Below are 70,313 nucleotides of genomic sequence, written 5' to 3' on the forward strand. Positions count from 1 at the left end.
ATCTCAGCAGGAGCCGTGATCATCAAGACTGAATAGGAAAATTAGAGGCAGTTAGCTTTCTGCTTCTCAGGGTGTCTCAGCTGCCCCTCGCTGCTCACTCAGCCTGGGAGGGGATTTGATCAGACCAGGAATTCTCTACCTTCCTGGGCAGAATCCGACTGCAGTAGTCACCAGCAATCGGGCAGAGTTCTGATCTGACACACTAGGCTATGGTAAATTTGGACCAAATGGATGGACACCTAATGTGCCTCCCTTCCCATCGCTCGGGCAAGGCCTGACAACAGTGTGAATGGGAGTGACCAATTGGTGTGGGGGGGGGAAGAATGGGAGTGACCAATTGGTGGGGGGGGGGGAGAATGGGAGTGACCAATTGGTGGGGGGGGGGGGGGGGGGGAAGAATGGGAGTGACCAATTGGTGGGGGGGGGGGGGGGGGAGAATGGGAGTGACCAATTGGTGGGGGGGGGGGGGGGAGAATGGGAGTGACCAATTGGTGGGGGGGGGGGGGGAGAATGGGAGTGACCAATTGATGGGGGGGGGGGGAGAATGGGAGTGACCAATTGATGGGGGGGGGGAGAATGGGAGTGACCAATTGGTGGGGGGGGGGGAGAATGGGAGTGACCAATTGGTGGGGGGGGGGGGAGAATGGGAGTGACCAATTGGTGGTGGTGGTGGGGGGTAATGGGAGTGACCAGACTCAGGCCCTGGGTCAAGGGGAGAGCGAATCCTCACCGCTGATTGGCCAGCAGGAGGCCGCCCGTCTACTGGTTAAAATACGGGGCCCATCTTTTCCCCAAATACCCACCTTCCCGCCCCGAGGAGAATCAGGCGCACCGGCCACTCGGGGCTCTCAAGCCGCTGGTCCGGACCGCGCCCCGGCCACTCGGGGCAATCAAGCCGCTGGTCCGGACCGTGCCCCGGCCACTCGGGGCAACCAGGTCCTGTCCAGCGACCGTTAACAGAAGCGCATGCGCACCAGCAAGACGGGAAGGGGTGGAGTGAACGCATGCGCTCTGCTGTCCATTTTCCCAGCTGCGCAGGCGCATCAATGTGAGGGCGGGGCGGAGGTGTAAACGCATGCGCCATCGGCCCTCAAATCCCGCCATTTTTGGAACGACGCATGCGTACTGAGGATATTGGTGAGGTCTTCCGCTCTGGTCCCGCCTTCGGTGCAAGCGCATGCGTGCCGAGGAGGGTGTGAGCAGGTGGGCGGCAGGCGGGGTGTCCTCGGTGCCCTGATCATTGTTGAATAAATGGAGTGTGTCGAGGACGTTTCTCCTACCTGTACCCAATTTATACTCTTAATCAACTGGAGTATTACATCTAGTTCTGGGCACCACACTTTTGGAAGGATGCTAAGGCATTGGAGAAACGCAAAAGGACTAGGAGCAGGAGTAGACCATATGGCCCATGGAGACTGCTCCGTAATTCAGTACAATGGTGGCTGATATTGGGCGTCAACTCCACTTCCCCGTATGCTCACCAGATTCCTTGATTCCACAAGAGACCAAAAATCCTTCTATCCCAGCCTTAAATGTATTCAATGATAGAGCATCCACAACCCTCTGGGGTAGAGAATTCCAAAGATTAACCATCCTTTGAGTGAAGTAATTTCTTCTCATCTCAGTCCTAAATGCTGGGCCCCTTAACCTGGGACTGTGCCCCTGTGTTTTAGATTCCCTGACCAGCGGAAATAATCTCTCAATGTCTACCCTATTCAGCCCCTTTGGAATCTTGTATGTTTCAATGAGATCACCTCTCACTCTTCTAAACTCCAGAGGATATAGTCCCAATTTACTTAGCCTGGCATCCCAGGGACCAATCTAGTAAACCTTCACTGTACCACCTTCAATGCAAGTGTATCCTTTCTTAAATGTTGAGATCAAAACTGCACACAGTATTCCAAATGTGGTCTCACCAAAACCCTGTACAATCGTAGCAAGACTTCCTTATTCCTGTACTCCAATCACTTGCATTAAAGGCCAACATGCCATTTGCCTTCCTAATTGCTTGTTGTGCCCACATGTTAACTTTCTGCTTGGTCGAGCTGGCTGTGGTAGATTGGGACACTACATTAGAAGGTATGACAGTAGACAGGAAATGGCTACCATTTAAAGAATTATTACATGGGTTACAACAAATTTACATTCCTTTGAAGCACAAAAACCCAGCAGGAAAGGTGGTCTAAGAAGAAGAGAACTTAAAGATTGTATTGGATCAAAGGAAGAGACTTATAAAGTTGTCAAGAAATGTAGTAAGCCTAAGGATTGGGAGCATTTTAGAATTCAGCAAAGGAGGAACAAGAAACTGATAAAGAAAGAAAAATAGAATATGAAAGTAAACTAACAAGAAACATAAAAACAGACTGTAAAAGCTTCTATAGGTATGTAAAAAGGTATTACGATCAGGTGAGAAAGAGGCCTAAGATTCCCTTTCAGCCTTCACCTGGTCTTACTGTAACAGGGTTTAATTTTAAACACACCTTGTTTTTAGCTTGTCCCTGGTGAATTTTTTTTTATTCATTCATGGGAAGTGGGCATCACTGGCCAGGCCAGCATTTATTGCCCATCCCTAATTGCCCTTGAGAAGGTGGTGGTGAGCTGCCTTCTTGAATCACTGCAGTCCATGTGGGGTAGATACACCCACAGTGCTGTTAGGAAGGGAGTTCCAGGATTTTGACCCAGCGACAGTGAAGGAACGGCAATATAGTTCCAAGTCAGGATGGTGTGTGACTTGGAGGGGAGCTTGCAGGTGGTGGTGTTCCCATGCATTTGCTGCCTTTGTCCTTCTAGTTGGTAGAGGTCACAGGTTTGGAAGGTGCTGTCGAAGGAGCCTTGGTGCATTGCTGCAGTGCATCTTGTAGATGGTACACACTGCTGCCACTGTGTATCGGTGGTGAAGGGAGTGAATGTTTGTAGATGGGGTGCCAATCAAGCAGGCTGCTTTGGCCTAGATGGTGTCGAACGTCTTGAGTGTTGTTGGAGCTGCACCCATCCAGGCAAGTGGAGAGTATTCCATCACACTCCTGACTTGTGCCTTGTAGATGGTGGACAGGCTTTGGGGAGTCATGAGGTGAGTTACTCGCCTCAGGATTCCTAGCCTCTGACCTGCTCTTGTAGCCACGGTATTTATATGGCTACTCCAGTTCAGTTTCTGGTCAATGGTAGCCCCTAGGATGTTGATAGTGGGGGATTCAGCGATGGTAATGCCATTGAATGTCAAGGGAGATGGTTAGATTCTCTCTTGTTGGAGATGGTCATTGCCTGGCACTTGTGTGGCGTGAATGTTACTTGCCACTTATCAGCCCAAGTCTGGATATTGTCCAAGTCTTGCTGCATTTCTACATGGACTGCTTCAGTATCTGAGGAGTTGCGAATGGTGCTGAACATTGTGCAATCATCAGCGAACATCCCCATTTCTGACCTTATGATTCAAGGAAGGTCATTGATGAAGCAGCTGAAGATGGTTGGGCCTCGGACACAACCCTGAGGTACTCCTGCAGTGATGTCCTGGAGCTCAGATGATTGACCTCCAACAACCACAACCATCTTCCTTTGCGCTAGGTATGACTCCAGCCAGTGGAGGGTTTTCCCCCTGATTCCCATTGACCTCAGTTTTGCTAGGGCTCCTTGATGCCATACTCGGTCGAATGCTGCCTTGATGTCAAGGGCAGTCACTCTCACCTCACCTCTTGAGTTCAGCTCTTTTCTCCATGTTTGAACCAAGGCTGTAATGAGGTCAGGAGCTGAGTGGCCTTGGCGGAACCCAAACTGAGCGTCACTGAGCAGGTTATTGCTAAGCAATCCTTGTTCACCTTTTCTAATTATAAAGCAAAGAAACCAGCACTAACAGGTTTTCTTAGGTTTAAAGTAGAAAGATTGAAATTTATTAAACTTAACCTCTAATTCGGTTAACGCCGACGGGTACACGATTTGCCCACGCTAGCATGCATACGTGACACATACATGCAGATAGGGACAGAAAAGAGCAGAAGAAAAATAAAGTGGAAACGTTTGAGGCAATCTCTGAAGAGGGTTTTTTGTAAGTGTGCTTCCAGCTCACTGTAAATAGATCACTGTAGGTAGATCTTGCTTTTCGTTGGGGCCCAATATTCTTCATAAACCTTGTTCATTGTAGGAGACTTTTCTCTCTTGGGGTTCATGCGTCTTCAGTGGGTTTTGGAGTTCTGTGAGAAAGAGATAGGAGCAGACAGACAGGAGAGGAGGTCTGCTTCAGTCCAGGAGCATTCTGCTTTCTGCAGGCTCTCAGTTCAAAATTGTTTGAACAATTCAGAAAACCCCAGGTTGCCAAGTGGGTTAGTCATGTGACTAACTGGTTTGACCACGTCCATTTGTGGATTGTATTGGAGCAGGGGATAGCTCCTTTGTTCCAAGGACTGTGTTAATATGCAAAAATGTCTTTCCAGCCAGGGGTCTGGCAACCCCTTGTCACAGGCCTTCTCTTCGTCCCAGCAACAATTTGAACTTTAATGTCTATGTGGCAAAATTAATGTGCCTCATTCTTGGCAAGTGGGGGCCTGCATGATAAAGGAAAATATTAGCAAGGGCAAATCTGGGCCCACTACAGGCAGAGACAGGAGAATTTATAATGGGGAATAAGGAAATGGCAGAGAAACTAAACAAATGCTTTGTGTCTGTCACGGAGGAAGATAAGAAAAAACCTACCAGGAATACTAGCGAGAATGAGAAACTGAAAGAAATTATCCTTAGTAAAAACAAGTAGTACTGGAGAAATGAATGGGACTGAAAGTTGATAAATCCCCTGGACCTGATCTACATTCCAGAGTGTTGAAAGAGGGTGGCTGTAGAGATAGTGGATGCATTGGTGATCATCTTCCAAAATTCTATAGATTCTGGAGTGGTTCCTGAAGATTGGAAGGTAGCAAATGTAATCCCACTATTTAATAAGGGAAGGAGAGAGAAAATGGGGAACTACAGATCTGTTAACCTGACATCAGGTTAGAGAAAATGCTAGAATCTATCATAAAGGATGTGATAGCTGGACACTTAAAATAATAGTAGGATTGGGCAGAGCCAACAGGGATTTATGAAAGGGAAATCCTATTTGACAAACCTGTTGGAGATCTTTGAGGATGTACCTGGCAGAATAGATAAGGGGGAACCAGTGGATGTGGTGTATTTGGATTTTCAGAAGGCTTTCGATAAGGTCCCACACAGATGGTTAGTAACGTGTGGAACCTGTTACCACAAGGGAGTGGTTGAGACTAATAGGGTAGACGCATTTAGGGGGAGGTTAGGTAAGCATATGAGGGAGAAGGGAATAGGAAGTTACAAAGGAACATAGGAGCAGGACATTCAGCCCCTTGAGCCTGCCCCACCATTCAATACGATCATGGCTGATCATCCACTTCAATGCCTTTTTCCCACATTATCCTCATATCCCCTGATGTCATTGGTATTTAGAAATCTGTCAATCTCTGCTTTAAACATACTCAATGACTGAGCTTCCACAGCCCTCTGGGGTAGAGAATTCCAAAGATTCACAACCCTCTGAGTAAAGAAATTTCTCCTCATCTCTGTCCTAAGTGGCTTCCCCCTTATTTTGAAATTGTGTCCCCGGTTCTAGACTCTCCAATGTTTCCAGGGGAAACATCTTAGCTGCATCCACCATGTCTATCCCTTTTTAAGTATTTTGTAGGTTTCAATGATATCACCTCTCATTCATCAAAACTCTTGAAAATACAGGCCCCATTTCCCCAATCTCTCTTCATAGGACAGTCCCGCCATCCCGGGAACAAGTCTGGTCAACCTTCGTTGCACTCTCTCAATGGCAATAATATCCTTCCTAAGGTAAAGGGACCCAAACTGCACACAGTACTCCAGGTGCGGTCTAACCAAGATTCTATACAATTGAAGCAAGACTTCACTATTCCTATACTCAAATCCTCTTGCAATACCATTAGCCTTCCTCCAATGATAGAGTTAGAGGAGGAGGCTCAAGTGGAATATAAACACTGACATGGTTGGGCTGTATATCCTATGTAATTCTGTATAATGGTTGATACTTTTTGCACAGGGTTAAAATCTAACATTGATGTGAATTTAGATGAGAGGTATGTCAAATCAACTGTTCAGGTGTATAAAGGTTGGGAGTAATCCTGTCAATTGGATGAAAATTACCAGGTGCCCAAATGCCATTTATGTGCTATCAGTAGGAAATGAAAGACTGAATTAATTGCCAATTTCTTATATACTTTAAATTGGTACAAGCACATTGGTATCTATTTATGAATTGATCAGGAACAGCACGTTGTTAACAAGTACAATTGTTGCACTAGTTTGTACATACTCAGGAGGAAGGGGGAAAAACGAGTGTATGCTTCTGATAACTGGAAATGTGAATTTCCCCAGTGTCTTCACAACCTTGGGACATTCTGCAGCACATCACAGCTAATAAGGTACTTTTGCAGTGTATTCACCACTGTAACGTATGAAAAGCACAACATGATTTTAGTGATATTGGTTGAGGGATAAATATCAGCAGGAAATCGGGGAGAAATCCCCAGCTCTTCATTGAAATGGTAACCAGGTGATCTTTTGAGTCCACTCGAGAGGGCAGATGGGTCTTCAGTCCTATCTGAAAGACGGCACCTCTGACAGTGCAGTGCTCTCCCAGATTATGTCGTCATTATCGTGCGTGGGACCTTGCTGTGCATAGTTTACCTATCACTTTTGAAGTGCTTTGGGACACGTGACCTGGAGTGCACCAGAAAATCCCAGGCTTCAGCTCCGTCTACACTCCAATTCTCACAGACAAGCATGGAAACAAACAAAATGTTTTACACGATCATGTAAATAATTCAACAAAACCTGAGTCAACTTACAGCAGAAATTTAATAGCAATAATAATTTGGAAATGTGGCAGACGCCTTAAAGTTGGAAACAAACCAGCCCACCAAGTGCTTGACTCAATGGTAGACCCTCTGGTAGTGTGCAGTTTCAGAAGGTGCACTCTGGAGGTTCCTGCACCTCACCCTCCTTTATGGAGGGACGATTGGGATTGTGTGCCAGGAGCCAGTCTGCCAGCCAAATCTGTAACAGAAAGTAAAGCGAGCAGAGTTATAGCTTGTTAGTCCTCTGAAACGTCTTTCCTCCATCGAGTGCCCTTCATAGCATGGCTAAGGGTGGGACACCAAACCATACAAAGCCAATGGTCCCAGGTTCAATCCCGGGCTCTGCAGCTATCGCGGTGTAATTGACCTCAATTCCTTATTAGAATCTTCCAGCACAGCAGGAGGCCATTCAGCCTGTCACGCCTGTGCTGGCTCTTTGAAGGAGCTATCCAATTGAGTCCCGCGCCCCAGCTTTTTCTCCGCGACCCTGCAAATGGCGGGGGAGGGGAGGGAGTGAGAATCTCTTCTTCTCTGTCCCTGCTATTGAGAAGAGAACTCATGGCACTATTTTGCAGAAGAGCAGGGGAGATCTGCCCAGTGTCCTGGTCAATACTTATCCCTCAATCACCATCACAAAAACCGATTATCTGGTCATTAACACAACAGTGACTACACTTCAAAAAGTACAGCAATGGCTCTGAAGCACTTTGGAATGTCTTGTGGTCATGAAAGGCACTACAGAAATGAAGTCTTTTTCTTTTTTTAAGACAGCGGAGAGTGGAATTAGGCCAGATGCAAGTCGGGCGTCTGACCCCTAATCTACCCTGTTCCCCCGAGCTGCAGTAGGTTAAATTACCTCACAGAATTGCAGGACCCCCACCCCCAGGATATATTCTCATATGAAGACCTGGGGGGAGTGTGTACACAAAGTTTTGAATGTGGAAGGACAAGTTGAAAAGACTGTTGAAAAGCGTATCAACAGAGGCATATACAAAAGCAAGGAAGTTATGCTGAACCTTTAACTGTTTAAGCCTCAGTTGTGTTCAGTTTTGGGCTCCGCACTTTTGGAAGGATGTCAAGGCCTTGGAGAGGGTGCAGAGGATATTTACCAGAATGGTACCAGGGATGAGGGACTTCAGTTAATGTGGAGCGGCTGGAGAAGCTGGGATTGTTCTCCTTAGAGCAGAGAAGGTGAGGAGGAGATCTGATAGAATGTACAAAATCATGAATGGCTTTGATATAGTAAACAAGGAGAAACTGTTTCCATCGGCTGAAGGGTCAGTGACCAGAGGACACAGCTTTAAGGTGAGCAAAGTTACAGCTCCTGGAATAAAAGGGACGGAAGCAACATGGATAGGAAATTGGCTGAGTGACAGGAAACAGAGACTAATGGTTAATGGATGTTTTTCAGGCTGGAGGAAGGTTTGTAGTGGAGTTCCTCAGGGGTCAGTGTTGGGACCCTTGCTTTTCCTGATATATATTAATGACCTAGACCTTGATGTACAGGGCACAATTTCAAAGTTTACAGATGATACGAAACTTGGAAGCAGAGTGAACTGTGAGGAGGATAGTGTAGAACTTCAAAAGGACATAGACAAGTTAGTGGAATGGGCAGACAGGTGGGAGATGAAGTTCAATGCAGAAAAATGTGAAGGAATTCATTTTGGTAGAAAGAACATGGAGAGACAATATAGAATAAAGGGTACAATTCTAAAGGGGGTGCAGGAGCAGTGGGACCTGGGTGTAAATGTGCATAAGTCATTGAAGGTGTCGGTATAGGTTGAGAAAGTGGTTAATAAAGCATTCAGTATCCTGGGCTTTATTAATAGGGGCATAGAGTACAAGAGAAAGGAGGTTATGTTAAACTTGTGGCCTCAGCTGGAGTATTGCGTCCAGTTCTGGGTGCCGCACTTTAGGAAAGATGTGAGAGCATTGGAGAACGTACAGAAAAGATTCACGAGAATGGTTCCAGGGATGAGGAATTTCAGTTACAAAGACAGGTTGGAGAAGTTGGGAGTGTTTTCTTGGAGAATAGAAGGCTGAGAGGAGATTCGATAAAGGTATTCAAAATCATGAGGGGTGTGTTCCCACTTGTCAGGCAAACCCCACCTGCCAAGACTGAGGCACACATTATTTCACTACATGAACATTAAAACTTAAAAAATTGCCATCTCTGACTAGAAGGATATTTGCATTGTACCAGACAATGTGGAAACAAAGGGAGTCAGTCCCAGTTCCTCCAATACACAGAAGTAGTCAGACCAGTTTTGGTCACATGACTAACTGGCTGTTGCAGAGTTTTGAACTCCCAACAAAGGAATTGCCAGGCAGAATGCTGTGTGCTCATGGACTGAGAACATGTCCTCTGCCTGACTGTTCATCTCTCAAGGAACTGAAACCATTGAAGGCACATAAACTCAGGGAAAGAAAAGGCTTCCTACGTGAACGAGGTTTTTAGAAGACTACGGGGCTCCAATGAAACACCAGAGCATATCTTCAATCAAGGACTACAGTGAGCCCGAGAAACAGTAACAAGATATTGCCTCAAACTGTTCCACTTATCTTTTCCTCTATCTTTTCTACCCCTAACTGCATGTTTATATCACGTGTACATGCTAGGGTGAGCACATCGTATATCTACAGGCGTGAACCGGATTAGGGTGTAAGTTTCAGGGTTAATAAATTTCATCTTTCTGCTTTAAACCAAAGAAAGCCTGCTTGTGTTCAGTTCTTTGCCTTATAATTGGAAACTGTGAACAAGGAGTCACAAAAAGGGGAGCTCAAAACACAGTGTGTTTAAAATTAAACCCTGTTACAATCTGACCAGGTGAAGACAGCAAGAGACCCCTAGACATTGCACGTAACACCACTCATGAACTGTTCCCACTCATGAAAGGAGACAGGTTTAAAGTAATTGGCAAAAGATGCAAAAGAGACATGAGGAAAAATGTTTTCATGCAGTGAGTGGTTAAGGTCTGGAATGCACTGCCAGAAAGTGTGGTGGAGGCAGGTTCAATTGAAGTATTCAAAAGGGAATTAGACTATTATATGAAAAGGAAGAATGTGCAGGATTACAGTGAGAAGGCAGGGGAATAGCACTAAGTGAAGTGCTCATTTGGAGAGCCGGTGCAGACACAATGGGCCAAATGGCCTCCTTCTGTGCTATAACAATTCTGTGATTCTGTGAATGGCAAAAGAAGCAGAGGTGGTGTGAGGAGTTTTAAAAAAATTTTACACAGCAAATTGTTACCATCTGCCTGAAAGATAGTGGAAGCAGACTCAATAGTAACTTCGAGAAGGCAATTGGATAAATACTTCCAGGCAACACATTTACAGCATGGGGAGCACTTGGGTAAGAGTGATCATCGTATCATAAGGTTTAGACTAGTTGTGCAGAAAAGCAAGAAACATAATCAAGTAGACAGTCTAGATTGGAAGGAGGCTATTTCAATGCGATGAGAAGGGATCTAGCCAGGGTAGAATGGAACCAAAGACGGGCAGGAAGAGCTGTATCGGAACAATGGGTTATCTTTAAGGAAGAGGTGTTTCAGGTACAGGCTTCATAAGGAAATTGGATGGGCAGTTGAAGGAAGTAAGCTTGCAGGGCTACAGGGATTGATCGGGGAGAGTGGGACTGAATAGCTCTGTGGAGAGCAGCCACCGACTCGATAGTCCAAGCGATACTCCTACTCGATAGTGTAGGATTGTGTCAATAATGACTGTGCTGTATATGACTCTATGGCTGTGGGATAGAACAGGGATATCTCTGCCAAAGAGCTGGCACAGGCACGATGGCCTTCTGTGCTTCATTGTTTTGTGATTCCATGAAACAATAGCATTCATTGTCCTTCATTTCGATAAATACTTCCCAAGCATCATTGTAGCCAGCCCAACTGCATAATCTCAGCCTACACCCAGTCTGCCGCTGCCCACTGATAGGTACTTACAATCGGCTTGGCAGGTTTCTGCTGGCACATTTCAGTCAGTCCAATGAGCAGTGTGGGATTTACAAACTTGCTAAGGTAGTCTTCTGCAGCTTGGCCAGCTGGAAATGGCTCAATGGTAACTGTAGGTATTGAGAAAACATGCTGCAAATATTAGCCAGCATTTCTGTGACATAGCACTGTAAACCCTAATCATCGAGACAAAGTTTAAAGTCTTGAAATCCTACATCAGTTTCAAGGTAGGATTGTGTCAATAATGACAATACTGAAAAGAGCCAACCCACGCACCCCCCCCGCCACCCCCACCGATTACCCAGTACAATTTGCAAAGTATTTTTTCTACCTCCTCTGTAACGCCTTCCTCTATGACTCACGGAGAATTGCCCCAGATATACATGGTGCTACTCCGATCATGTCAAGAGTTAAAAGGGTTGCCAGCTGCACAGCCACAAATGGGCTTTAGTGTGGGGCAAACATCTGATGCAAAATCCGTGCCCCCACTAATATCAGGAATCAACAGTTTAACTCTAACTCTTCATAGTGTACAGAATGACAGTGAATCTACACTCTAACTCTTCATGGTGTGGAGAATGACAGTGAATCTACACTCTAACTCTTCACGGTGTACAGATTGACAGTGAATCTACACTCCAACTCTTCCCAGTGTACAGAATGACAGTGAATCTACACTCTAACTCTTCATGGTGTGGAGAATGACAGTGAATCTACACTCTAACTCTTCCCAGTGTACAGAATGACAGTGAATCTACACTCTAACTCTTCATGGTGTGGAGAATGACAGTGAATCTACACTCTAACTCTTCATGGTGTGGAGAATGACAGTGAATCTACACTCTAACTCTTCACGGTGTGGAGAATGACAGTGAATCTACACTCTAACTCTTCATGGTGTACAGAATGACAGTGAATCTACACTCTAACTCTTCCCAGTGTACAGAATGACAGTGAATCTACACTCTAACTCTTCATGGTGTGGAGAATGACAGTGAATCTACACACTAACTCTTCATGGTGTGGAGAATGACAGTGAATCTACACTCTAACTCTTCATGGTGTGGAGAATGACAGTGAATCTACACTCCAACTCTTCCCAGTGTACAGAATGACAGTGAATCTACACTCTAACTCTTCATGGTGTGGAGAATGACAGTGAATCTACACTCTAACTCTTCCCAGTGTACAGAATGACAGTGAAGCAACACTCTAACTCTTCACGGTGTACAGATTGGCAGTGAATCTACACTCTAACATTCCCAGTGTACAGAATGACAGTGAATCTACAATCTAACTCTTCAAGGTGTACAGATTGACAGTCAATCCACACTCTAACTCTTCATGGTGTGGAGAATGACAGTGAATCTACACTCGAACATTCCCAGTGTACAGAATGACAGTGAATTTACAATCTAACTCTTCATGGTGTACAGAATGACAGTGAATCTACACTCTAACTCTTCACTGTGTACAGAATGGCAGTGAATCTACACTCTAACTCTTTACAGTGTACAGAATGGCAGTGAATCTACACTCTAACTCTTCACTGTGTACAGAATGACAGTGAATCTACACTCTAACTCTTCACGGTGTGGAGAATGATAGTGAATCTACACTCTAACTCTTCACAGTGTAGAGAATGACAGTGAATCTACACTCTAACTCTTCACGGTGTGGAGAATGATAGTGAATCTACACTCTAACTCTTCACAGTGTAGAGACTGAGAGTGAATCTACACTCTAACTCTTCACGGTGTGGAGAATGATAGTGAATCTACACTCTAACTCTTCACGGTGTGGAGAATGACAGTCAATCTACACTCTAACTCTTCACGGTGTGGAGAATGATAGTGAATCTACACTCTAACTCTTCACGGTGTGGAGAATGACAGTCAATCTACACTCTAACTCTTCACGGTGTGGAGAATGACAGTGAATCTACACTCTAACTCTTCACGGTGTGGAGAATGACAGTCAATCTACACTCTAACTCTTCACGGTGTGGAGAATGACAGTGAATCTACACTCTAACTCTTCACGGTGTGGAGAATGACAGTCAATCTACACTCTAACTCTTCATGGTGTACAGATTGACAGTGAATCTACACTCTAACTCTTCACGGTGTGGAGAATGATAGTGAATCTACACTCTAACTCTTCACGGTGTGGAGAATGACAGTGAATCTACACTCTAACTCTTCACAGTGCACAGAATGACAGTGAATCTACACTCTAACTCTTCAGTGTACAGAATGACAGTGAATCTAACTCTTCCCAGTGTACAGAATGACAGTGAATCTACACTCTAACTCTTCACGGTCTACGGATGACAGTGAATCTACACTCTAACTCTTCCCAGTGTACAGAATGACAGTGAATCTACACTCTAACTCTTCCCAGTGTACAGATGACAGTGAATCTACACGCTAACTCTTTACAGTGTAGAGAATGACAGTGAATCTACACACTAACTCTTCACAGTGCACAGAATGACAGTGAATCTACACTCTAACTCTTCACAGTGTAGAGAATGACAGTGAATTTATAATCTTCGATCTGCCGGGAATTACAATGTATGTACACACTGAAACTGCAAATGCAGAGAATGACAGCGAATCTACACTCCAACACGTCACAGTGTAGAGAATGACAGTGAACTTATAATCTTCGATCTGCCGGGAATTACAATGTATGTACACACTGAAACTGCAAATGCAGAGAATGACAGCGAATCAACACTCTAACTCTTCACGGTGTACAGATGACAGTAAATCACACTCGAACTCTTCACAGTGTAGAGAATGACCGTGAATCTACACTCTAACTCTTCACTGTGTCAGCAAAATCACTGAATCTACACTCTAACTCTTTACAGTGTACAGAATGACAGTGAATCAACACTAACTCTTCACAGTGTACAGAATGACAGTGAATCTGCACTCTAACTCTTCACGGTGTAGAGATGACAGTGAATCTACACTCTAACTGTTCATGGTCGAGAGAAAGACAGTGAATCTACACTCTAACTCTTCACTGTGTAGAGATGACAGTGAATCTACAATCTAACTCTTCACAGTGTAGAGAATGACAGTGAATCTACACTCTAACTCTTCACTGTGTAGAGAATGACAGTGAATCTGCACTCTAACTCTTCACGGTGTAGAGATGACAGTGAATCTACACTCTAACTCTTCACGGTGTAGAGATGACAGTGAATCTACACTCTAACTCTTCACTGTGTAGAGAATGACAGTGAATCTACACTCTAACTCTTCACTGTGTAGAGAATGACAGTGAATCTACACTCTAACACTTCACTGTGTAAAGAATGACAGTGAATCTACAGCCTAACTCTTCACGGTGTACAGATTGACAGTGAATCTACACTCTAACTCTTCACGGTGCAGAGATGACAGTGAATCTACACTCTAACTCTTCCCAGTGTACACAATGACAGTGAATCTGCACTCTAACTCTTCACAGTGTAGAGATGACAGTGAATCTACACTCTAACTCTTCACGGTGTAGAGATGACAGTGAATCTACACTCTAACTCTTCACTGTGTTGAGAATGACAGTGAATCTACACTCTAACTCTTCACTGTGTAGAGAATGACAGTGAATCTACAGCCTAACTCTTCACGGTGTAGAGAATGACAGTGAATCTACACTCTAACTCTTCACGGTGCAGAATGACAGTGAATCTACACTCTAACTCTTCCCAGTGTACAGAATGACAGTGAATCAACACTCTGAACTCTTTACAGTGCAGAGAATGACTGTGAATCTACACTCTAACTCTTTACAGTGTAGAGAATGACAGTGAATCTACACTCGAACTCTTTGCAGTGTAGAGATGACAGTGAATCTACACTCTAACACTTCCCAGTGGACAGAATGACAGTGAATCAACACTCTGAACTCTTTACAGTGCAGAGAATGACTGTGAATCTACACTCTAACTCTTTACAGTGTAGAGAATGACAGTGAATCTACACTCTAACTCTTCCGTGTACAGAAGACAGTGAATCTACACTCGAACTCTTTGCAGTGTAGAGATGACAGTGAATCTACACTCTAACACTTCCCAGTGGACAGAATGACAGTGAATCAACACTCTGAACTCTTTACAGTGCAGAGAATGACAGTGAATCTACACTCTAACTCTTTGCAGTGTAGAGATGACAGTGAATCTACTCTCTAACACTTCCCAGTGTACAGAATGACAGTGAATCTGCACTCTAAGTCTCCAAGGTGTCGTGAATGACAATGAATCTACAGTCGAACTATTCATGGTCGAGAGAAAGAAAGTGAATCTACACTCTAACTCTTCACTGTGTCAGCAATGACAGTGAATCTACACTCTAACTCTTCACTGTGTCGAGAATGACAGTGAATCTGCAGCCTAACTCTTCACGGTGTAGAGAATGACAGTGAATCTACACTCTAACTCTTCACTGTGTTGAGAATGACAGTGAATCTACACTCTAACTCTTCACGGTGTGGAGAATGACAGTGAATCTACACTCTAACTCTTCACTGTGTCGAGAATGACAGTGAATCTGCAGCCTAACTCTTCACAGTGTGAGGAATGACAGTGAATCTACACTCTAACTCTTCACGGTGTAGAGAATGACAGTGAATCTACACTCTAACTCTTCACAGTGTGAGGAATGACAGTGAATCTACACTCTAACTCTTTTCTTTCTTTTGGGCCTCCTTATCTCGAGAGACAATGGATACGCGCCTGGAGGTGGTCAGTGGTTTGTGAAGCAGCGCCTGGAGTGGCTATAAAGGCCAATTCTGGAGTGACAGGCTCTTCCACAGGTGCTGCAGAGAAATTTGTTTGTTGGGGCTGTTGCACAGTTGGCTCTCCCCTTGCGCCTCTGTCTTTTTTCCTGCCAACTACTAAGTCTCTTCGACTCGCCACAATTTAGCCCTGTCTTTATGGCTGCCCGCCAGCTCTGGCGAATGCTGGCAACTGACTCCCACGACTTGTGATCAATGTCACACGATTTCATGTCGCGTTTGCAGACGTCTTTATAACGGAGACATGGACGGCCGGTGGGTCTGATACCAGTGGCGAGCTCGCTGTACAATGTGTCTTTGGGGATCCTGCCATCTTCCATGCGGCTCACATGGCCAAGCCATCTCAAGCGCCGCTGACTCAGTAGTGTGTATAAGCTGGGGGTGTTGGCCGCTTCAAGGACTTCTGTGTTGGAGATATAGTCCTGCCACCTGATGCCAAGTATTCTCCGAAGGCAGCGAAGATGGAATGAATTGAGACGTCGCTCTTGGCTGGCATACGTTGTCCAGGCCTCGCTGCCGTAGAGCAAGGTACTGAGGACACAGGCCTGATACACTCGGACTTTTGTGTTCCGTGTCAGTGCGCCATTTTCCCACACTCTCTTGGCCAGTCTGGACATAGCAGTGGAAGCCTTACCCATGCGCTTGTTGATTTCTGCATCTAGAGACAGGTTACTGGTGATAGTTGAGCCTAGGTAGGTGAACTCTTGAACCACTTCCAGAGCGTGGTCGCCAATATTGATGGATGGAGCATTTCTGACATCCTGCCCCATGATGTTCGTTTTCTTGAGGCTGATGGTTAGGCCAAATTCATTGCAGGCAGACGCAAACCTGTCGATGAGACTCTGCAGGCATTCTTCAGTGTGAGATGTTAAAGCAGCATCGTCAGCAAAGAGGAGTTCTCTGATGAGGACTTTCCGTACTTTGGACTTCGCTCTTAGACGGGCAAGGTTGAACAACCTGCCCCCTGATCTTGTGTGGAGGAAAATTCCTTCTTCAGAGGATTTGAACGCATGTGAAAGCAGCAGGGAGAAGAAAATCCCAAAAAGTGTGGGTGCGAGAACACAGCCCTGTTTCACACCACTCAGGATAGGAAAGGGCTCTGATGAGGAGCCACCATGTTGAATTGTGCCTTTCATATTGTCATGGAATGAGGTGATGATACTTAGTAGCTTTGGTGGACATCCGATCTTTTCTAGTAGTCTGAAGAGACCACGTCTGCTGACGAGGTCAAAGGCTTTGGTGAGATCAATGAAAGCAATGTAGAGGGGCATCTGTTGTTCACGGCATTTCTCCTGTATCTGACGAAGGGAGAACAGCATGTCAATAGTCGATCTCTCTGCACGAAAGCCACACTGTGCCTCAGGGTAGACGCGCTCGGCCAGCTCCTGGAGCCTGTTCAGAGCGACTCGAGCAAAGACTTTCCCCACTATGCTGAGCAGGGAGATTCCACGGTAGTTGTTGCAGTCACCGCGGTCACCTTTGTTTTTATAGAGGGTGATGATGTTGGCATCGCGCATGTCCTGGGGTACTGCTCCCTCGTCCCAGCACAGGCATAGCAGTCCATGTAGTGCTGAGAGTATAGCAGGCTTGGCACTCTTGATTATTTCAGGGGTAATGCTGTCCTTCCCAGGGGCTTTTCCGCTGGCTAGGGAATCAATGGCATCACTGAGTTCCGATTTGGTTGGCTGTATGTCCAGCTCATCCATGACTGGTAGAGGCTGGGCTGCATTGAGGGCAGTCTCAGTGACAGCATTCTCCCTGGAGTACAGTTCTAGGTAGTGCTCAACCCAGCGGTCCATCTGTTTGCGTTGGTCAGTGATTATGTCCCCCGATTTAGATTTGAGGGGGGTGATCTTCTTGATGGTTGGCCCAAGAGCTCTCTTCATGCCATCATACATTCCTCTGATGTTTCCGGTGTCTGAGGCCAGCTGAATATGACTGCATAGGTGTTGCCAGTAGTCGTTTGCGCAACGCCTATCTAACTCTTTACAGTGCAGAGAATGAAAGTGAATCAACACTCTGAACTCTTTACAGTGCAGAGAATGACAGTGAATCTACACTCTAACTCTTCACTGTGTACAGATGACAGTGAATCTACACTCTAACACTTCCCAGTGTACAGAATGACAGTGAATCTGCACTCTCACTCTTCAAGGTGTCGTGAATGACAATGAACCTACACTCGAACTATTCATGGTCGAGAGAAAGACAGTGAATCTACACTCTAACTCTTCAAGGTGTCGTGAATGACAATGAATCTACACTCGAACTCTTCATGGTCGAGAGAAAGACAGTGAATCTACACTCTTACTCTTCAGTGTCGTGAATGACAGTGACTCTGCATTCTAACTCTTCATGGTGCAGAGAATGACAGTGAATCAGCGCCCTAACTCTTCCCAGTGTACAGAATGACAGTGAATCTACACTCTAACTCTTTACAGTGTACAGAATGACAGTGAATCTACACTCTAACTCTTCACGGTGTAGAGATGACAGTGAATCTACACTCTAACTCTTTACAGTGTACAGAATGACAGTGAATCTACACTCTAACTCTTCACGGTATAGAGATGACAGTGAATCTACACTCTAACTCTTCACGGTGTAGAGATGACAGTGAATCTACACTCTAACTCTTTACAGTGTACAGAATGACAGTGAATCTACACTCTAACTCTTCACTGTGTCCAGATGACAGTGAATCTACACTCTAACTCTTCACGGTGCAGAATGACAGTGAATCTACACTCTAACTCTTCCCAGTGTACAGAATGACAGTGAATCAACACTCTGAACTCTTTTCTTCTTTTCTTTTTTCTTTTGGGCCTCCTTATCTCGAGAGACAATGGATACGCGCCTGGAGGTGGTCAGTGGTTTGTGAAGCAGCGCCTGGAGTGGCTAAAAAGGCCAATTCTGGAGTGACAGGCTCTTCCACAGGTGCTGCAGAGAAATTTGTTTGTTGGGGCTGTTGCACAGTTGGCTCTCCCCTTGCGCCTCTGTCTTTTTTCCTGCCAACTACTAAGTCTCTTTGACTCGCCACAATTTAGCCCTGTCTTTATGGCTGCCCGCCAGCTCTGGCGAATGCTGGCAGCTGACTCCCACGACTTGTGATCAATGTCACACGATTTCATGTCGCGTTTGCAGACGTCTTTATAACGGAGACATGGACGGCCGGTGGGTCTGATACCAGTGGCGAGCTCGCTGTACAATGTGTCTTTGGGGATCCTGCCATCTTCCATGCGGCTCACATGGCCAACTCTTTACAGTGCAGAGAATGACTGTGAATCTACACTCTAACTCTTTACAGTGTAGAGAATGACAGTGAATCTACACTCGAACTCTTTGCAGTGTAGAGATGACAGTGAATCTACACTCTAACACTTCCCAGTGGACAGAATGACAGTGAATCAACACTCTGAACTCTTTACAGTGCAGAGAATGACTGTGAATCTACACTCTAACTCTTTACAGTGTAGAGAATGACAGTGAATCTACACTCTAACTCTTCCGTGTACAGAAGACAGTGAATCTACACTCAAACTCTTTGCAGTGTAGCGATGACAGTGAATCTACACTCTAACACTTCCCAGTGGACAGAATGACAGTGAATCAACACTCTGAACTCTTTACAGTGCAGAGAATGACAGTGAATCTACACTCTAACTCTTTGCAGTGTAGAGATGACAGTGAATCTACTCTCTAACACTTCCCAGTGTACAGAATGACAGTGAATCTACACTCTAACTCTTTACAGTGTAGAGATGACAGTGAATCTACTCTCTAACACTTCCCAGTGTACAGAATGACAGTGAATCTGCACTCTAAGTCTCCAAGGTGTCGTGAATGACAATGAATCTACAGTCGAACTATTCATGGTCGAGAGAAAGAAAGTGAATCTACACTCTAACTCTTCAAGGTGTCGTGAATGACAATGAATCTACACTCGAACTCTTCATGGTCGAGAGAAAGACAGTGAATCTACACTCTAACTCTTCACTGTGTCAGCAATGACAGTGAATCTACACTCTAACTCTTCACGGTGTGGAGAATGACAGTGAATCTACACTCTAACTCTTCACTGTGTCGAGAATGACAGTGAATCTGCAGCCTAACTCTTCACGGTGTAGAGAATGACAGTGAATCTACACTCTAACTCTTCACGGTGTAGAGAATGACAGTAAATCTGCAGCCTAACTCTTCACTGTGTGAGGAATGACAGTGAATCTACACTCTAACTCTTTACAGTGCAGAGAATGAAAGTGAATCAACACTCTGAACTCTTTACAGTGCAGAGAATGACAGTGAATCTACACTCTAACTCTTCACTGTGTACAGATGACAGTGAATCTACACTCTAACACTTCACAGTGTACAGAATGACAGTGAATCTACACTCTAACTCTTCAAGGTGTCGTGAATGACAATGAATCTACACTCGAACTCTTCATGGTCGAGAGAAAGACAGTGAATCTACACTCTTACTCTTCAGTGTCGTGAATGACAGTGACTCTGCACTCTAACTCTTCATGGTGCAGAAAATGACAGTGAATCAGCACCCTAACTCTTCCCAGTGTACAGAATGACAGTGAATCTACACTCTAACTCTTTACAGTGTACAGAATGACAGTGAATCTACATTCTAACTCTTTACAGTGTACAGAATGACAGTGAATCTACACTCTAACTCTTTACAGTGTACAGAATGACAGTGAATCTACACTCTAACTCTTTACAGTGTACAGAATGACAGTGAATCTACACTCTAACGCTTCACGGTGTAGAGATGACAGTGAATCTACACTCTAACTCTTCACTGTGTCCAGATGACAGTGAATCTACACTCTAACTCTTCCCAGTGTACAGAATGACAGTGAATCTACACTCTAACTCTTTACAGTGTACAGAATGACAGTGAATCTACACTCTAACTCTTTACAGTGTACAGAATGAGTGAATCTACACTCTAACTCTTCACTGTGTCCAGATGACAGTGAATCTACACTCTAACTCTTTGCAGTGTACAGATGACAGTGAATCTACACTCTGACACTTGCCAGTGTACAGAATGACAGTGAATCTGCATTCAACTCTTCAATAGGGCGGCACAGTGGTTAGCACCGCAGCCTCACAGCTCCAGGGACCTGGGTTCAATTCCGGGTACTGCCTGTTTGGAGTTTGCAAGTTCTCCCTGTGTCTGCGTGGGTTTTCTCCGGGTGCTCCGGTTTCCTCCCACATGCCAAAAGACTTGCAGGTTGATAGGTAAATTGGCCATTATAAATTGTCACTCGTGTAGGTAGGTGGTAGGGAAATATAGGGACAGGTGGGGATGTTTGGTAGGAATATGGGATTAGTGTAGGATTAGTATAAATGGGTGGTTGATGTTCGGCACAGACTCGGTGGGCCGAAGGGCCTGTTTCAGTGCTGTATCTCTAATCTAAAATCTAATCTACACTCTAACTCTTCACAGTGTAGAGAATGACAGTGAATCTACACTCTAACTCTTCACTGTGCAGAGAATGACAGTGAACTACAGCCTAACTCTTCACGGTGTAGAGAATGACAGTGAATCTACACTCTAACTCTTCACGGTGTAGAGAATGACATGTGAATCTACACTCTAACTCTTCCCAGTGAACAGAAAGACAGTGAATCTACACTCTAACTCTTCACAGTGTATGGATCACAGTGAATCTACACTCTAACTCTTCACAGTGTACAGAATGACAGTGAATCTACACTCTAACTCTTCAGTGTCGTGAATGATAGTGAATCTACACTCTAACTCTTCACAGTGTAGAGAATGACAGTGAATCTACACTCTAACTCTCCCCAGTGAACAGAAAGACAGTGAATCTACACTCTAACTCTTCCCAGTGTACAGAATGACAGTGAATCTACACTCTAACTCTTCACAGTGTAGAGAATGACAGTGAATCTACACTCTAACTCTTCACGGTGTCGAGAATGACAGTGAATCTACACTCTGAACTCTTTAGTGTAGAGAATGACAGTGAATTTACACTCGAACTCTTTACAATGTAGAAATGACAGTGAATTTATAATCTTCGATGTGTCTGGAATGACAATGTATGTACACACTAAATCGTCAAGGTGCAGAGAATGACAGTGAATCTACACTCTAACTCTTCACTATGTCAGGAAAATCAGTGATTCTACACTCTAACTCTCCACGGTGGACAGAATGACAGTGAATCTACACTCTAACTCTTCACTGTGTCAGGAAAATCAGTGATTCTACACTCTAACTCCATACGGTGTACATAATAACAGTGAATCTACACTCTAACTCTTCACGGTGTACAGAATGACAGTGAATCAACACTCAAACTCTTCACAGTGTACAGATGACAGTAAATCTACACTCTAACTCTTCACTGTGTCAGAAAAATCAGTGAATCTACACTCTAACTCTTCACGGTGTACAGAATTACAGTGAATCTACACTCTAACTCTTCACGGTGTACAGAATTACAGTGAATCTACACTCTAACTCTTCACGGTGTACAGAATGACAGTGAATCTACACTCTAACTCTTCACGGTGTACAGAATGACAGTGAATCTACACTCTCTTCACGGTGTACAGAATGACAGTGAATCTACACTCTAACTCTTCAGTGTCGTGAATGACAGTGAATCTACACTCTAACTCTTTACACTGTAGAGAATGACAGTGAATCTACACTCTAACTCTTCACTGTGCAGAAAATAACAGTGAATCTACACGCTATGTCTTTACTGTGTAGAGAATGACAGCAAATCTACACTCTAACTCTTTACAGTGTAGAGAATGACAGTGAATTTATTCTCGAACGCTTTACAATGTAGAAATGACAGTGAATTTATAATGTTCGATGTGTCGGGAATGACAATGTATGTACACACTAAATCTTCAAGGTGCAGAGAATGACAGTCAATCTACACTCTAACTCTTCACTATGTCAGGAAAATCAGTGATTCTACACTCTAACTCTCCACGGTGTAGAGAATGACAGTGAATCGACACTCTGAACTCTTTAGTGCAGAGAATGACAGTAAATCTACACTCTAACTCTTCACTATGTCAGGAAAATCAGTGAATCTACACTCTAACTCTCCACGGTGCACAGAATGACAGTGAATCTACACTCTAACTCTTCACGGTGTAGAGAATGACAGTGAATCGACACTCTGAACTCTTTAGTGTAGAGAATGACAGTGAATTTACACTCGAACTCTTTACAGTGTAGAGAATGACAGTGAATCTACACTCTAACTCTTCACAATGTAGAAATGACAGTGAATTTATAATCTTCGATGTGTCGGGAATGACAATGTATGTACACACTAAATCTTCAAGGTGTAGAGAATGACAGTGAATCTACACTCTAACTCTTCACTGTGTCAGTAAAATCAGGGATTCTACACTCTAACTCTTCACGGTGTAGAGAATGACAGTGAATCTACACTCTAACTCTTTACAGTGTACAGATGACAGTGAATCAACACTCTTACTCTTCACTGTGCCAGGAAAATCAGGGATTCTACACTCTAACTCTTCACGGTGTAGAGAATGACAGTGAATCTACACTCTAACTCTTTACAGTGTACAGATGACAGTGAATCTACACTCTTACTCTTCACTGTGTAGAGAATGACAGTGAATCTACACTCTTACTCTTCACTGTGTAGAGAATGACAGTGAATCAACACTCTAACTCTTCACTGTGTCAGGAAAATCAGTGATTCTACACTCTAACTCTTCACTGTGTCAGAAAAATCGGTAAATCTACACTCTGACTCCTCACTGTGTCAGAAAAATCGGTGAATCTACACTCTGACTCTTCACTGTGTCAGAAAAATCGGTGAATCTACACTCTGACTCTTCACTGTGTCAGAAAAATCGGTGAATCTACACTCTAACTCTTCACGGTGTAGAGAATGACAGTGAATCAACACTCTAACTCTTCACTGTGTCAGAAAAATCGGTGAATCTACACTCTAATTCTTCACGGTGTAGAGAATGACAGTGACTCTACACTCTAACTCTTCACTGTGTCAGAAAAATCGGTGAATCTACACTCTAATTCTTCACGGTGTAGAGAATGACAGTGAATCAACACTCTAACTCTTCACTGTGTCAGAAAAATCGGTGAATCTACACTCTTACTCTTCACTGTGTAGAGAATGACAGTGAATCAACACTCTAACTCTTCACAGTGTCAGAAAAATCGGTGAATCTACACTCTAATTCTTCACGGTGTAGAGAATGACAGTGAATCTACACTCTAACTCTTCACTGTGTAGAGAATGACAGTGAATCTACACTCTAACTCTTCACGGTGTAGAGAATGACAGTGAATCAACACTCTAACTCTTCACTGTGTCAGGAAAATCAGTGATTCTACACTCCAACTCTTCACTGTGTCAGGAAAATCAGTGACTCTACACTCTAACTCTTCACTGTGTCAGGAAAATCAGTGAATCAACACTCTAACTCTTCACGGTGTACAGAATGACAGTGAATCTACACTCTAACGCTTCACTGTGTCAGGAAAATCAGTGAATCAACACTCTAACTCTTCATGGTGTAGAGAATGACAGTGAATCAACACTCTAACTCTTCACTGTGTCAGGAAAATCAGTGATTCTACACTCCAACTCTTCACTGTGTCAGGAAAATCAGTGACTCTACACTCTAACTCTTCACTGTGTCAGGAAAATCAGTGAATCAACACTCTAACTCTTCATGGTGTACAGAATGACAGTGAATCTACACTCTAACGCTTCACTGTGTCAGGAAAATCAGTGAATCAACACTCTAACTCTTCACGGTGTACAGAATGACAGTGAATCTACACTCTAACTCTTCACGGTGTACAGAATGACAGTGAATCTACACTCTAACTCTTCACGGTGTACAGAATGACAGTGAATCTACACTCTAACTCTTCACGGTGTACAGAATGACAGTGAATCTACACTCGAACTCTTTACACTGTAGAGTATGACAGTGAATCTACACTCGAACTCTTTACACTGTAGGGAATGACATGTGAATCTACACTCTAACTCTTCATGGTGTACAGAATGACAGTGAATCGACACTCTAACTCTTCATGGTGAACAGAATGACAGTGAATCTACACTCTAACTCTTCATGGTGTACAGAATGACAGTGAATCTACACTCTAACTCTTCATGGTGTACAGAATGACAGTGAATCTACACTCTAACTCTTCACAGTGTAGAGAATGACAGTGAATCTACACTCTAACTCTTCATGGTGTACAGAATGACAGTGAATCTACACTCTAACTCTTCACAGTGTACAGAATGACAGTGAATCTACACTCTAACTCTTTACAGTGTACAGAAAGACAGTGAATCTACACTCTAACACTTCCCACTGTGCAGAATGACAGTGAATCTACACTCTAACTCTTCCCAGTGTACAGATGACAGTGAATCTACACTCTAACTCTTTACAGTGTAGAGAATGGCAGTGGATCTACACTGTAACTCTTTACAGTGTAGAGAATGACAGTGGATCTACACTGTAACACTTCCCACTGTGCAGAATGACAGTGAATCTACACTCTAACTGTTCACGGTGTAGAGAATGACAGTGAATCTACCCTCTAACTCTTCCCAGTGTACAGATGACAGTGAATCTGCATTCTTCGCAATGCATGAATGGCCTCCTCCTGTTCCTGTGTAACAGGCTCGAGGGGGCTGAATGGCCTTCTCCTGTTCCTGTGTACCAGATCGAGGGGGCTGAATGGCCTTCTCCTGTTCTTGTGTAACAGGCTCGAGGGGCTGAGTGGCCTGCTCCTGTTCCTGTGTAACATCGAGGGGCTGAATGGCCTCCTCCTGTTCCTGTGTAACAGGCTCAAGGGGGCTGAATGGCTTCCCCTGTTCCTGTGTAACAGGCTCGAGGGGGCTGAATGGCCTCCTCCTGTTCCTGTGTAACATCGAGGGGCTGAATGGACTTCACCTGTTCCTGTGTAACATCGATGGGTTGAATGGCCTTCTCCTGTTCCTGTGTAACAGGCTCGAGAGGGGCTGAACGGCCTTCTCCTGTTCCTGTGTAACAGGCTCGAGAGGGGCTGAATGGCCTTCTCCCGTACCTGTGTAACAGGTTCGAGAGGGACTGAATGGCCTTCTCCCGTACCTGTGTAACAGACTCGAGAAGCTGAATGGCCTTCTCCCGTACCTGTGTAACAGACTCGAGAAGCTGAATGGCATTCCCCTGTTCCTGTGTAACAGGCTCGAGAAGCTGAATGGCCTTCTCCCGTACCTGTGTAACAGACTCGAGAAGCTGAATGGCGTTCTCCCATACCTGTGTAACAGGCTCAAGGGGCTGAATGGCCTTCTCCTGTTCCTGTGTAACAGGCTCGAGGGGCTGAACGGCCTTCTCCTGTTGCTGTGTAACATCGAGGGGCTGACTGGCCTTCTGCTGTTTCTGTGTAACATCGAGGGGGCTGAATGGCCTTCTCCTGTTCCTGTGTAACATGCTCGAGGGGCTGAATGGCCTTCTCCTGTTGCTGTGTAACAGACTCGAGAAGCTGAATGGCATTCTCCTGTTCCTGTGTAACAGGCTCGAGGGGCTGAATGGCCTTATCCTGTTCCTGTGTAACAGGCTCAAGGGGCTGAAATGCCTTCTCCTGTTCCTGTGTAACAGGCTCGAGGGGATGAATGGCCTCCTCCTGTTGCTGTGTAACATCGAGGGGCTGAATGGCCTTCTGCTGTTTCTGTGTAACACTGAGGGGGCTGAATGGCCTTCTCCTGTTCCTGTGTAACAGACTCGAGAAGCTGAATGGCCTTCTCCTGTTGCTGTGTAACAGACTCGAGAAGCTGAATGGCCTTCTCCTGTTCCTGTGTAACGGACTCGAGAAGCTGAATGTCCTTCTCCTGTTTCTGTGTAACATGCTCGAGGGGCTGAATGGCCTTCTCCCGTACCTGTGTAACAGACTCGAGAAGCTGAATGGCCTTCTCCCGTACCTGTGTAACAGACTCGAGAAGCTGAATGGCCTTCTCCTGTTTCTGTGTAAGAGGCTCGATTGGGCTGAATGGCCTTCTCCAGTTTCTGTGTAACAGGCTCGAGAAGCTGAATGGCCTTCTCCTGTTTCTGTGTAACATGCTCAAGGGACTGAATGGCCTTCTCCTGTTCGTGTGTAACATCGAGGGGCTGAATGGCCTTCTCCCGTACGTGTGTAACAGACTCGAGAAGCTGAATGGCCTTCTCCTGTTTCTGTGTAACAGGCTCAAGGGACTGAATGGCCTTCTCCTGTTCCTGTGTAACAGGCTCGAGAGGGGCTGAATGGCCTTCTCCTGTTCCTGTGTAACAGACTCGAGAAGCTGAATGGCCTTCTCCTGTTTCTGTGTAAGAGGCTCGATTGGGCTGAATGGCCTTCTCCAGTTTCTGTGTAACAGGCTCGAGAAGCTGAATGGCCTTCTCCTGTTTCTGTGTAACATGCTCAAGGGACTGAATGGCCTTCTCCTGTTCGTGTGTAACATCGAGGGGCTGAATGGCCTTCTCCCGTACCTGTGTAACAGACTCGAGAAGCTGAATGGCCTTCTCCTGTTTCTGTGTAACAGGCTCAAGGGACTGAATGGCCTTCTCCTGTTCCTGTGTAACAGGCTCGAGAGGGGCTGAATGGCCTTCTCCTGTTCCTGTGTAACAGGCTCGAGAGGGGCTGAATGGCCTTCTCCCGTATCTGGGTAATAGGCTCGAGAGGGACTGAATGGCCTTCTCCCGTACCTGTGTAACAGACTCGAGAGGGGCTGAATGGCCTTCTCCCATACCTGTGTAACAGACTCGAGAGGGGCTGAATGGCCTTCTCCTGTTCCTGTGTAACAGGCTCGAGGGGGGCCGAATGGCCTTCACCCGTTCCTGTGTAACAGGCTTGAGAGGGGCTGAATGGCCTTCTCCCGTATCTGTGTAAAAAACCCGAGAAGCTGAATGGCCTCCTCCTGTTCCTGTATAACAGGTCGAGAGGGGCTGAATGGCCTTCTCCTGTTCCTGTATAACAGGCTCGAGAGGAGCTGAATGGCCTTCTCCCGTTCCTGTATAACAGGCTTGAGAGGGGCTGAATGGCCTTCTCCCGTACCTGTGCAACAGACTCGAGAAGCTGAATGGCATTCTCCTGTTCCTGTGTAACATGCTGGAGGGGCTGAATGGCCGTCTCCTGTTCCTGTGTAACAGACTCAAGAGGGGCTGAATGGCCTTCTCCTGTTCCTGTGTAACAGGCTCGAGGGGATTGAATGGCCTTCTCCTGTTCCTGTGTAACAGGCTCGAGAGGGGCTGAATGGCCTTCTCCCGTAACTGTGTAACAGACTCGAGAAGGTGAATGGCATTCTCCTGTTCCTGTGTAACATGCTCGAGGGGCTGAATGGCCTTCTCCTGTTCCTGTGTAACAGGCTCGAGAGGGGCTGAATGGCCTTCTCCCGTACCTGTGTAACAGACCCGAGAAGCTGAATGGCCTTCTCCCGTACCTGTGTAACAGACTCGAGAAGCTGAATGGCATTCTCCTGTTCCTGTGTAACATGCTCGAGGGGCTGAATGGCCTTCTCCCATACGTGTGTAACAGACTCGAGGGGCTGAATGGCCTTCTCCTGTTGCTGTGTAACATCGAGGGGGCTGAATGGCCTTCTCCTGTTCCTGTGTAACAGGCTCAAGGGGCTGAATGGCCTTCTCCTGTTCCTGTGTAACAGGCTCAAGGGGCTGAATGGCCTTCTCCTGTTCCTGTGTAACAGGCTCGAGGGGGTGAATAGCCTTCTCCCGTACCTGTGTAACAGACTCGAGGGGCTGAATGGCCTTCTCCTGTTCCTGTGTAACATCGAGGGGCTGAATGGCCTTCTGCTGTTTCTGTGTAACATCGAGGGGGCTGAATGGCCTTCTCCTGTTCCTGTGTAACAGACTCGAGAAGCTGAATGGTCTTCTCCTGTTTCTGTGTAACAGGCTCAAGGGACTGAATGGCCTTCTCCTGTTCCTGTGTAACAGGCTCAAGGGGCTGAATGGCCTTCTCCTGTTCCTGTGTAACAGGCTCGAGGGGCTGAATGGCCTTCTCCCGTACCTGTGTAACAGACTCGAGGGGCTGAATGGCCTTCTCCTGTTGCTGTGTAACATCGAGGGGCTGAATGGCCTTCTGCTGTTTCTGTGTAACATCGAGGGGCTGAATGGCCTTCTCCTGTTCCTGTGTAACAGACTCGAGAAGTTGAATGGCCTTCTCCTGTTTCTGTGTAACAGGTTCGAGGGGCTGAATGGCCTTCTCCCGGACCTGTGTAACAGACTCGAGAAGCTGAATGGCCTTCTCCCGTACCTGTGTAACAGACTCGAGAAGCTGAATGGCATTCTCCTGTTTCTGTGTAACAGGCTCAATGGACTGAATGGCCTTCTCATGTTCCTGTGTAACAGGCTCGAGGGGCTGAATGGCCTTCTCCTGTTCCTGTGTAACATCGAGGGGCTGAATGGCCTTCCGCTGTTTCTGTGTAGCAGGCTCAAGGGGCTGAATGGCCTTCTCCTGTTTCTGTGTAACATTGAAGGGCTGAATGGCCTTCTCCTGTTCCTGTGTAACATCGAGGGGCTGAATGGCCTTCTCCTGTTCCTGTGTAACAGACTCAAGTGGGCTGAATGGCCTCCTCCTGTTGCTGTGTAACATCGAGGGGCTGAATGGCCTTCTGCTGTTCCTGTGTAACATCGAGGGGCTGAATGGCCTTATCCAGTTGCTGTGTAAGAGACTCGAGAAGCTGAATGGCCGTCTCCTGTTGCTGTGTAAGAGACTCGAGAAGCTGAATGGCATTCTCCTGTTCCTGTGTAACATGCTCGAGGGGCTGAATGGCCTTCTCCTGTTCCTGTGTAACAGGCTCGAGGGGCTGAACGGCCTTCTCCTGTTGCTGTGTAACATCGAGGGGCTGAATGGCCTTCTGCTGTTTCTGTGTAACATGCTCGAGGGGCTGAATGGCCTTCTCCTGTTGCTGTGTAACAGACTCGAGGGGCTGAATGGCCTTCTCCTGTTGCTGTGTAACAGACTCCAGAAGCTGAATGGCATTCTCCTGTTCCTGTGTAACAGGCTCGAGAGGCTGAATGGCCTTCTCCTGTTCCTGTGTAACAGGCTCAAGGGGCTGAAATGCCTTCTCCTGTTCCTGTGTAACAGGCTCGAGGGGCTGAATGGCCTCCTCCTGTTGCTGTGTAACATCGAGGGGCTGAATGGCCTTCTGCTGTTTCTGTGTAACATTGAGGGGGCTGAATGGCCTTCTCCTGTTCCTGTGTAACAGACTCGAGAAGCTGAATGGCCTTCTCCTGTTTCTGTGTAACAGGCTCGAGGGGCTGAATGGCCTCCTCCTGTTGCTGTGTAACATCGAGGGGGCTGAATGGCCTTCTCCTGTTGCTGTGTAACAGACTCGAGAAGCTGAATGGCCTTCTCCTGTTCCTATGTAACATGCTCGAGGGGCTGAATGGCCTTCTCCTGTTCCTGTGTAACAGGCTCAAGGGGCTGAATGGCCTTCTCCTGTTCCTGTGGAACAGGCTCGAGGGGCTGAATGGCCTTCCCCTGTTGCTGTGTAACATCGAGGGGCTGAATGGCCTTCTCCTGTTCCTGTGTAACAGACTCGAGAAGCTGAATGGCCTTCTCCTGTTTCTGTGTAACATGATCGAGGGGCTGAATGGCCTTCTCTTGTACCTGTGTAACAGACTCGAGAAGCTGAATGGCCTTCTCCCGTACTTGTGTAACAGACTCGAGAAGCTGAATGGCATTCTCCTGTTGCAGTGTAACATGCTCGAGGGGCTGAATGGCCTTCTCCTGTTCCTGTGCAACAGGCTCAAGGGACTGAATGGCCTTCTCCAGTTTCTGTGTAAGAGGCTCGATTGGGCTGAATGGCCTTCTCCAGTTTCTGTGTAACAGGCTCAAGGGACTGAATGGCCTTCTCCTGTTTCTGTGTAACATGCTCAAGGGACTGAATGGCCTTCTCCAGTTTCTGTGTAACAGGCTCGAGGGGCTGAATGGCCTTCTCCCGTACCTGTGTAACTGACTCGAGAAGCTGAATGGCCTTCTCCTGTTTCTGTGTAACATGCTCGAGGAGCTGAATGGCCTTCTCCTGTTCGTGTGTAACATCGAGGGGCTTAATGGCCTTCTCCCGTACCTGTGTAACAGACTCGAGAAGCTGAATGGCCTTCTCCTGTTTCTGTGTAACAGGCTCGAGAGGGGCTGAATGGCCTTCTGCTGTTCCTGTGTAACAGGCTCGAGGGGGTTGAATGGCCTTCTCCTGTTCCTGTGTAACAGGCTCGAGGGGCTGAATGGCCTTCTCCCGTACCTGTGTAACAGACTCGAGAAGCTGAATGGCCTTCTCCCGTACCTGTGTAACAGACTCGAGAAGCTGAATGGCAGTCCCCTGTTCCTGTGTAACAGGCTCAAGAAGCTGAATGGCCTTCTCCCGTACCTGTGTAACAGACTCGAGAAGCTGAATGGCCTTCTCCCGTACCTGTGTAACAGACTCGAGAAGCTGAATGGCCTTCTCCCGTATCTGTATAACAGACTCGAGAAGCTGAATGGCCTTCTCCCGTACCTGTGTAACAGGCTCAAGGGGCTGAATGGCCTTCTCCTGTTCCTGTGTAACAGGCACGAGGGGCTGAACGGCCTTCTCCTGTTGCTGTGTAACATCGAGGGAGTGAATGGCCTTCTCCTGTTCCTGTGTAACATGCTCGAAGGGCTGAATGGCCTTTTCCTGTTGCTGTGTAACAGACTCGAGAAGCTGAATGGCATTCTCCTGTTCCTGTGTAACAGGGTCGAGGGGCTGAATGGCCTTCTCCTGTTCCTGTGTAACAGGCTCAAGGGGCTGAAATGCCTTCTCCTGTTCCTGTGTAACATGCTCAAGGGGCTGAATGGCCTCCTCCTGTTGCTGTGTAACATCGAGGGGCTGAATGGCCTTCTGCTGTTTTTGTGTAACATTGAGGGGGCTGAATGGCCTTCTCCTGTTCCTGTGTAACAGACTCGAGAAGCTGAATGGCCTTCTCCTGTTGCTGTGTAACAGACTCGAGAAGCTGAATGGCCTTCTCCTGTTCCTGTGTAACATGCTCGAGGGGCTGAATGGCCTTCCCCTGTTGCTGTGTAACATCGAGGGGCTGAATGGCCTTCTCCTGTTCCTGTGTAACAGACTCGAGAAGCTGAATGGCCTTCTCCTGTTTCTGTGTAACAGGCTCAAGGGACTGAATGGCCTTCTCCAGTTTCTGTGTAACAGACTCGAGAAGCTGAATGGCCTTCTCCTGTTTCTGTGTAACATGCTCAAGGGACTGAATGGCCTTCTCCAGTTTCTGTGTAACAGGCTCGAGGGGCTGAATGGCCTTCTCCCGTACCTGTGTAACAGACTCAAGAAGCTGAATGGCCTTCTCCTGTTTCTGTGTAACAGGTTCGAGGGGCTGAATGGCCTTCTCCTGTTCGTGTGTAACATCGAGGGGCTGAATGGCCTTCTCCCGTACCTGTGTGACAGACTCGAGAAGCTGAATGGCCTTCTCCTGTTTCTGTGTAACAGGCTCAAGGGACTGAATGGCTTTCTCCTGTTCCTGTGTAACAGGCTCGAGAGGGGCTGAATGGCGGTCTCCTGTTCCTGTGTAACAGGCTCGAGAGGGGCTGAATGGCCTTCTCCCGTACCTGGGTAACAGGCTCGAGAGGGACTGAATGGCCTCCTCCTGTTCCTGTATAACAGGTCGAGAGGGGCTGAATGGCCTTCTCCTGTTCCTGTATAACAGGCTCGAGAGGAGCTGAATGGCCTTCTCCCGTTCCTGTATAACAGGCTTGAGAGGGGCTGAATGGCCTTCTCCCGTACCTGTGCAACAGACTCGAGAAGCTGAATGGCATTCTCCTGTTCCTGTGTAACATGCTGGAGGGGCTGAATGGCCATCTCCTGTTCCTGTGTAACAGACTCGAGAGGGGCTGAATGGCCTTCTCCTGTTCCTGTGTAACAGGCTCGAGGGGATTGAATGGCCTTCTCCCGTAACTGTGTAACAGACTCGAGAAGCTGAATGGCCTTCTCCCGTACCTGTGTATCAGACTCAAGAAGCTGAATGGCCTTCTCCTGTTCCTGTGTAACCTGCTCGAGGGGCTGAATGGCCTTCTCCTGTTCCTTTGCAACAGGCTCGAGGGGCTGAATGGCCTTCTCCCATACGTGTGTAACAGACTCGAGGGGCTGAATGGCCTTCTCCTGTTGCTGTGTAACATCGAAGGGCTGAAAGGCCTTCTGCTGTTTCTGTGTAACATCGAGGGGGCTGAATGGCCTTCTCCTGTTCCTGTGTAACAGGCTCAAGGGGCTGAATGGCCTTCTCCTGTTCCTGTGTAACAGGCTCGAGGGGCTGAATGGCCTTCTCCCGTACCTGTGTAACAGGCTCAAGGGGCTGAATGGCCTTCTCCTGTTCCTGTGTAACAGACTCGAGAAGCTGAATGGCCTTCTCCTGTTTCTGTGTAACAGGCTCAAGGGACTGAATGGCCTTCTCCTGTTCCTGTGTAACAGGCTGAAGGGGCTGAATGGCCTTCTCCTGTTCCTGTGTAACAGGCTCAAGGGGCTGAATGGCCTTCTCCTGTTCCTGTGTAACAGGCTCGAGGGGCTGAATGGCCTTCTCCCGTACCTGTGTAACAGACTCGAGGGGCTGAATGGCCTTCTCCTGTTGCTGTGTAACATCGAGGGGCTGAATGGCCTTCTGCTGTTCCTGTGTAACAGGCTCGAGGCTGAATGGCCTTCTCCTGTTCCTGTGTAACAGACTCGAGAAGCTGAATGGCCTTCTCCTGTTTCTGTGTAACAGGTTCGAGGGGCTGAATGGCCTTCTCCCGGACCTGCGTAACAGACTCGAGAAGCTGAATGGCATTCTCCTGTTTCTGTGGAACAGGTTCAAGGGACTGAATGGCCTTCTCCTGTTCCTGTGTAACAGACTCGAGAAGCTGAATGGCCTTCTCATGTTCCTGTGTAACAGGCTCGAGGGGCTGAATGGCCTTCTGCTGTTTCTGTGTTCCAGGCTCAAGGGGCTGAATGGCCTTCTCCTGTTCCTGTGTAACATCGAGGGGCTGAATGGCCTTCTGCTGTTTCTGTGTATCAGGCTCAAGGGGCTGAATGGCCTTCTCCTGTTCCTGTGTAACATCGAGGGGCTGAATGGCCTTCTCCTGTTCCTGTGTAACATTGAGGGGCTGAATGGCCTTCTGCTGTTTCTGTGTAACAGGCTCAAGGGGCTGATAGGCCTTCTCCTGTTTCTATGTAACATTGAAGGGCTGAATGGCCTTCTCCTGTTCCTGTGTAACATCGAGGGGCTGAATGGCCTTCTCCTGTTCCTGTGTAACAGACTCACGTGGGCTGAATGTCCTTCTCCTGTTCCTGTGTAACAGGCTCGAGGGGCTGAATGGCCTTCTCCTGTTGCTGTGTAACAGACTCGAGAAGCTGAATGGCATTCTCCTGTTCCTGTGTAACATGCTCAAGGGGCTGAATGGCCTTCTCCTGTTCCTGTGTAACAGGCTCAAGGGGCTGAATGGCCTTCTCCTGTTCCTGTGTAACAGGCTCGAGGGGCTGAACGGCCTTCTCCTGTTGCTGTGTAACATCTAGGGGCTGAATGGCCTTCTGCTGTTTCTGTGTAACATCGAGGGGGCTGAATGGCCTTCTCCTGTTCCTGTGTAACATGCTCGAGGGGCTGAATGGCCTTCTCCTGTTGCTGTGTAACAGACTTGAGAAGCTGAATGGCATTCTCCTGTTCCTGTGTAACAGGCTCGAGGGGCTGAATGGCCTTCTCCTGTTCCTGTGTAACAGGCTCAAGGGGCTGAAATGCCTTCTCCTGTTCCTGTGTAACAGGCTCGAGGGGCTGAATGGCCTCCTCCTGTTGCTGTGTCACATCGAGGGGCTGAATGGCCTTCTGCTGTTTCTGTGTAACATTGAGGGGGCTGAATGGCCTTCTCCTGTTCCTGTGTAACAGACTCGAGAAGCTGAATGGCCTTCTCCTGTTCCTGTGTAACAGACTCGAGAAGCTGAATGGCCTTCTCCTGTTCCTGTGTAACATGCTCGAGGGGCTGAATGGCCTTCTCCTGTTGCTGTGTAACAGACTCGAGTGGCTGAACGGCCTTCTCCTGTTGCTGTGTAACATAGAGTGGCTGAATGGCCTTCTGCTGTTTCTGTGTAACATCGAGGGGGCTGAATGGCCTTCTCCTGTTCCTGTGTAACAGGCTCGAGGGGCTGAATGGCCTTCTCCTGTTGCTGTGTAACAGACTCCAGAAGCTGAATGGCATTCTCCTGTTCCTGTGTAACAGGCTCGAGGGGCTGAATGGCCTTCTCCTGTTCCTGTGTAACAGGCTCAAGGGGCTGAAATGCCTTCTCCTGTTCCTGTGTAACAGGCTCGAGGGGCTGAATGGCCTCCTCCTGTTGCTGTGTAACATCGAGGGGCTGAATGGCCTTCTCCTGTTCCTGTGTAACAGACTCGAGAAGCTGAATGGCCTTCTCCTGTTCCTGTGTGACAGACTCGAGAAGCTGAATGGCCTTCTCCTGTTCCTGTGTAACATGCTCCAGGGGCTGAATGGCCTTCTCCTGTTCCTGTGTAACAGGCTCAAGGGGCTGAATGGCCTTCTCCTGTTCCTGTGTAACAGGCTCGATGGGCTGAATGGCCTTCCCCTGTTGCTGTGTAAGATCGAGGGGCTGAATGGCCTTCTGCTGTTTCTGTGTAACAGACTCGAGAAGCTGAATGGCCTTCTCCTGTTTCTGTGTAACATGCTCGAGGGGCTGAATGGCCTTCTCCCGTACCTGTGTAACAGACTCGAGAAGCTGAATGGCCTTCTCCCGTACCTGTGTAACAGACTCGAGAAGCTGAATGGCCTTCTCCTGTTTCTGTGTAAGAGGCTCGATTGGGCTGAATGGCCTTCTCCAGTTTCTGTGTAACAGACTCGAGAAGCTGAATGGCCTTCTCCTGTACCTGTGTAACAGACTCGAGAAGCTGAATGGCCTTCTCCTGTTTCTGTGTAACAGGCTCAAGGGACTGAATGGCCTTTTCCTGTTCCTGTGTAACAGGCTCAAGGGGCTGAATGGCCTTCTCCTGTTCCTGTGTAACAGGCTCAAGGGGCTGAATGGCCTTCTCCTGTTCCTGTGTAACAGGCTCGAGGGGCTGAATGGCCTTCTCCCGTACCTGTGTAACAGACTCGAGGGGCTGAATGGCCTTCTCCTGTTCCTGTGTAACATCGAGGGGCTGAATGGCCTTCTGCTGTTTCTGTGTAACATCGAGGGACTGAATGGCCTTCCCCTGTTCCTGTGTTACAGGCTCAAGGGGCTGAATGGCCTTCTCCTGTTCCTGTGTAACAGGCTCGAGGGGCTGAATAGCCTTCTCCCGTACCTGTGTAACAGGCTCGAGGGGCTGACTGGCCTCCTCCTGTTGCTGTGTAACATCGAGGGGCTGAATGGCCTTCTGCTGTTTCTGTGTAACATTGAGGGGGCTGAATGGCCTTCTCCTGTTCCTGTGTAACAGACTCGAGAAGCTGAATGGCCTTCTCCTGTTCCTGTGTAACAGACTCGAGAAGCTGAATGGCCTTCTCCTGTTCCTGTGTAACATGCTCGAGGGGCTGAATGGCCTTCTCCTGTTCCTGTGTAACAGGCACGAGGGGCTGAATGGCCTTCTCCTGTTGCTGTGTAACATCGAGGGGCTGAATGGCCTTCTGCTGTTTCTGTGTAACATCGAGGGGGCTGAATGGCCTTCTCCTGTTCCTGTGTAACAGGCTCGAGGGGCTGAATGGCCTTCTCCTGTTGCTGTGTAACAGACTCCAGAAGCTGAATGGCATTCTCCTGTTCCTGTGTAACAGGCTCGAGGGGCTGAATGGCCTTCTCCTGTTCCTGTGGAACAGGTTCAAGGGACTGAATGGCCTTCTCCTGTTCCTGTGTAACAGACTCGAGAAGCTGAATGGCCTTCTCATGTTCCTGTGTAACAGGCTCGAGGGGCTGAATGGCCTTCTGCTGTTTCTGTGTTCCAGGCTCAAGGGGCTGAATGGCCTTCTCCTGTTCCTGTGTAACATCGAGGGGCTGAATGGCCTTCTGCTGTTTCTGTGTATCAGGCTCAAGGGGCTGAATGGCCTTCTCCTGTTCCTGTGTAACATCGAGGGGCTGAATGGCCTTCTCCTGTTCCTGTGTAACATTGAGGGGCTGAATGGCCTTCTGCTGTTTCTGTGTAACAGGCTCAAGGGGCTGATAGGCCTTCTCCTGTTTCTATGTAACATTGAAGGGCTGAATGGCCTTCTCCTGTTCCTGTGTAACATCGAGGGGCTGAATGGCCTTCTCCTGTTCCTGTGTAACAGACTCACGTGGGCTGAATGTCCTTCTCCTGTTCCTGTGTAACAGGCTCGAGGGGCTGAATGGCCTTCTCCTGTTGCTGTGTAACAGACTCGAGAAGCTGAATGGCATTCTCCTGTTCCTGTGTAACATGCTCAAGGGGCTGGATGGCCTTCTCCTGTTCCTGTGTAACAGGCTCAAGGGGCTGAATGGCCTTCTCCTGTTCCTGTGTAACAGGCTCGAGGGGCTGAACGGCCTTCTCCTGTTGCTGTGTAACATCTAGGGGCTGAATGGCCTTCTGCTGTTTCTGTGTAACATCGAGGGGGCTGAATGGCCTTCTCCTGTTCCTGTGTAACATGCTCGAGGGGCTGAATGGCCTTCTCCTGTTGCTGTGTAACAGACTTGAGAAGCTGAATGGCATTCTCCTGTTCCTGTGTAACAGGCTCGAGGGGCTGAATGGCCTTCTCCTGTTCCTGTGTAACAGGCTCAAGGGGCTGAAATGCCTTCTCCTGTTCCTGTGTAACAGGCTCGAGGGGCTGAATGGCCTCCTCCTGTTGCTGTGTCACATCGAGGGGCTGAATGGCCTTCTGCTGTTTCTGTGTAACATTGAGGGGGCTGAATGGCCTTCTCCTGTTCCTGTGTAACAGACTCGAGAAGCTGAATGGCCTTCTCCTGTTCCTGTGTAACAGACTCGAGAAGCTGAATGGCCTTCTCCTGTTCCTGTGTAACATGCTCGAGGGGCTGAATGGCCTTCTCCTGTTGCTGTGTAACAGACTCGAGTGGCTGAACGGCCTTCTCCTGTTGCTGTGTAACATAGAGTGGCTGAATGGCCTTCTGCTGTTTCTGTGTAACATCGAGGGGGCTGAATGGCCTTCTCCTGTTCCTGTGTAACAGGCTCGAGGGGCTGAATGGCCTTCTCCTGTTGCTGTGTAACAGACTCCAGAAGCTGAATGGCATTCTCCTGTTCCTGTGTAACAGGCTCGAGGGGCTGAATGGCCTTCTCCTGTTCCTGTGTAACAGGCTCAAGGGGCTGAAATGCCTTCTCCTGTTCCTGTGTAACAGGCTCGAGGGGCTGAATGGCCTCCTCCTGTTGCTGTGGAACATCGAGGGGCTGAATGGCCTTCTCCTGTTCCTGTGTAACAGACTCGAGAAGCTGAATGGCCTTCTCCTGTTCCTGTGTGACAGACTCGAGAAGCTGAATGGCCTTCTCCTGTTCCTGTGTAACATGCTCCAGGGGCTGAATGGCCTTCTCCTGTTCCTGTGTAACAGGCTCAAGGGGCTGAATGGCCTTCTCCTGTTCCTGTGTAACAGGCTCGATGGGCTGAATGGCCTTCCCCTGTTGCTGTGTAAGATCGAGGGGCTGAATGGCCTTCTGCTGTTTCTGTGTAACAGACTCGAGAAGCTGAATGGCCTTCTCCTGTTTCTGTGTAACATGCTCGAGGGGCTGAATGGCCTTCTCCCGTACCTGTGTAACAGACTCGAGAAGCTGAATGGCCTTCTCCCGTACCTGTGTAACAGACTCGAGAAGCTGAATGGCCTTCTCCTGTTTCTGTGTAAGAGGCTCGATTGGGCTGAATGGCCTTCTCCAGTTTCTGTGTAACAGACTCGAGAAGCTGAATGGCCTTCTCCCGTACCTGTGTAACAGACTCGAGAAGCTGAATGGCCTTCTCCTGTTTCTGTGTAACAGGCTCAAGGGACTGAATGGCCTTTTCCTGTTCCTGTGTAACAGGCTCAAGGGGCTGAATGGCCTTCTCCTGTTCCTGTGTAACAGGCTCAAGGGGCTGAATGGCCTTCTCCTGTTCCTGTGTAACAGGCTCGAGGGGCTGAATGGCCTTCTCCCGTACCTGTGTAACAGACTCGAGGGGCTGAATGGCCTTCTCCTTTGCTGTGTAACACCGAGGGGCTGAATGGACTTCTGCTGTTTCTGTGTAACATCGAGGGGCTGAATGGCCTTCTCCTGTTCCTGTGTAACAGGCTCGAGGGGCTGAATGGCCTTCTCCTGTTCCTGTGTAACAGGCTCGAGGGGCTGAATAGCCTTCTCCCGTACCTGTGTCACAGACTCGAGGGGCTGAATGGCCTTCTCCTGTTCCTGTGTAACATCGAGGGGCTGAATGGCCTTCTGCTGTTTCTGTGTAACATCGAGGGGCTGAATGGCCTTCTCCTGTTCCTGTGTAACAGACTCGAGAAGCTGAATGGCCTTCTCCTGTTTCTGTGTAACAGGCTCAAGGGACTGAATGGCCTTCCCCTGTTCCTGTGTTACAGGCTCAAGGGGCTGAATGGCCTTCTCCTGTTCCTGTGTAACAGGCTCGAGGGGCTGAATAGCCTTCTCCCGTACCTGTGTAACAGGCTCGAGGGGCTGAATGGCCTCCTCCTGTTGCTGTGTAACATCGAGGGGCTGAATGGCCTTCTGCTGTTTCTGTGTAACATTGAGGGGGCTGAATGGCCTTCTCCTGTTCCTGTGTAACAGACTCGAGAAGCTGAATGGCCTTCTCCTGTTCCTGTGTAACAGACTCGAGAAGCTGAATGGCCTTCTCCTGTTCCTGTGTAACATGCTCGAGGGGCTGAATGGCCTTCTCCTGTTCCTGTGTAACAGGCACGAGGGGCTGAATGGCCTTCTCCTGTTGCTGTGTAACATCGAGGGGCTGAATGGCCTTCTGCTGTTTCTGTGTAACATCGAGGGGGCTGAATGGCCTTCTCCTGTTCCTGTGTAACAGGCTCGAGGGGCTGAATGGCCTTCTCCTGTTGCTGTGTAACAGACTCCAGAAGCTGAATGGCATTCTCCTGTTCCTGTGTAACAGGCTCGAGGGGCTGAATGGCCTTCTCCTGTTCCTGTGTAACAGGCTCAAGGGGCTGAAATGCCTTCTCCTGTTCCTGTGTAACAGGCTCGAGGGGCTGAATGGCCTCCTCCTGTAGCTGTGTAACATCGAGGGACTGAATGGCCTTCTGCTGTTTCTGTGTAACATTGAGGGGGCTGAATGGCCTTCTCCTGTTCCTGTGTAACAGACTCGAGAAGCTGAATGGCCTTCTCCTGTTCCTGTGTGACAGACTCGAGAAGCTGAATGGCCTTCTCCTGTTCCTGTGTAACATGCTCCAGGGGCTGAATGGCCTTCTCCTGTTCCTGTGTAACAGGCTCAAGGGGCTGAATGGCCTTCTCCTGTTCCTGTGTAACAGGCTCGAGGGGCTGAATGGCCTTCCCCTGTTGCTGTGTAAGATCGAGGGGCTGAATGGCCTTCTGCTGTTTCTGTGTAACATCGAGGGGGCTGAATGGCCTTCTCCTGTTCCTGTGTAACAGACTCGAGAAGCTGAATGGCCTTCTCCTGTTTCTGTGTAACATGCTCGAGGGGCTGAATGGCCTTCTCCCGTACCTGTGTAACAGACTCGAGAAGCTGAATGGCCTTCTCCTGTTTCTGTGTAAGAGGCTCGATTGGGCTGAATGGCCTTCTCCAGTTTCAGTGTAACAGGCTCAAGGGACTGAATGGCCTTCTCCAGTTTCTGTGTAACAGACTCGAGAAGCTGAATGGCCTTCTCCTGTTTCTGTGTAACAGGCTCAAGGGGCTGAATGGCCTTCTCCTGTTCCTGTGTAACAGGCTCAAGGGGCTGAATGGCCTTCTCCTGTTCCTGTGTAACAGGCTCGAGGGGCTGAATGGCCTTCTCCTTTGCTGTGTAACATCGAGGGGCTGAATGGACTTCTGCTGTTTCTGTGTAACATCGAGGGGCTGAATGGCCTTCTCCTGTTCCTGTGTAACAGGCTCAAGGGGCTGAATGGCCTTCTCCTGTTCCTGTGTAACAGGCTCGAGGGGCTGAATAGCCTTCTCCCGTACCTGTGTCACAGACGCGAGGGGCTGAATGGCCTTCTCCTGTTCCTGTGTAACATCGAGGGGCTGAATGGCCTTCTGCTGTTTCTGTGTAACATCGAGGGGGCTGAATGGCCTTCTCCTGTTCCTGTGTAACAGACTCGAGAAGCTGAATGGCCTTCTCCTGTTTCTGTGTAACAGGCTCAAGGGACTGAATGGCCTTCTCCTGTTCCTGTGTAACAGGCTCAAGGGGCTGAATGGCCTTCTCCTGTTCCTGTGTAACAGGCTCAAGGGGCTGAATGGCCTTCTCCTGTTCCTGTGTAACAGGCTCGAGGGGCTGAATGGCCTTCTCCCGTACCTGTGTAACAGACCGGAGGGGCTGAATGGCCTTCTCCTGTTGCTGTGTAACATCGAGGGGCTGAATGGCCTTCTCCTGTTGCTGTGTAACATCGAGGGGCTGAATGGCCTTCTGCTGTTTCTGTGTAACATCGAGGGGCTGAATGGCCTTCTGCTGTTTCTGTGTAAAATCGAAGGGCTGAATGGCCTTCTGCTGTTTCTGTGTAACATCGAGGGGCTGAATGGCCTACTCCTGTTCCTGTGTAACAGGCTCGAGAGGGGCTGAATGGCCTTCTCCCGTACCTGTGTAACAGACTCGAGAAGCTGAATGGCATTCTCCTGTTGCTGTGTAACATGCTCGAGGGGCTGAATGGCCTTCTCCTGTTCCTGTGCAACAGGCTTGAGGGGCTGAATGGCCTTCTCCCGTACCTGTGTAACAGACTCGAGAAGCTGAATGGCATTCTCCTGTTGCTGTGTAACATGCTCGAGGGGCTGAATGGCCTTCTCCTGTTCCTGTGCAACAGGCTTGAGGGGCTGAATGGCCTTCTCCCATACGTGTGTAACAGACTCGAGGGGCTGAATGGCCTTCTCCTGTTGCTGTGTAACATCGAGGGGCTGAATGGCCTTCTGCTGTTTCTGTGTAACATCGAGGGGGCTGAATGGCCTTCTCCTGTTCCTGTGTAACAGGCTCAAGGGGCTGAATGGCCTTCTCCTGTTCCTGTGTAACAGGCTCAAGGGGCTGAATGGCCTTCTCCTGTTCCTGTGTAACAGGCTCGAGGGGCTGAATAGCCTTCTCCCGTACCTGTGTCACAGACCCGAGGGGCTGAATGGCCTTCTCCTGTTCCTGTGTAACATCGAGGGGCTGAATGGCCTTCTGCTGTTTCTGTGTAACATCGAGGGGGCTGAATGGCCTTCTCCTGTTTCTGTGCAACAGGCTCAAGGGACTGAATGGCCTTCTCCTGTTCCTGTGTAACAGGCTCAAGGGGCTGAATGGCCTTCTCCTGTTCCTGTGTAACAGGCTCAAGGGGCTGAATGGCCTTCTCCTGTTCCTGTGTAACAGGCTCGAGGGGCTGAATGGCCTTCTGCTGTTTCTGTGTAACATCGAGGGGCTGAATGGCCTTCTCCTGTTCCTGTGTAACAGACTCGAGAAGCTGAATGGCCTACTCCTGTTCTGTGTAACAGGTTCGAGGGGCTGAATGGCCTTCTCCTGTTCCTGTGTAACATGCTCAAGGGGCTGAATGGCCTTCTCCTGTTCTGTGTAACAGGTTCGAGGGGCTGAATGGCCTTCTCCCGGACCTGTGTAACAGACTCGAGAAGTTGAATGGCCTTCTCCCGTACCTGTGTAACAGACTCAAGAAGCTGAATGGCATTCTCCTGTTTCTGTGGAACAGGCTCAAGGGACTGAATGGCCTTCTCATGTTCCTGTGTAACAGGCTCGAGGGGCTGAATGGCCTTCTGCTGTTTCTGTGTATCAGGCTCAAGGGGCTGAATGGCCTTCTCCTGTTCCTGTGTAACATCGAGGGGCTGAATGGCCTTCTCCTGTTCCTGTGTAACATCGAGGGGCTGAATGGCCTTCTCCTGTTCCTGTGTAACATCGAGGGGCTTAATGGCCTTCTGCTGTTTCTGTGTAACAGGCTCAAGGGGCTGATAGGCCTTCTCCTGTTTCTGTGTAACATTGAAGGGCTGAATGGCCTTCTCCTGTTCCTGTGTAACATCGAGGGGCTGAATGGCCTTCTCCTGTTCCTGTGTAACAGACTCACGTGGGCTGAATGTCCTTCTCCTGTTCCTGTGTAACAGGCTCGAGGGGCTGAATGGCCTTCTCCTGTTCCTGTGTAACATGCTCAAGGGGCTGAATGGCCTTCTCCTGTTCCTGTGGAGCAGGCTCAAGGGGCTGAATGGCCTTCTCCTGTTCCTGTGTAACAGGCTCGAGGGGCTGAACGGCCTTCTCCTGTTGCTGTGTAACATCGAGGGGCTGAATGGCCTTCTGCTGTTTCTGTGTAACATCGAGGGGCTGACTGGCCTTCTCCTGTTCCTGTGTAACATCGAGGGGCTGAAAGGCCTTCTCCTGTTTCTGTCTAACATTGAGGGGCTGAATGGCCTTCTCCTGTTCCTGTGTAACAGGCTCGAGAGGCGCTGACTGGCCTTCTCCTGTTCCTGTGTAACATCGTGGGGCTGAATGGCCTTCTCCTGTTTCTGTGTAACATTGAGGGGCTGAATGGCCTTCTCCTGTTCCTGTGTAACAGACTCGAGAGGCGCTGACTTGCCTCCTCCTGTTCCTGTGTAACATCGAGGGGCTGAATGGCCTTCTCCTGTTTCTGTGTAACATTGAGGGGCTGAATGGCCTTCTCCTGTTCCTGTGTAACAGGCTCGAGGGGGCTGAATGGCCTTCCCCTGTTCGGGGGTTCCTTGTGATGTTGGTTGTTTGCTGAAATTCCCTGGAAACAGCAGCTTCAGGATGAGGAAGTGTATGGAGTGAGCACTGACTGTAAGGTCAGCTATCGCCTGCAACCTTCAACTGACAAATTCACAGAAGAGGAAAGAATGGTTTATTTTTTTTCTGAACACTCACCATTAGGGAACATAAAGGTAAGCTCCCTCTCTGCTGTGTTAAAGCAGTCACTGCCGTGGAATGCATTCTTAATTTTATCTGTTCCATATATCGCCCTTAAACTAGAAGAGAGATGGATAAACTCATCACAGTTATTTAGCATAGGTTGATCCACATGCTGAATCCCCAAGGAGCTGACCCATATGACCGAGGAAGTACTAATCCATCCCTGCCAATTACTGACCCACCCCGGGCTGTTTACACCTCCTCCATTTTCACCCCAATCCTGCCAATTACTGACCCACCCTGGATTGTGTACACTCCCTCCATATATACCCATCCCTGCCAATTACTGACTCACCCTGGGCTGTTTACACCTCCTCCATATACACCCCAATCCTGCCAATTACTGACCCACCCTGGAGTGTGTACACTCCCTCCATATATACCCATCCCTGCCAATTACTGACTCACCCTGGGCTGTTTACACCTCCTCCATTTTCACCCCAATCCTGCCAATTACTGACCCACCCTGGATTGTGTACACTCCCTCCATATATACCCATCCCTGCCAATTACTGACTCACCCTGGGCTGTTTACACCTCCTCCATATACACCCCAATCCTGCCAATTACTGACCCACCCTGGAGTGTGTACACTCCCTCCATATATACTCCATGCCTGCCCATTACTGACCCACCCTGGGCTGTGTACACACCCTCCATATACACCCCAATCCTGCCAATTACTGACCCACCCTGGATTGTGTACACTCCCTCCATATATACCCATCCCTGCCAATTACTGACACACCCTGGGCTGTTTACACCTCCTCCATATACACCCCAATCCTGCCAATTACTGACCCACCCTGGGCTGTGTACACTCCCTCCATATATACTCCATCCCTGCCCATTACTGACCCACCCTGGGCTGCTTACACCTCCTCCATATACACCCCAATCCTGCCAATTACTGACCCACCCTGGATTGTGTACACTCCCTCCATATATACCCATCCCTGCCAATTACTGACCCACCCTGGGCTGTTTACACCTCCTCCATATACACCCCAATCCTGCCAATTACTGACCCACCCTGGATTGTGTACACTCCCTCCATATATACCCATCCCTACCAATTACTGACCCACCCTGGATTGTGTACACTCCCTCCATATATACTCCATGCCTGCCCATTACTGACCCACCCTGGGCTGTGTACACACCCTCCATATACACCCCAATCCTGCCAATTACTGACCCACCCTGGATTGTGTACACTCCCTCCATATATACCCATCCCTGCCAATTACTGACCCACCCTGGATTGTGTACACTCCCTCCATATATACTCCATGCCTGCCCATTACTGACCCACCCTGGGCTGTGTACACACCCTCCATATACACCCCAATCCTGGCAATTACTGACCCACCCTGGATTGTGTACACTCCCTCCATATCTACCCATCCCTGCCAATTACTGACCCACCCTGGGCTGCTTACACCTCCTCCATATACACCCCAATCCTGCCAATTACTGACCCACCCTGGATTGTGTACACTCCTTCCATATATACCCATCCCTGCCAATTACTGACCCACCCTGGGCTGTTTACACCTCCTCCATATACACCCCAATCCTGCCAATTACTGACCCACCCTGGATTGTGTACACTCCCTCCATATATACTCCATGCCTGCCCATTACTGACCCACCCTGGGCTGTGTACACACCCTCCATATACACCCCAATCCTGCCAATTACTGACCCACCCTGGATTGTGTACACTCCCTCCATATATACCCATCCCTGCCAATTACTGACCCACCCTGGATTGTGTACACTCCCTCCATATATACTCCATGCCTGCCCATTACTGACCCACCCTGGGCTGTGTACACACCCTCCATATACACCCCAATCCTGCCAATTACTGACCCACCCTGGATTGTGTACACTCCCTCCATATATACCCATCCCTGCCAATTACTGACCCACCCTGGATTGTGTACACTCCCTCCATATATACTCCATCCCTGCCAATTACTGACCCACCCTGGGCTGTGTACACACCTTCCATATATACCCAGATCCCTTACAATTACTACCCCACCCTGGGCTGTGTACACTCCCTCCATATTTACCCATCCCTGCCAATTACTGACCCACCCTGGGCTGTGTACACACCCTCCATATATACCCCATCCCTGCCCAATCCAGGGTGGGTCATTATTGTGTACACTCCCTCCATATATACTCCATCCCTGCCCATTACTGACCCACCTTGGGCTGTGTACACTCCCTCTATATATACCCCATCCCTGCCAATTACTGACCCACCCTGGGCTGCGTACACACCCTCTATATATACCCCATCCCTGCCAATTACTGACCCACCCTGGGCTGTGTACACACCCTCCATATATACCCCAACCTGCCAATTACAGTCCCACCCTGGATTGTGTACACTCCCTCCATATAAACCCCATCCCTGCCCATTACTGACCCGCCCTGGGCTGTGTACACACCCTCCATATGTACCCCATCCCTGCCAATTACTGACCCACCCTGGATTGTGTACACACCATCCATATATACCCCATCCCTGCCCATTACTGACCCACCCTGGGCTGTGTAGACACCCTCCATATATACCCCATCCCTGGGCTGTGTACACACCCTCCATATATACTCCATCCCTGCCCATTACTGACCCACCCTGGCCTGTGTACACACCCTCCATATATACTCCATCCCTGCCCATTACTGACCCACCCTGGGCTGTGTACACACCCTCCATATATACCCCATCCCTTACAATTACTGACCCACCCTGGACTGTGTACACTCTCTTCATATATACCCCATCCTTGCCAATTACTGACCCACCCTGGGCTGTGTACACCCCCTTCATATATACCCCATCCCTGCCAATTACTGACTCGCCCTGGGCTGTGTACACTCCCTCCATACATTACTGTCCCACCCTGGGCTGTGTACACTCCTTCCATATATACCCCATCCCTTACAATTACTGACCCACCCTGGACTGTGTACACTCTCTTCATATATACCCCATCCTTGCCAATTACTGACCCACCCTGGGCTGTGTACACCCCCTTCATATATACCCCATCCCTGCCAATTACTGACCCACCCTGGGCTGTGTACACTCCCTCTATATATTACTGACCCACCCTGGGCTGTGTACACTCCCTCCATATATTATTGTCCCACCCTGGGCTGTGTACACTCCATCCAAATATTACTGACCCACCCTGGGCTGTGTACACTCCCTCCATATATTCCTGTCCCACCCTGGGCTGTGTACACTCCCTCTATATATTACTGTCCCACCCTGGGCTGTGTGCACTCCCTCCATATATTACTGTCCCAACCTGGGCTGTGTACACTCCCTCTATATATTACTGTCCCACCCTGGGTTGTGTACACTCCCTTCATACATTACTGTTCCACCCTGGGCTGTGTACACCCTCTCCTTATATTACTGTCCCACCCTGGGCTATGTACACTCCCTCCTTATATTACTGACTCGCCCTGGGCTCTGTACACTCCCTCCATACATTACTGTCCCACCCTGGGCTGTGTACACCCTCTCCTTATATTACTGTCCCACCCTGGGCTATGTACACTCCCTCCTTATATTACTGACTCGCCCTGGGCTGTGTACACTCCCTCCATACATTACTGTCCCACCCTGGGCTATGTACACTCCCTCCTTATATTACTGACTCGCCCTGGGCTGTGTACACTCCCTCCATACATTACTGTCCCACCCTGGGCTGTGTACACCCTCTCCTTATATTACTGTCCCACCCTGGGCTATGTACACTCCCTCCTTATATTACTGACTCGCCCTGGGCTGTGTACACTCCCTCCATACATTACTGTCCCACCCTGGGCTATGTACACTCCCTCCTTATATTACTGACTCGCCCTGGGCTGTGTACACTCCCTCCATACATTACTGTCCCACCCTGGGCTATGTACACTCCCTCCTTATATTACTGACTCGCCCTGGGCTGTGTACACTCCCTCCATACATTACTGTTCCACCCTGGGCTATGTACACTCCCTCCATACATTACTGTTCCACCCTGGGCTGTGTACACTCCCTCCATACATTACTGTTCCACCCTGGGCTATGTACACTCCCTCCTTATATTACTGACTCGCCCTGGGCTGTGTACACTCCCTCCATACATTACTGTTCCACCCTGGGCTATGTACACTCCCTCCATACATTACTGTTCCACCCTGGGCTATGTACACTCCCTCCATACATTACTGTCCCACCCTGGGCTGTGTACACTCCCTCCATACATTACTGTCCCACCCTGGGCTGTGTACACCCTCTCCTTATATTACTGTCCCACCCTGGGCTATGTACACTCCCTCCTTATATTACTGACTCGCCCTGGGCTGTGTACACTCCCTCCATACATTACTGTCCCACCCTGGGCTGTGTACACTCCCTCCATAAGTCTACCCCTCTCCTTCCGAGAGCACTCACCTCTTGGGATGAGTCTCCTTTGCCTTTTCACTGTCTGACGGCCCGAGCAGGTCGTTCCATTGTTTGATTGCAGACTGTCTGTTCAGCATCATAGCAACCAAAGGGCCAGAGCAGAGGTGTGCTGTCAGGGTGGGGTAGTACATCTTCCCACTGTGCGCGGCGTAAAACTCACTGGCCTGCTCTGGGCTCAGTTGCAGTTTCCTTCTCTGGGTAGGAAAATACTTTTTGTTCAATGCACAATGATTCAATCTCCCCTGGCACTGTTTCGAGTATGTCAAGGGCAGGTGTGTTGCACCATGTAACGAACAACACCTTATTCTGCTCCTAACATGAAGCTGAGTTCACTTAATGCCACAGACTCCAACTGTGGTTAAGTAAACACAGCAGTAAGGTCAGTCAGAGTTTAATTGCTGTACGCTGAGCGAGATGCACAGACAGGAAATGCAGGCACCCCCAGAAGTCCCCCTGACTTTCCCATCTCTCATTCTGACCTACAGACTGGGCAGATCGAAGGAGCAGAAGCCAAGTCACTGCCTCCACCCCATTACTCCGCCATTACAAGTTTGTAAGGTTAGGAGCTTTAGAAACTGTCATGGCTTTAAAAAAATCTTTATCCTGGGTGTCATCATAACAGTCACCGCCATCAGGAAACGAATGAAGAAGGTTGGAGAGCAAATGAAAAGAAGTGTGAATTTTATTTTATTTTTAATCTCGCATCTCTCTCTCCTCACATGTCAGCGTCAGGGGTAACCACTTCTACCTCTGAGTTCAAAGGTTGTGGGATCGAGTCCCACTCCAGAGACTCGAGCACGAAATCCAACAACGACACTCCCAGTGTAGTACTGAGGGAGTGCCGCACTGTCGGAGGGTCAGTACTGAGGGAATGCTGCACTGTTGGAGGGTCACTACTGAGCAAGCACCGCACCATTGGAGGGGCAGTACTGAGGGAGTGCCGCACTGTCAGACGGTCAGTGCTGAAGGAGTGCCGCACTGCCGTCCACTGATGAGACATTAAAACCACTGGCCCCTTTGCCCTCTCAGGTGAATGTGAAAGACCCTCATGGCCACTTACGGAAGAAGAGCAGAATCAGATTATCTGCTAATTATCACATTGCTGACTGTGGGATCTTGCTGTGCACAAATTAGCTGCCACATTTCATACATTACAACAGTGGGTACATTTCAAAAATACTTCATTGGCTGGAGTTTGGGACTTCCTAGGGTCGTGAAAGGGGCTGGATAAATATATGATTATATATTTGATATATCCCTATACCTGGACTATACTGAACCCGGATCGCAGAATAATCTCCTCGATTTCAACCTCTTTGTCAACAGCATCTGGTTTGATTATAGCCAGGGTGCTCTCCACATAAATGCGAGTGTTATTCATCTTGGTACACAGTCAGTCTGTTCAGAAAGGTGTCACCTCTTGCCGAAGACTGTAGGTTTGTGCTGTTTTGCGAACGGCGAGACTGAAACACAAATGCAGTCACATTAGGAGCTACCGATGATTTCGAGGGGTTTGCGATCATCAAAGTGACAGGCACAGATGGTTGGTCATCAGGAACCTCAGGAAAGGGTGCAGAAAACTCATTACACCGTCCTCTGCACTAACTTACACCCATATATATTTACAGCAAAGGAAGAGGCCATTCAGACCATCATGTTTGTGCCAGCTCTTCACGAGTTCAGAACTCTCTCCCTGTAGCCCTGTATCAATCCCCAAACAAATCCCACTGCCCCACTCTCTCCCCATAGCCCTGTATCAATCCCAAACTAATCCCACTGCCCCACTCTCTCCCCATAGCCCTGTATCAATCCCAAACTAATCCCACTGCCCCACTCTCTCCCCATAGCCCTGTATCAATCCCAAACTAATCTCACTGCCCCACTCTCTCCCCATAGCCCTGTATCAATCCCAAACTAATCCCACTGCCCCACTCTCTCCCCATAGCCCTGTATCAATCTCAAACTAATCCCACTGCCCCACTCTCTCCCCATAGCCCTGTATCAATCCCAAACTAATCCCACTGCCCCACTCTCTCCCCATAGCCCTGTATCAATCCCCAAACTAATCCCACTGCCCCACTCTCTCCCCATAGCCCTGTATCAATCCCAAACTAATCTTATTGCCCCAATCTCTCCCCATAGCCCTGTATCAATCCCAAACTAATCCCACTGCCCCACTCTCTCCCCATAGCCCTGTATCAATCCCAAACTAATCCCACTGCCCCACTCTCTCCCCATAGCCCTGTATCAATCTCAAACTAATCCCACTGCCCCACTCTCTCCCCATAGCCCTGTATCAATCCCAAACTAATCCCACTGCCCCACTCTCTCCCCATAGCCCTGTATCAATCCCCAAACTAATCCCACTGCCCCACTCTCTCCCCATAGCCCTGTATCAATCCCAAACTAATCTTATTGCCCCAATCTCTCCCCGTAGCCCTGTATCAATCCCAAACTAATCCCATTGACAACTCTCTCCCCATAGTCCTGTATCAATCCCAATGCCCCACTCTCTCCCCATAGCCCTGTATCAATCCCAAACTAATCCCATTGTCAACGCTCTCCACATAGCCCTGTATCAATCCCAATGCCCCACTCTCTCCACATAGCCCTGCATCAATCCCCAACTAATTCCACTGCCCCACTCTCTCCCCATAGCCCTGTATCAATCCCAAACTAATCTTATTGCCCCAATCTCTCCCCGTAGCCCTGTATCAATCCCAAACTAATCCCATTGACAACTCTCTCACCATAGTCCTGTATCAATCCCAATGCCCCACTCTCTCCCCATAGCCCTGTATTAATCCCAAACTAATCTTATTGCCCCAATCTCTCCCCGTAGCCCTGTATCAATCCCAAACTAATCCCATTGTCAACGCTCTCCCCATAGCCCTGTATCAATCCCAAACTAATCCCATTGTCAACGCTCTCCACATAGCCCTGTATCAATCCCAATGCCCCACTCTCTCCACATAGCCCTGCATCAATCCCCAACTAATTCCACTGCCCCACTCTCTCCCCATAGCCCTGTATCATTCCCAAACTAATCCCACTGCCCCACTCTCTCCCCATAGCCCTGTATCAATCTCAAACTAATCCCACTGCCCCACTCTCTCCCCATAGCCCGTATCAATCCCCAAACTAATCCCACTGCCCCATTCTCTCCCCATAGCCCTGTATCAATCTCAAACCATTCCCACTGCCCCACTCTCTCCCCATAGCCCTGTATCAATCCCAAACTAATCCCACTGCCCCACTCTCTCCCCATAGCCCTGTATCAATCCCCAAACTAATCCCACTGCCCCATTCTCTCCCCATAGTCCTGTATGAATCTCAAACCAATCCCACTGCCTCACTCTCTCCCCATAGCCCTGTATCAATCTCAAACCATTCCCACTGCCCCACTCTCTCCCCATAGCCCTGTATCAATCTCAAACTAATCCCACTGCCCCACTCTCTCCCCATAGCCCTGTATCAATCTCAAACTAATACCACTGCCCCACACTCTCCCCATAGCCCTCTATCAATTTCAAACCAATCCCATTGCCCCACTCTCTCCCCATAGCCCTGTATCAATCTCAAACTAATCCCACTGCCCCACTCTCTCCCCATAGCCCTGTATCAATCCCAAACTAATCCCACTGCCCTACTTTCTCCCCATAGCCCTGCACCAATCTCAAACTAATCCCACTGCCCCACTCTCTCCCCATAGCCCTGTATCAATCTCAAACTAATCCCACTGCCCCACACTCTCCCCATAGCCCTCTATCAATTTCAAACCAATCCCATTGCCCCACTCTCTCCCCATAGCCCTGTATCAATCTCAAACTAATCCCACTGCCCCACTCTCTCCCCATAGCCCTGTATCAATCCCAAACTAATCCCACTGCCCTACTTTCTCCCCATAGCCCTGCACCAATCTCAAACTAATCCCACTGCCCCACTCTCTCCCCATAGTCCTGTATCAATCCCAATGCCCCACCCACTCTCTCCCCATAGCCCTGTATCAATCCCAAACTAATCTTATTGCCCCAATCTCTCCCCGTAGCCCTGTATCAATCCCAAACTAATTCCATTGTCAACGCTCTCCACATAGCCCTGTATCAATCCCCAAACTAATCCCACTGCCCCACTCTCTCCCCATGGCCCTGTATCAATCCCCAAACTAATCCCACTGCCCCACTCTCACCCCATAGCCCTGCACCAATCTCAAACTAATCCCACTGCCCCACTCTCTCCCCATAGCCCTGCACCAATCTCAAACTAATCCCACTGCCCCACTCTCTCCCCATAGCCCTGTATCAATCCCAAACTAATAACACTCTCCTTGCTGCATGTACACTTTCCCACTCCTCTATGTAAATTATCCCCGTCACTGATATATTATACCCAGGTACATGCCACTGGTATATTATTCCCCCTCAGCTACATTAACCACCTGCTGCAGGGTACATTATATTCTACCGCCTCTACAGAAATATTATACACCACACCTACGCCGTCCATTTGCACTCGCCAGAGAATATATCAGCAAAGAGAAATTCATCCAGATCAATTTGACCAAACTACCTCCAACTTGCCTCAAATATGGAGAGCCGTTCTGGACTGTCACCAATGCTGTTCAGTGTTCTCTCTCTCCTAAGCCTTGATGACCAATGGCACAATGTTTGCATAAACTAAATGGATTTAATACAGAGGACCCTAGAGGACAACCTGAAGGATTAAACCTTCCTCACCCTGGACAACCAGCACGTGTCTCACAAGTGGTCATAGTAGAACCTGTCATCTTCTATAGAGATGGAAGGTTAACTGCATCCCTACCATACGACTGCAGAGCTCTTAACCAGACGCTGGAGCATGACCTGCCCTCACAGGACATTCACAGTCAGTGTACCAAGAGAACCATAGTTTTACCACGAAACCTGTCGTCTGAGTAAGTGACATAGATGTCGATACTTTGTTTGTTTTTTTGCTACCACAAGACAAAAGAAGAAACCTCTCCGCTACCCAAACACCCGCCTCCAGAACAATGTGTTAAACACCTCTTCCAGGCTCAGTTTCCAGACCTCCCCACCCGCCGAAGTGTGTGTCAATCCTGTTTGGGTCTCAGTCTCTCCCGGTGTGTTTTATTCCTGTTTTGGGGTCTCAGTCTCTCCCGGTGTGTTTTAATCCTGTTTGGGTCTCAGTCTCTCCCGGTGTGTTTTATTCCTGTTTTGGGGTCTCAGTCTCTCCCGGTGTGTTTTAATCCTGTTTTGGGGTCTCAGTCTCTCCCCGGTGTGTTTTACTCCTGTTTTGGGTCTCAGTCTCTCCCGGTGTGTTTTATTCCTGTTTTGGGGTCTCAGTCTCTCCCGGTGTGTTTTACTCCTGTTTTGGGTCTCAGTCTCTCCCCGGTGTGTTTTACTCCTGTTTGGGGTCTCAGTCTCTCCCCGATGTGTTTTATTCCTGTTTTGGGTCTCAGTCTCTCCCCGGTGTGTTTTACTCCTGTTTTGGGTCTCAGTCTCTCCCCGATGTGTTTTATTCCTGTTTTGGGGTCTCAGTCTCTCCCGGTGTGTTTTATTCCTGTTTTGGGGTCTCAGTCTCTCCCCGATGTGTTTTATTCCTGTTTTGGGTCTCAGTCTCTCCCCGGTGTGTTTTACTCCTGTTTTGGGGTCTCAGTCTCTCCCCGGTGTGTTTTAATCCTGTTTGGGGTCTCAGTCTCTCCCCGGTGCGTTTTATTCCTGTTTTGGGTCTCAGTCTCTCCCGGTGTGTTTTACTCCTGTTTTGGGTCTCAGTCTCTCCCCGGTGTGTTTTACTCCTGTTTTGGGTCTCAGTCTCTCCCGGTGTGTTTTACTCCTGTTTTGGGTCTCAGTCTCTCCCCGGTGTGTTTTATTCCTGTTTTTGGGGTCTCAGTCTCTCCCCGGTGTGTTTTATTCCTGTTTTTGGGGTCTCAGTCTCTTCCGGTGTGTATTAATCCTGTTTTGGGTCTCAGTCTCTCCCCGGTGTGTTTTACTCCTGTTTTGGGTCTCAGTCTCTCCCGGTGTGTTTGACTCCTGTTTTGGGTCTCAGTCTCTCCCGGTGTGTTTTACTCCTGTTTTGAGTCTCAGTCTCTCCCCGGTGTGTTTTAATCCTGTTTTGGGTCTCAATCTCTCCCCGGCGGGTTTTACTCCTGTTTTGAGTCACAGTCTCTCCCCGGTGTGTTTTACTCCTGTTTTGGGTCTCAGTCTCTCCCCGGTGTGTTTTACTCCTGTTTTGGGTCTCAGTCTCTCCCCGGTGTGTTTTACTCCTGTTTTGGGACTCAGTCTCTCCCCGGTGTGTTTTACTCCTGTTTTGGGTCTCAGTCTCTCCCCGGTGTGTTTTACTCCTGTTTTGGGGTCTCAGTCTCTCCCCGGTGTGTTTTAATCCTGTTTTGGGTCTCAGTCTCTCCCCGGTGTGTTTTACTCCTGTTTTGGGGTCTCAGTCTCTCCCCGGTGTGTTTTAATCCTGTTTTGGGTCTCAGTCTCTCCCCGGTGTGTTATACCCCTGTTTTGGGTCTCAGTCTCTCCCGGTGTGTTTTACTCCGGTTTTGGGTCTCAGTCTCTCCCCGGTGTGTTTTACTCCTGTATTGGGTCTCAGTCTTTCCCGGTGTGTTTGACTCCTGTTTTGGGCCTCAGTCTCTCCCGGTGTGTTTTACTCCTGTTTTGGGTCTCAGTCTCTCCCAGTGTGTTTTAATCCTGTTTTTGAGTCTCAGTCTCTCCCCGATGTGTTTTACTCCTGTTTTGGGTCTCAGTCTCTCCCCGGTGTGTTTTACTCCTGTTTTGGGTCTCAGTCTCTCCCGGTGTGTTTTACTCCTGTTTTGGGTCTCAGTCTCTCCCGGTGTGTTTTATTCCTGTTTTGGGTCTCAGTCTCTCCCCGGTGTGTTTTACTCCTGTTTTGAGTCTCAGTCTCTCCCCGGTGTGTTTTACTCCTGTTTTGAGTCTCAGTCTCTCCCCGGTGTGTTTTACTCCTGTTTTGGGTCTCAGTCTCTCCCCACTGTGTTTTAATCCTGTTTTGGGTCTCAGTCTCTCCCGATGTGTTTTACTCCTGTTTTGGGGTCTCAGTCTCTCCCCGATGTGTTTTATTCCTGTTTTTGGGGTCTCAGTCTCTCCCGATGTGTTTTACTCCTGTTTTGGGGTCTCAGTCTCGCCCCGGTGTGTTTTACTCCTGTTTTGGGTCTCAGTCTCTCCCCGGTGTGTTTTACTCCTGTTTTGGGTCTCATTCTCTCCCGGTGTGTTTTATTCCTGTTTTGGGGTCTCAGTCTCTCCCCGGTGTGTTTTATTCCTGTTTTAGGTTATCAGTCTCTCCCGGTGTGTTTTATTCCTGTTTTGGGGTCTCAGTCTCTCCCCGGTGTGTTTTACTCCTGTTTTGGGTCTCAGTCTCTCCCGATGTGTTTTACTCCTGTTTTGGGTCTCAGTCTCTCCCGGTGTGTTTTAATCCTGTTTTGGGTCTCAGTCTCTCCCGGTGTGTCTTACTCCTGTTTTGGGGTCTCAGTCTCTCCCCGGTGTGTTTTACTCCTGTTTGGGTCTCAGTCTCTCCCCAGTGTGTTTTATTCCTGTTTTGGGACTCAGTCTCTCCCCGGTGTGTTTTACTCCTGTTTTGGGGTCTCAGTCTCTCCCCGGTGTGTTTTACTCCTGTTTTGGGTCTCAGTCTCTCCCCGGTGTGTTTTATTCCTGTTTTTGGGGTCTCAGTCTCTCCCCGGTGTGTTTTATTCCTGTTTTTGGGGTCTCAGTCTCTCCCCGGTGTGTTTTATTCCTGTTTGGGGTCTCAGTCTCTCCCCGGTGTGTTTTAATCCTGTTTTGGGTCTCAGTCTCTCCCCGGTGTGTTTTAATCCTGTTTTGGGTCTCAGTCTCTCCCGGTGTGTTTTACTCCTGTTTTGGGTCTCAGTCTCTCCCCTGTGTGTTTTAATCCTGTTTTGGGTCTCAGTCTCTCCCCGCTGTGTTTTATTCCTGTTTGGGGTCTCAGTCTCTCCCCGCTGTGTTTTAATCCTGTTTTGGGTCTCAGACTCTCGTCGGTGTGTTTTATTCCTGTTTTGGGGTGTCAGTCTCTCCCCTGTGTGTTTTACTCCTGTTTTGGGTCTCAGTCTCTCCCCGGTGTGTTTTATTCCTGTTTGGGGTCTCAGTCTCTCCCCGGTGTGTTTTAATCCTGTTTTGGGTCTCAGTCTCTCCCCGGTGTGTTTTCATCCTGTTTTGGGTCTCAGTCTCTCCCCGGTGTGTTTTATTCCTGTTTGGGGTCTCAGTCTCTCCCCGGTGTGTTTTATTCCTGTTTTTGGGGTCTCAGTCTCTCCCCGGTGTGTTTTAATCCTGTTTTGGGTCTCAGTCTCTCCCCGGTGTGTTTTACTCCTGTTTTTGGGGTCTCAGTCTCTCCCCGGTGTGTTTTATTCCTGTTTTGGGTCTCAGTCTCTCCCCGGTGTGTTTTATTCCTGTTTGGGGTCTCAGTCTCTCCCCGGTGTGTTTTATTCCTGTTTTTGGGGTCTCAGTCTCTCCCCGGTGTGTTTTAATCCTGTTTTGGGTCTCAGTCTCTCCCCGGTGTGTTTGACTCCAGTTTTGGGTCTCAGTCTCTCCCGGTGTTTTTTACTCCTGTTTTGGGTCTCAGTCTCTCCCGGTGTGTTTTATTCCTGTTTTTGGGGTCTCAGTCTCTCCCCGGCGTGTTTTAATCCTGTTTTGGGTCTCAGACTCTCCCCGGTGTGTTTTATTCCTGTTTGGGGTCTCAGTCTCTCCCCGCTGTGTTTTAATCCTGTTTTGGGTCTCAGACTCTCGTCGGTGTGTTTTATTCCTGTTTTTGGGGTCTCAGTCTCTCCCCGGTGTGTTTTAATCCTGTTTGGGGTCTCAGTCTCTCCCGGTGTGTTTTATTCCTGTTTGGGGTCTCAGTCTCTCCCGGTGTGTTTTATTCCTGTTTGGGGTCTCAGTCTCTCCCCGGTGTGTTTTAATCCTGTTTTGGGTCTCAGTCTCTCCCCGGTGTGTTTTATTCCTGTTTGGGGTCTCAGTCTCTCCCCGGTGTGTTTTATTCCTGTTTGGGGTCTCAGTCTCTCCCCGGTGTGTTTTATTCCTGATTGGGGTCTCAGTCTCTCCCCGGTGTGTTTTATTCCTGTTTTTGGGGTCTCAGTCTCTCCCCGGTGTGTTTTAATCCTGTTTTGGGTCTCAGTCTCTCCCCGGTGTGTTTTATTCCTGTTTTGGGTCTCAGTCTCTCCCGGTGTTTTTTACTCCTGTTTTGGGTCTCAGTCTCTCCCGGTGTGTTTTATTCCTGTTTTGGGGTCTCAGTCTCTCCCGGTGTGTTTTAATCCTGTTTTGGGGTCTCAGTCTCTCCCCGGTGTGTTTTAATCCTGTTTTGGGTCTCAGTCTCTCCCCGGTGTGTTTTAATCCTGTTTTGGGTCTCAGTCTCTCCCCGGTGTGTTTTATTCCTGTTTGGGGTCTCAGTCTCTCCCCGGTGTGTTTTATTCCTGTTTTTGGGGTCTCAGTCTCTCCCCGGTGTGTTTTAGTCCTGTTTTGGGTCTCAGTCTCTCCCCGGTGTGTTTTACTCCTGTTTTGGGGTCTCAGTCTCTCCCCGGTGTGTTTTACTCCTGTTTTGGGTCTCAGTCTCTCCCCGGTGTGTTTTATTCCTGTTTTTGGGGTCTCAGTCTCTCCCCGGTGTGTTTTATTCCTGTTTTTGGGGTCTCAGTCTGTCCCCGGTGTGTTTTATTCCTGTTTGGGGTCTCAGTCTCTCCCCGGTGTGTTTTATTCCTGTTTTTGGGGTCTCAGTCTCTCCCCGGTGTGTTTTAATCCTGTTTTGGGTCTCAGTCTCTCCCGGTGTGTTTTACTCCTGTTTTGGGTCTCAGTCTCTCCCCTGTGTGTTTTAATCCTGTTTTGGGTCTCAGTCTCTCCCCGCTGTGTTTTATTCCTGTTTGGGGTCTCAGTCTCTCCCCGCTGTGTTTTAGTCCTGTTTTGGGTCTCAGTCTCTCCCCGGTGTGTTTTATTCCTGTTTGGGGTCTCAGTCTCTCCCCGGTGTGTTTTATTCCTGTTTGGGGTCTCAGTCTCTCCCCGGTGTGTTTTATTCCTGTTTTTGGGGTCTCAGTCTCTCCCCGGTGTGTTTTAATCCTGTTTTGGGTCTCAGTCTCTCCCGGCGTGTTTTACTCCTGTTTTGGGTCTCAGTCTCTCCCGGCGTGTTTTACTCCTGTTTTGGGTCTCAGTCTCTCCCGGCGTGTTTTACTCCTGTTTTGGGTCTCAGTCTCTCCCCTGTGTGTTTTAATCCTGTTTTGGGTCTCAGACTCTCCCCGCTGTGTTTTATTCCTGTTTGGGGTCTCAGTCTCTCCCCGCTGTGTTTTAATCCTGTTTTGGGTCTCAGACTCTCGTCGGTGTGTTTTATTCCTGTTTTGGGGTGTCAGTCTCTCCCCTGTGTGTTTTACTCCTGTTTCGGGTCTCAGTCTCTCCCCGGTGTGTTTTAATCCTATTTTGGGTCTCAGTCTCTCCCCGGTGTGTTTTCATCCTGTTTTGGGTCTCAGTCTCTCCCCGGTGTGTTTTATTCCAGTTTGGGGTCTCAGTCTCTCCCCGGTGTGTTTTATTCCTGTTTTTGGGGTCTCAGTCTCTCCCCGGTGTGTTTTAATCCTGTTTTGGGTCTCAGTCTCTCCCCAGTGTGTTTTACTCCAGTTTTGGGTCTCAGTCTCTCCCGGTGTTTTTTACTCCTGTTTTGGGTCTCAGTCTCTCCCGGTGTGTTTTATTCCTGTTTTTGGGGTCTCAGTCTCTCCCCGCTGTGTTTTAATCCTGTTTTGGGTGTCAGTCTCTCCCCTGTGTGTTTTAATCCTGTTTTGGGTCTCAGACTCTCGTCGGTGTGATTTACTCCTGTTTTGGGTCTCAGTCTCTCCCCGGTGTGTTTTATTCCTGTTTTTGGGGTCTCAGTCTCTCCCCGGTGTGTTTTAGTCCTGTTTTGGGTCTCAGTCTCTCCCCGGTGTGTTTTACTCCTGTTTTGGGTCTCAGTCTCTCCCGATGTGTTTTACTCCTGTTTTGGGTCTCAGTCTCTGCCGGTTTGTTTTAATCCTGTTTTGGGTCTCAGTCTCTCCCGGTGTGTTTTAATCCTGTGTTGGGTCTCAGTCTCTCCCGGTGTGTTTTACTCCTGTTTTGGGTCTCAGTCTCTCCCCGGTGTGTTTTATTCCTGTTTTGGGTCTCAGTCTCTCCCCGGTGTGTTTTATTCCTGTTTTGGGGTCTCAGTCTCTCCCCGGTGTGTTTTATTCCTGTTTTGGGGTCTCAGTCTCTCCCGGTGTGTTTTATTCCTGTTTTGGGTTCTCAGTCTCTCCCCGTTGTGTTTTACTCCTGTTTTGGGTCTCAGTCTCTCCCGATGTGTTTTACTCCTGTTTTGGGTCTCAGTCTCTCCCGGTGTGTTTTACTCCTGTTTTGGGTCTCAGTCTCTCCCGGTGTGTTTTAATCCTGTTTTGGGTCTCAGTCTCTCCCGGTGTGTTTTACTCCTGTTTTGGGGTCTCAGTCTCTCCCGGTGTGTTTTATTCCTGTTTGGGTCTCAGTCTCTCCCCGGTGTGTTTTATTCCTGTTTTGGGTCTCAGTCTCTCCCCGGTGTGTTTTACTCCTGTTTTGGGGTCACAGTCTCTCCCCGGTGTGTATTATTCCTGTTTTTGGGGTCTCAGTCTCTCCCCGGTGTGTTTTATTCCTGTTTGGGGTCTCAGTCTCTCCCCGGTGTGTTTTAATCCTGTTTTGGGTCTCAGTCTCTCCCCGGTGTGTTTTACTCCTGTTTTGGGGTCTCAGTCTCTCCCCAGTGTGTTTTAATCCTGTTTTTGGGTCTCAGTCTCACCCCAGTGTGTTTTACTCCTGTTTTGGGTCTCAGTCTCTCCCGATGTGTTTTACTCCTGTTTTGGGGTCTCAGTCTCTCCCCGATGTGTTTTACTCCTGTTTTGGGTCTCAGTCTCTCCCCGATGTGTTTTACTCCTGTTTTGGGTCTCAGTCTCTCCCGATGTGTTTTACTCCTGTTTTGGGGTCTCAGTCTCTCCCCGGTGTGTTTTACTCCTGTTTTGGGGTCTCAGTCTCTCCCCAGTGTGTTTTAATCCTGTTTTTGGGTCTCAGTATCACCCCAGTGTGTTTTACTCCTGTTTTGGGTCTCAGTCTCTCCCGATGTGTTTTACTCCTGTTTTGGGGTCTCAGTCTCTCCCCGATGTGTTTTACTCCTGTTTTGGGTCTCAGTCTCTCCCCGATGTGTTTTACTCCTGTTTTGGGTCTCAGTCTCTCCCGATGTGTTTTACTCCTGTTTTGGGGTCTCAGTCTCTCCCCGATGTGTTTTACTCCTGTTTTGGGTCTCAGTCTCTCCCCGATGTGTTTTACTCCTGTTTTGGGTCTCAGTCTCTCCCGATGTGTTTTATTCCTGTTTTGGGTCTCAGTCTCGCCCCGGTGTGTTTTACTCCTGTTTTGGGTCTCAGTCTCTCCCCGGTGTGTTTTCTTCCTGTTTGGGGTCACAGTCTCTCCCCGGTGTGTTTTATTCCTGTTTTTGGAGTCTCAGTCTCTCCCCGGTGTGTTTTAATCCTGTTTTGGGTCTCAGTCTCTCCCCGGTGTGTTTTACTCCTGTTTTGGGTCTCAGTCTCTCCCGGTGTTTTTTACTCCTGTTTTGGGTCTCAGTCTCTCCCGGTGTGTTTTATTCCTGTTTTGGGGTCTCAGTCTCTCCCGGTGTGTTTTAATCCTGTTTTGGGGTCTCAGTCTCTCCCCGGTGTGTTTTAATCCTGTTTTGGGTCTCAGTCTCTCCCCGGTGTGTTTTAATCCTGTTTTGGGTCTCAGTCTCTCCCCGGTGTGTTTTATTCCTGTTTGGGGTCTCAGTCTCTCCCCGGTGTGTTTTATTCCTGTTTTTGGGGTCTCAGTCTATCCCCGGTGTGTTTTAGTCCTGTTTTGGGTCTCAGTCTCTCCCCGGTGTGTTTTACTCCTGTTTTGGGGTCTCAGTCTCTCCCCGGTGTGTTTTACTCCTGTTTTGGGTCTCAGTCTCTCCCCGGTGTGTTTTATTCCTGTTTTTGGGGTCTCAGTCTCTCCCCGGTGTGTTTTATTCCTGTTTTTGAGGTCTCAGTCTGTCCCCGGTGTGTTTTATTCCTGTTTGGGGTCTCAGTCTCTCCCCGGTGTGTTTTATTCCTGTTTTTGGGGTCTCAGTCTCTCCCCGGTGTGTTTTAATCCTGTTTTGGGTCTCAGTCTCTCCCGGCGTGTTTTACTCCTGTTTTGGGTCTCAGTCTCTCCCCTGTGTGTTTTAATCCTGTTTTGGGTCTCAGTCTCTCCCCGCTGTGTTTTATTCCTGTTTGGGGTCTCAGTCTCTCCCCGCTGTGTTTTAATCCTGTTTTGGGTCTCAGACTCTCGTCGGTGTGTTTTATTCCTGTTTTGGGGTGTCAGTCTCTCCCCTGTGTGTTTTACTCCTGTTTTGGGTCTCAGTCTCTCCCCGGTGTGTTTTCATCCTGTTTTGGGTCTCAGTCTCTCCCCGGTGTGTTTTATTCCTGTTTGGGGTCTCAGTCTCTCCCCGGTGTGTTTTATTCCTGTTTTTGGGGTCTCAGTCTCTCCCCGGTGTGTTTTAATCCTGTTTTGGGTCTCAGTCTCTCCCCGGTGTGTTTTACTCCTGTTTTGGGTCTCAGTCTCTCCCGGTGTTTTTTACTCCTGTTTTGGGTCTCAGTCTCTCCCGGTGTGTTTTATTCCTGTTTTGGGGTCTCAGTCTCTCCCGGTGTGTTTTAATCCTGTTTTGGGGTCTCAGTCTCTCCCGGTGTGTTTTAATCCTGTTTTGGGTCTCAGTCTCTCCCCGGTGTGTTTTAATCCTGTTTTGGGTCTCAGTCTCTCCCCGGTGTGTTTTATTCCTGTTTGGGGTCTCAGTCTCTCCCCGGTGTGTTTTATTCCTGTTTTTGGGGTCTCAGTCTCTCCCCGCTGTGTTTTAATCCTGTTTTGGGTCTCAGACTCTCGTCGGTGTGTTTTATTCCTGTTTTGGGTGTCAGTCTCTCCCCTGTGTGTTTTACTCCTGTTTTGGGTCTCAGTCTCTCCCCGGTGTGTTTTATTCCTGTTTGGGGTCTCAGTCTCTCCCCGGTGTGTTTTAATCCTGTTTTGGGTCTCAGTCTCTCCCCGGTGTGTTTTCATCCTGTTTTGGGTCTCAGTCTCTCCCCGGTGTGTTTTATTCCTGTTTTTGGGGTCTCAGTCTGTCCCCGGTGTGTTTTATTCCTGTTTGGGGTCTCAGTCTCTCCCCGGTGTGTTTTATTCCTGTTTTTGGGGTCTCAGTCTCTCCCCGGTGTGTTTTAATCCTGTTTTGGGTCTCAGTCTCTCCCGGCGTGTTTTACTCCTGTTTTGGGTCTCAGTCTCTCCCCTGTGTGTTTTAATCCTGTTTTGGGTCTCAGTCTCTCCCCGCTGTGTTTTATTCCTGTTTGGGGTCTCAGTCTCTCCCCGCTGTGTTTTAATCCTGTTTTGGGTCTCAGTCTCTCCCGGCGTGTTTTACTCCTGTTTTGGGTCTCAGTCTCTCCCCTGTGTGTTTTAATCCTGTTTTTGGGGTCTCAGTCTCTCCCCGGTGTGTTTTAATCCTGTTTTGGGTATCAGTCTCTCCCGGCGTGTTTTACTCCTGTTTTGGGTCTCAGTCTCTCCCCTGTGTGTTTTAATCCTGTTTTGGGTCTCAGTCTCTCCCCGCTGTGTTTTATTCCTGTTTTGGGTCTCAGTCTCTCCCCGGTGTGTTTTCATCCTGTTTTGGGTCTCAGTCTCTCCCCGGTGTGTTTTATTCCTGTTTTTGGGGTCTCAGTCTGTCCCCGGTGTGTTTTATTCCTGTTTGGGGTCTCAGTCTCTCCCCGGTGTGTTTTATTCCTGTTTTTGGGGTCTCAGTCTCTCCCCGGTGTGTTTTAATCCTGTTTTGGGTCTCAGTCTCTCCCGGCGTGTTTTACTCCTGTTTTGGGTCTCAGTCTCTCCCCTGTGTGTTTTAATCCTGTTTTGGGTCTCAGTCTCTCCCCGCTGTGTTTTATTCCTGTTTGGGGTCTCAGTCTCTCCCCGCTGTGTTTTAATCCTGTTTTGGGTCTCAGACTCTCCCCGGTGTGTTTTATTCCTGTTTGGGGTCTCAGTCTCTCCCCGGTGTGTTTTATTCCTGTTTTTGGGGTCTCAGTCTCTCCCCGCTGTGTTTTAATCCTGTTTTGGGTCTCAGACTCTCGTCGGTGTGTTTTATTCCTGTTTTGGGGTGTCAGTCTCTCCCCTGTGTGTTTTACTCCTGTTTTGGGTCTCAGTCTCTCCCCGGTGTGTTTTATTCCTGTTTGGGGTCTCAGTCTCTCCCCGGTGTGTTTTAATCCTGTTTTGGGTCTCAGTCTCTCCCCGGTGTGTTTTCATCCTGTTTTGGGTCTCAGTCTCTCCCCGGTGTGTTTTATTCCTGTTTGGGGTCTCAGTCTCTCCCCGGTGTGTTTTATTCCTGTTTTTGGGGTCTCAGTCTCTCCCCGGTGTGTTTTAATCCTGTTTTGGGTCTCAGTCTCTCCCCGGTGTGTTTTACTCCTGTTTTGGGTCTCAGTCTCTCCCGGTGTTTTTTACTCCTGTTTTGGGTCTCAGTCTCTCCCGGTGTGTTTTATTCCTGTTTTGGGGTCTCAGTCTCTCCCGGTGTGTTTTAATCCTGTTTTGGGGTCTCAGTCTCTCCCGGTGTGTTTTAATCCTGTTTTGGGTCTCAGTCTCTCCCCGGTGTGTTTTAATCCTGTTTTGGGTCTCAGTCTCTCCCCGGTGTGTTTTATTCCTGTTTGGGGTCTCAGTCTCTCCCCGGTGTGTTTTATTCCTGTTTTTGGGGTCTCAGTCTCTCCCCGCTGTGTTTTAATCCTGTTTTGGGTCTCAGACTCTCGTCGGTGTGTTTTATTGCTGTTTTGGGTGTCAGTCTCTCCCCTGTGTGTTTTACTCCTGTTTTGGGTCTCAGTCTCTCCCCGGTGTGTTTTATTCCTGTTTGGGGTCTCAGTCTCTCCCCGGTGTGTTTTAATCCTGTTTTGGGTCTCAGTCTCTCCCCGGTGTGTTTTCATCCTGTTTTGGGTCTCAGTCTCTCCCCGGTGTGTTTTATTCCTGTTTGGGGTCTCAGTCTCTCCCCGGTGTGTTTTATTCCTGTTTTTGGGGTCTCAGTCTCTCCCCGGTGTGTTTTAATCCTGTTTTGGGGTCTCAGTCTCTCCCCGGTGTGTTTTACTCCTGTTTTGGGTCTCAGTCTCTCCCGGTGTTTTTTACTCCTGTTTTGGGTCTCAGTCTCTCCCGGTGTGTTTTATTCCTGTTTTGGGGTCTCAGTCTCTCCCGGTGTGTTTTAATCCTGTTTTGGGGTCTCAGTCTCTCCCCGGTGTGTTTTAATCCTGTTTTGGGTCTCAGTCTCTCCCCGGTGTGTTTTATTCCTGTTTGGGGTCTCAGTCTCTCCCCGGTGTGTTTTAATCCTGTTTTGGGTCTCAGTCTCTCCCCGGTGTTTTTTCATCCTGTTTTGGGTCTCAGTCTCTCCCCGGTGTGTTTTATTCCTGTTTGGGGTCTCAGTCTCTCCCCGGTGTGTTTTATTCCTGTTTGGGGTCTCAGTCTCTCCCCGGTGTGTTTTATTCCTGTTTTTGGGGTCTCAGTCTCTCCCCGGTGTGTTTTAATCCTGTTTTGGGTCTCAGTCTCTCCCGGTGTGTTTTATTCCTGTTTTGGGGTCTCAGTCTCTCCCGGTGTGTTTTAATCCTGTTTTGGGGTCTCAGTCTCTCCCCGGTGTGTTTTAATCCTGTTTTGGGTCTCAGTCTCTCCCCGGTGTGTTTTAATCCTGTTTTGGGTCTCAGTCTCTCCCCGGTGTGTTTTATTCCTGTTTGGGGTCTCAGTCTCTCCCCGGTGTGTTTTATTCCTGTTTTTGGGGTCTCAGTCGCTCCCCGGTGTGTTTTAGTCCTGTTTTGGGTCTCAGTCTCTCCCCGGTGTGTTTTACTCCTGTTTTGGGGTCTCAGTCTCTCCCCGGTGTGTTTTACTCCTGTTTTGGGTCTCAGTCTCTCCCCGGTGTGTTTTATTCCTGTTTTTGGGGTCTCAGTCTCTCCCCGGTGTGTTTTATTCCTGTTTTTGGGGTCTCAGTCTGTCCCCGGTGTGTTTTATTCCTGTTTGGGGTCTCAGTCTCTCCCCGGTGTGTTTTATTCCTGTTTTTGGGGTCTCAGTCTCTCCCCGGTGTGTTTTAATCCTGTTTTGGGTCTCAGTCTCTCCCGGCGTGTTTTACTCCTGTTTTGGGTCTCAGTCTCTCCCCTGTGTGTTTTAATCCTGTTTTGGGTCTCAGTCTCTCCCCGCTGTGTTTTATTCCTGTTTGGGGTCTCAGTCTCTCCCCGCTGTGTTTTAATCCTGTTTTGGGTCTCAGACTCTCGTCGGTGTGTTTTATTCCTGTTTTGGGGTGTCAGTCTCTCCCCTGTGTGTTTTACTCCTGTTTTGGGTCTCAGTCTCTCCCCGGTGTGTTTTATTCCTGTTTGGGGTCTCAGTCTCTCCCCGGTGTGTTTTAATCCTGTTTTGGGTCTCAGTCTCTCCCCGGTGTGTTTTAATCCTGTTTTGGGTCTCAGTCTCTCCCCGGTGTGTTTTATTCCTGTTTGGGGTCTCAGTCTCTCCCCGGTGTGTTTTATTCCTGTTTTTGGGGTCTCAGTCTCTCCCCGGTGTGTTTTAATCCTGTTTTGGGTCTCAGTCTCTCCCCGGTGTGTTTTACTCCTGTTTTGGGTCTCAGTCTCTCCCGGTGTTTTTTACTCCTGTTTTGGGTCTCAGTCTCTCCCCGGTGTGTTTTATTCCTGTTTTGGGGTCTCAGTCTCTCCTGGTGTGTTTTAATCCTGTTTTGGGGTCTCAGTCTCTCCCGGTGTGTTTTAATCCTGTTTTGGGTCTCAGTCTCTCCCCGGTGTGTTTTAATCCTGTTTTGGGTCTCAGTCTCTCCCCGGTGTGTTTTATTCCTGTTTGGGGTCTCAGTCTCTCCCCGGTGTGTTTTATTCCTGTTTTTGGGGTCTCAGTCTCTCCCCGCTGTGTTTTAATCCTGTTTTGGGTCTCAGACTCTCGTCGGTGTGTTTTATTCCTGTTTTGGGTGTCAGTCTCTCCCCTGTGTGTTTTACTCCTGTTTTGGGTCTCAGTCTCTCCCCGGTGTGTTTTATTCCTGTTTGGGGTCTCAGTCTCTCCCCGGTGTGTTTTAATCCTGTTTTGGGTCTCAGTCTCTCCCCGGTGTGTTTTCATCCTGTTTTGGGTCTCAGTCTCTCCCCGGTGTGTTTTATTCCTGTTTGGGGTCTCAGTCTCTCCCCGGTGTGTTTTATTCCTGTTTTTGGGGTCTCAGTCTCTCCCCGGTGTGTTTTAATCCTGTTTTGGGGTCTCAGTCTCTCCCCGGTGTGTTTTACTCCTGTTTTGGGTCTCAGTCTCTCCCGGTGTTTTTTACTCCTGTTTTGGGTCTCAGTCTCTCCCGGTGTGTTTTATTCCTGTTTTGGGGTCTCAGTCTCTCCCGGTGTGTTTTAATCCTGTTTTGGGGTCTCAGTCTCTCCCCGGTGTGTTTTAATCCTGTTTTGGGTCTCAGTCTCTCCCCGGTGTGTTTTATTCCTGTTTGGGGTCTCAGTCTCTCCCCGGTGTGTTTTAATCCTGTTTTGGGTCTCAGTCTCTCCCCGGTGTGTTTTCATCCTGTTTTGGGTCTCAGTCTCTCCCCGGTGTGTTTTATTCCTGTTTGGGGTCTCAGTCTCTCCCCGGTGTGTTTTATTCCTGTTTGGGGTCTCAGTCTCTCCCCGGTGTGTTTTATTCCTGTTTTTGGGGTCTCAGTCTCTCCCCGGTGTGTTTTAATCCTGTTTTGGGTCTCAGTCTCTCCCGGCGTGTTTTACTCCTGTTTTGGGTCTCAGTCTCTCCCGGCGTGTTTTACTCCTGTTTTGGGTCTCAGTCTCTCCCGGCGTGTTTTACTCCTGTTTTGGGTCTCAGTCTCTCCCCTGTGTGTTTTAATCCTGTTTTGGGTCTCAGTCTCTCCCCGCTGTGTTTTATTCCTGTTTGGGGTCTCAGTCTCTCCCCGCTGTGTTTTAATCCTGTTTTGGGTCTCAGTCTCTCCCGGCGTGTTTTACTCCTGTTTTGGGTCTCAGTCTCTCCCGGCGTGTTTTACTCCTGTTTTGGGTCTCAGTCTCTCCCCTGTGTGTTTTAATCCTGTTTTGGGTCTCAGTCTCTCCCCGCTGTGTTTTACTCCTGTTTTGGGTCTCAGTCTCTCCCCGGTGTGTTTTATTCCTGTTTGGGGTCTCAGTCTCTCCCCGGTGTGTTTTAATCCTGTTTTGGGTCTCAGTCTCTCCCCGGTGTGTTTTCATCCTGTTTTGGGTTTCAGTCTCTCCCCGGTGTGTTTTATTCCTGTTTTGGGTCTCAGTCTCTCCCCGGTGTGTTTTATTCCTGTTTTGGGTCTCAGTCTCTCCCCTGTGTGTTTTACTCCTGTTTTGGGTCTCAGTCTCTCCACGGTGTGTTTTATTCCTGTTTGGGGTCTCAGTCTCTCCCCGGTGTGTTTTCATCCTGTTTTGGGTCTCAGTCTCTCCCCGGTGTGTTTTCATCCTGTTTTGGGTTTCAGTCTCTCCCCGGTGTGTTTTATTCCTGTTTGGGGTCTCAGTCTCTCCCCGGTGTGTTTTATTCCTGTTTTTGGGGTCTCAGTCTCTCCCCGGTGTGTTTTAATCCTGTTTTGGGTCTCAGTCTCTCCCCGGTGTGTTTTACTCCTGTTTTGGGTCTCAGTCTCTCCCGGTGTTTTTTACTCCTGTTTTGGGTCTCAGTCTCTCCCCGGTGTGTTTTAATCCTGTTTTGGGTCTCAGTCTCTCCCCGGTGTGTTTTACTCCTGTTTTGGGTCTCAGTCTCTCCCGGTGTTTTTTACTCCTGTTTTGGGTCTCAGTCTCTCCCCGGTGTGTTTTATTCCTGTTTTGGGGTCTCAGTCTCTCCTGGTGTGTTTTAATCCTGTTTTGGGGTCTCAGTCTCTCCCGGTGTGTTTTAATCCTGTTTTGGGTCTCAGTCTCTCCCCGGTGTGTTTTAATCCTGTTTTGGGTCTCAGTCTCTCCCCGGTGTGTTTTATTCCTGTTTGGGGTCTCAGTCTCTCCCCGGTGTGTTTTATTCCTGTTTTTGGGGTCTCAGTCTCTCCCCGCTGTGTTTTAATCCTGTTTTGGGTCTCAGACTCTCGTCGGTGTGTTTTATTCCTGTTTTGGGTGTCAGTCTCTCCCCTGTGTGTTTTACTCCTGTTTTGGGTCTCAGTCTCTCCCCGGTGTGTTTTATTCCTGTTTGGGGTCTCAGTCTCTCCCCGGTGTGTTTTAATCCTGTTTTGGGTCTCAGTCTCTCCCCGGTGTGTTTTCATCCTGTTTTGGGTCTCAGTCTCTCCCCGGTGTGTTTTATTCCTGTTTGGGGTCTCAGTCTCTCCCCGGTGTGTTTTATTCCTGTTTTTGGGGTCTCAGTCTCTCCCCGGTGTGTTTTAATCCTGTTTTGGGGTCTCAGTCTCTCCCCGGTGTGTTTTACTCCTGTTTTGGGTCTCAGTCTCTCCCGGTGTTTTTTACTCCTGTTTTGGGTCTCAGTCTCTCCCGGTGTGTTTTATTCCTGTTTTGGGGTCTCAGTCTCTCCCGGTGTGTTTTAATCCTGTTTTGGGGTCTCAGTCTCTCCCCGGTGTGTTTTAATCCTGTTTTGGGTCTCAGTCTCTCCCCTGTGTGTTTTACTCCTGTTTTGGGTCTCAGTCTCTCCCCGGTGTGTTTTATTCCTGTTTGGGGTCTCAGTCTCTCCCCGGTGTGTTTTAATCCTGTTTTGGGTCTCAGTCTCTCCCCGGTGTGTTTTCATCCTGTTTTGGGTCTCAGTCTCTCCCCGGTGTGTTTTATTCCTGTTTGGGGTCTCAGTCTCTCCCCGGTGTGTTTTATTCCTGTTTTTGGGGTCTCAGTCTCTCCCCGGTGTGTTTTAATCCTGTTTTGGGGTCTCAGTCTCTCCCCGGTGTGTTTTACTCCTGTTTTGGGTCTCAGTCTCTCCCCGGTGTGTTTTATTCCTGTTTTGGGGTCTCAGTCTCTCCTGGTGTGTTTTAATCCTGTTTTGGGGTCTCAGTCTCTCCCGGTGTGTTTTAATCCTGTTTTGGGTCTCAGTCTCTCCCCGGTGTGTTTTAATCCTGTTTTGGGTCTCAGTCTCTCCCCGGTGTGTTTTATTCCTGTTTGGGGTCTCAGTCTCTCCCCGGTGTGTTTTATTCCTGTTTTTGGGGTCTCAGTCTCTCCCCGCTGTGTTTTAATCCTGTTTTGGGTCTCAGACTCTCGTCGGTGTGTTTTATTCCTGTTTTGGGTGTCAGTCTCTCCCCTGTGTGTTTTACTCCTGTTTTGGGTCTCAGTCTCTCCCCGGTGTGTTTTATTCCTGTTTGGGGTCTCAGTCTCTCCCCGGTGTGTTTTAATCCTGTTTTGGGTCTCAGTCTCTCCCCGGTGTGTTTTCATCCTGTTTTGGGTCTCAGTCTCTCCCCGGTGTGTTTTATTCCTGTTTGGGGTCTCAGTCTCTCCCCGGTGTGTTTTATTCCTGTTTTTGGGGTCTCAGTCTCTCCCCGGTGTGTTTTAATCCTGTTTTGGGGTCTCAGTCTCTCCCCGGTGTGTTTTACTCCTGTTTTGGGTCTCAGTCTCTCCCGGTGTTTTTTACTCCTGTTTTGGGTCTCAGTCTCTCCCGGTGTGTTTTATTCCTGTTTTGGGGTCTCAGTCTCTCCCGGTGTGTTTTAATCCTGTTTTGGGGTCTCAGTCTCTCCCCGGTGTGTTTTAATCCTGTTTTGGGTCTCAGTCTCTCCCCGGTGTGTTTTATTCCTGTTTGGGGTCTCAGTCTCTCCCCGGTGTGTTTTAATCCTGTTTTGGGTCTCAGTCTCTCCCCGGTGTGTTTTCATCCTGTTTTGGGTCTCAGTCTCTCCCCGGTGTGTTTTACTCCTGTTTTGGGTCTCAGTCTCTCCCGGTGTGTTTTATTCCTGTTTTGGGGTCTCAGTCTCTCCCGGTGTGTTTTAATCCTGTTTTGGGGTCTCAGTCTCTCCCCGGTGTGTTTTAATCCTGTTTTGGGTCTCAGTCTCTCCCCTGTGTGTTTTACTCCTGTTTTGGGTCTCAGTCTCTCCCCGGTGTGTTTTATTCCTGTTTGGGGTCTCAGTCTCTCCCCGGTGTGTTTTAATCCTGTTTTGGGTCTCAGTCTCTCCCCGGTGTGTTTTCATCCTGTTTTGGGTCTCAGTCTCTCCCCGGTGTGTTTTATTCCTGTTTGGGGTCTCAGTCTCTCCCCGGTGTGTTTTATTCCTGTTTTTGGGGTCTCAGTCTCTCCCCGGTGTGTTTTAATCCTGT

The 70,313-nt window shown here is 48.6% G+C and overlaps 2 protein-coding genes across 3 annotated transcripts in view; both read right to left on the reverse strand.

Moving 5' to 3' along the window:
* The window catches only part of LOC137360502 (superkiller complex protein 8-like), a 14,392-nt gene extending 13,440 nt beyond the window's left edge, over positions 1–952 (reverse strand). For both annotated transcript variants that reach the window (XM_068025914.1, XM_068025913.1), the window contains exon 1: positions 804–952. The gene's annotated coding sequence lies outside the window, so the exon portion shown is untranslated. The remainder of the gene's footprint in view (positions 1–803) is intronic.
* Positions 953–6,941: 5,989 nt separating this feature from the next.
* LOC137360507 (nucleoside diphosphate kinase homolog 5-like) lies at positions 6,942–49,602 on the reverse strand. The gene is made up of 5 exons (XM_068025922.1): positions 49,407–49,602; positions 48,131–48,336; positions 43,612–43,712; positions 10,820–10,938; positions 6,942–7,071 (listed from the first exon to the last, which is right to left on the reverse strand). Exons 1-5 carry the CDS (start codon positions 49,521–49,523, stop codon positions 6,979–6,981), a joined length of 636 nt encoding a protein of 211 aa, XP_067882023.1. The 5' UTR covers positions 49,524–49,602; the 3' UTR covers positions 6,942–6,978.
* Positions 49,603–70,313: the final 20,711 nt, after the last annotated feature.

This window comes from Heterodontus francisci, unplaced genomic scaffold, assembly GCF_036365525.1.
Source record: "Heterodontus francisci isolate sHetFra1 unplaced genomic scaffold, sHetFra1.hap1 HAP1_SCAFFOLD_726, whole genome shotgun sequence".
Classification (NCBI taxonomy): domain Eukaryota; kingdom Metazoa; phylum Chordata; class Chondrichthyes; order Heterodontiformes; family Heterodontidae; genus Heterodontus; species Heterodontus francisci.

What these genes read in the sequence shown, in the direction of transcription:
- LOC137360507 (XM_068025922.1), bottom strand. Translation starts at nt 49,523, where the DNA reads ATGAATAACACTCGCATTTATGTGGAGAGCACCCTGGCTATAATCAAA. An exon ending in CCGGGTTCAGTATAGTCCAG is followed by an intron (nt 48,337 to 49,406) that starts GTATAGGGATAT and finishes TTTCCTACCCAG; the next exon opens with AGAAGGAAACTGCAACTGAG. An exon ending in AAGGAGACTCATCCCAAGAG is followed by an intron (nt 43,713 to 48,130) that starts GTGAGTGCTCTC and finishes TCTCTCTTCTAG; the next exon opens with TTTAAGGGCGATATATGGAA.